We start from the raw sequence: 60,948 nt of genomic DNA on the forward strand, positions 1-60,948 counted from the left end.
GGCTCCAGGGCGCAGGCTCGGTAGTCATGGCTCCCGGGCTCCAGAGCGCAGGCTCAGTCGTCACGGATCCCGGGCTCCAGCGTGCAGGCTCAGTCGTCGCGGCTCCCGGGCTCCAGCACGCAGGCTCGGTAGTCACAGTCCCCGGGCTCCAGTGCGCAGGCTCGGTAGTCACAGCTCCCGGGCTCCAGCGCGCAGGCTCGGTAGTCACGGCTCCCGGGCTCCAGCGCGCAGGCTCGGTAGTCACGGCTCCCGGGCTCCAGCGCGCAGGCTCGGTAGTCGCGGCTCCCGGGCTCCAGCGCGCAGGCTCGGTAGTCACGGCTCCCGGGCTCCAGCGTGCAGGCTCAGTCGTCGCGGCTCCCGGGCTCCAGCGCGCAGGCTCGGTAGTCACGGCTCCCGGGCTCCAGCGCGCAGGCTCGGTAGTCACGGCTCCCGGGCTCCAGCGTGCAGGCTCGGTAGTCACGGCTCCCGGGCTCCAGAGCGCAGGCTCAGTCGTCGCGGCTCCCGGGCTCCAGCGTGCAGGCTCGGTAGTCACGGCTCCCGGGCTCCAGCGTGCAGGCTCGGTAGTCATGGCTCCCGGGCTCCAGTGCGCAGGCTCAGTCGTCGCGGCTCCCGGGCTCCAGCACGCAGGCTCGGTAGTCACAGTCCCCGGGCTCCAGCGTGCAGGCTCGGTAGTCACGGCTCCCGGGCTCCAGCATGCAGGCTCGGTAGTCACGGCTCCCGGGCTCCAGTGCGCAGGCTCGGTAGTCACGGCTCCCGGGCTCCAGCGTGCAGGCTCGGTAGTCACAGTCCCCGGGCTCCAGCGTGCAGGCTCGGTAGTCACGGCTCCCGGGCTCCAGCATGCAGGCTCGGTAGTCACGGCTCCCGGGCTCCAGTGCGCAGGCTCGGTAGTCGCGGCTCCCGGGCTCCAGCGTGCAGGCTCGGTAGTCATGGCTCCTGGCCTCCAGAGCGCAGGCTCAGTCGTCGCGGCTCCTGGGCTCCAGCACGCAGGCTCAGTCGTCGCGGCTCCCGGGCTCCAGCGTGCAGGCTCGGTAGTCACAGACCCCAGGCTCCAGAGCGCAGGCTCAGTCGTCGCGGCTCCCGGGCTCCAGCGCGCAGGCTCGGTAGTCGCGGTCCCCGGGCTCCAGCGCACAGGCTCAGTAGTCGCGGTCCCCGGGCTTAGATGCTCAGTGGCATATGGGGTCTTCCCAGATCAGGGATTGAATCCGTGTCTCCTGCATTGGCAGATGGATTCTTATCCACTGTGCCACTAGGGATGTCCCTGCTTTCACCTACTTTAATCATGACTCGTTCCACGACCCTGCCTTGCCATGAGCAAGCTGGAAGGGACATGGGGAGAGAGGAAGCCCTGTTCCCTGCCATACTGACTTTTCCCCTCTAACAAACAAAATTCAACTGAGTAAATTTGAAGATCCAATTGGTTTTACTCAAGGATTCATGAGTTGGGCAGACTCGCATGCAGTAACTAGAAGAATGCTCCAAGAGGCTGTACAAAAATGCAAGGTTTTTACAGGTGAGAGAGTCAATTCCTAGGCAGGTTGAAGTCCAGGGGTCCCCAAGGAGAGAGGGGTCTGGAATTCTCAAGGAGGAAGAAAGGGCAAATGTTTTTTTTCCCTCTGCATTCCTTAGGATTATATAACAATAATGTATCCTGCTTGAGGACAGTCTCTGGAAAAAACCTTCTCGCTAATCCCATTATCTTAAAATGTAAATTATGGGAGTGGGTCCAGCGAGGTCTTTACAACCTCCAGACATTCTTTTGATTCACTATAATAAGTAATTTAAAAGTATATAACTACCTTTCTAACACTGGGGTGGGGGTGGAGCAGGGGCACTCTTTCTGCCCCCTTCTGATGTCTGTGTGAGAAGCTTTCTCTATCTCCTTTATACTTTAATAAAACTCTATTACACAAAAGTTCTGAGCAATCAAGCCTTGTCTCTGGCCCCGGACTGAATTCTTCTCCTCCGGAGACCAAGAATCCCGGTATCTTTTCTGGTTCAGCAACAACCTTTCACAGGTAGAAGGAGGGTGGGGCAAGGAAGCTATCAACAAAAGGAGGAAAATAACAGGGACTGTTTCAGGTCACCTTCCTTTGGGGGAAGGGCAAGAGTCTATGATGCAGGTTACCTCCGCTCCCTTTGGGGCAGGGGGCAGGGGTGGGTGGAGAGGGCCCAGGAGACAGATTACCTCATTGGTTCTGACCGGATAATTCCAGACTTGCCTATTAGGAATACATTCCTGAGGAAGGTCAAAATCGCAATTAGGGCAGAGATTAAATCTAGGTTGGATCTCAGGGGCTTTAGCACAAGTGTTGCCATTTTGGGCTTGTGGTTTTCCTCTGTAACATTCCTAATCACCCCCTTCCTCTCAATTCTGCCTTTGCCCCTTCCTCACTCAACCCCAGTACCATCCTCACTGCACCCTAGTTTTTCTAGCCCATGCCACCCCTCCCTCCTCAGAGACCCAGGGGTTCCAAGTCTCTCTGTAACCAAAAAGGGTAGGGGTTCCCTGGAGAGAGAGAACCAGGCACAGCTTTCTTGAAGGAAGGAAGCCATTGACAACCCAAGCCATTTTGCGATCTAAGCCCGACCACAAGGAGACCCTCGTTGAACAGGTCTCAGTAACAGTGATCTTAAGGGAACAAAAGAATACAGGAACAAACGATATTATCAGGCAAGAGAAGTAACAATAGCAGAGACTCCCAGTTGTAAAGACTCCAGTTCTGTTTCAGTGGTAAAGATTAGCCTGAAGGCTCAACCCCCAGGTCACCTGGAATCTAAGGGTGAGGATGTTGACCTTCTCTAACCCTCACGACTCCCACCAATTAAAGCTTGGATTCTGTCCACGGTTCATGCTCCTTCATGAATATGCATGTACCCTTAGCTTAAAACTGCCCCAATTTTGCTGCCCAGGGAGATACCATTTTGAGAAAGATCCCCAGTGTTCACCTTACTTGCTGCAAGTAACAATAAATCCTTCTGTCCCCTGATCCTTGACTTGGTTGTATCTTCTGGCTCATCACCCACCAAGAGGGGAACCCAGATTTTGGGTAACGACCTCTGCATCTTAATGACTGTACCACCTCCAAGGACTTCTCTGAAGTCAAAAGCATTCTTGCCCTTTGACAGTTGTTACTGTCAAGAAGAGGGAGGGGAGAGTTTGGGTGCCATGGGGAAAAAAAGACAGACGTTAGGAGTCCTCCAGATCAGGGCAGTTGGCTTTTTACCAAAATGTCTAAATAATCATTCTAACCTCACACCGTGAGGATTAGTTCCTGGAAAATAACAAGAACAAAAAAACTTTCTTAGCTCTGCATAAGCTCAACTAATTCCAGAAGTTTGATCAAACTCATGTCCATATCGGTGATGCTATCTAACCATCTCCTCCTCTGCTTACCTCTTCTCCTACCATCAAGGTCTCTTCCAATGAAATCACCTCTTTGCATCACGTGGCCCGAGTATTAGAGCTTCAGCTTCAGCATCAGTCCTTCCAATGAATATTCAGGGTTGATTTCCTTTAGGATTGACTAGTTTGATCTCCTTGCTGTCCAAGGGACAGAAGAAGAGTCTTCTCCAGCACATTCTCATTAGTTATCTATTTTATACATAGTAGTGTATGTATGACATACATTGATTCTTTAATTTCAGTTGTTTAAAAAAAATCATATATATGCACTGGAAAGAAATCTTAGCAAAATATTAATAGTGTTTATACCTGTGCAGTGGGACTAGAAGTAATGTTTACTTTCTTCTTAACATAGAAATGCAACTCTTTTAATAAGGATGAAGGAAGGACTTTGTAAAAGAAAAAGCATTTTATACAATTCCAAGGGATCTCTTTTCTAACTCTTGCTTTCAGGATGACCAGAAGCTGATTCCCAGCCCAAACATCAAGTATTACAATCATCACAGATTTGTTTTCTTGTGGGGAGATAGGAGCCTGGGACAGAGGGAAGCTTTTATTACCTGAACTTGAACTTGAAGCCATCTATGAAGTTTTTCCACACCCGCCCACCTAAAAATATCTTCAGAGCCTAGCTGATGCTGATAAGTTTCGACAGTGACTAAAATTCCAGTCATTTTCACCTGGAAATGTTAAGACGAAAGCTGAAGAGAGGAAAGAATCACCATCATCACCCTTTCTTGGGCGGGCCCTCTCTGTTACTCGTGACTCTGACCACGGAAAGGTCCCAGTGAAAGGACCAGGTCGGTGTGTGAGGTTCTCAATGGACTGTGTCCTCAGGAAACTTTGATAGCATTCTGGCCACAGGAGCCAAGAGGAAGAAAACAGAATGGGGGAAGGATTCAGCTGCATCCCGCCCTCAGGTTTGGTGTTTGCTCTTTCTTAAATGAACAAAGCTCCCATGCTATCTAAAATGCTGTAGCTTCAGCTTCACCATCAGGCCTTCCTACATGGAGGAAAAGTGCTACAGGATGGGCTCGTTAAGGACACGCCAAGGGCATTTCCTAAGGAGACGGGCTTAGGTGGTTTAGAAGAAAAAAGCCAGTGTGACTTGACTGCAAGGGGCTCCTGGGTTATTCCCAATCACATTTCCTGAACCACAGACTTCTGCTGCTTCTTGGTATAGGAAGTCCCCTCATATAAGCCCTCAACTTGAGAACTTCCATCTGGTGCCAGCAAGGAGCCAGAACCAGCGCCATCCCCATCAGGGTTTGGTCGCTCAGCCGTGCCCGACTCTTGCAGGCCCATGGACTGTAGCCCTATAGATGTAGATGTAGACTGTAGATGGGAATAATAGCAGCTCACAACATTGATGGCAGGCTTAAATAAGACTCGGGTACACAATAAAAATTGACTCCCTGATCAAATCTACATACTTATCTTTGTACACATGCTCTATACACATAAACTGCCACACGTATCCATGTCTGAGAGGTTTATTTAAGTCACAGTTTCATTGCTATTTTTGAGCATTGGATGGTTTGGTTTTTGTTTTCTTTTTTAATCACTCAAGAAAATGTGTCTAGAGCTTACTTTTCAGTGAACGATGATAGCAGAGCCCATTTGCACAAATGAATTCCTGGATTCATTTATCTGGGGGTTATTTTCCCAGCAGCCACGACAATCCCCATAACACAGGAAATCTTGTTCATGGTTCACTTCTGGGTGACTTGACAGATGCTGGTTAAATATTTAGATATTTCTCTTTAAAGAAAAAAATGAGGCCACTTAAGTTGCTGAAATGTGGTCCTACCCTTCAAAGTCACATTTAAATGTCAAGGTTGTATTTGGCTTTCAGTGTTTTCAGAAAGGCCATAGTGATTTTATATTTATATTCTTTTCAGAGTCAGTGGAGAGGGTACTTACCCGTTTATAACTTTCCTATGCAATTTCATAGCTTTGACCGTTCACTGTCAGATTCAAGTAATATCATTTTGTGTGAGTAGAACTTCAAATTCTTCACCAACCAGGGAATGTAAATTGTCAAAACCACTACAGAAAAGAGTATGGAAAGTCCTCAAAAAACTAAAAACAGAGTTGCCATACTGCATGCGTGCTAAGTCACTTCAGTCATGCCCAACTCTTTTGACCCTATGGACTATAGCCGGCCAGGCTCCCCTGTCCATGGGATTTCTCAGGCAAGAACACTGGAGTGGGTTGTCATGCCCTCCTTCAGGGATCTTCCAGACCCAGGGATCAAACCCGCTTCTCTTATGCCGCCTGCACTGGCAGGCGGGTTCTTTACCACTAGCACCCCCTGGGAAGCCCATATGATCCAGTGATTCCACTCCTGGGCATATATCCAGACAAAACTATGATTCAAAAAGATACAGGCACCCTGTGTTCACAGCAACACTATTTATAATAGTCAAGACATGGAAGCTACATAAATGCTCATCAACAGATGAATGGATAAAGATGCCGTGTATACATACAATGGAATACTACTCAGCCATAAAAAAGAATGAAATAATGCCATTTGTAGCATGGACCTAGAGCATCACAAGTGGAGTAAGTCGGGAACAGAACGACAAATACCACACGCAAGCACTTACACGTGAGGTCTAAAGTGTGACACAAACGAGCTTATCGATGGAGAGAGACAGACTCTCAGACACAGAGAATAGACTTGGTTGCCAAGGGGGGCGGGGGGATGGATTGGGAGTTTGGCATTAACACGGAGAATGGATAAACAGCAAGGTTCTACTACAGAGCACAGGGAACTGTGCTCAATATTCTGCGATAAACCATAACAGAAACCGCGCCACTTTGCTATACAGCAGAAATTAACACCGCACTGGAAGTCAGCTATCCTTGAATAAAATAAATTAAAGCAAACAAATTCTCCACCAAGCAAAGGAAACACAATTAAAATCCAAGCAACCTTCCAATGAAGTATTGCTTTATTTGAAGAGGCACAGTGTCCAGTCTGTGATCAGAGATGCACACGAAGGTGAGAGGCCAGCATCCACAGATGTGACACCAAAGCGGCAGCGTGAAAACGGCCACTCGCCGACCCTTCTCCATCAGTGAAGATGCTGCAGTGATGTGTTACAGCCCGTGAATTTCCCTTTCTGAGAAGGCAGGGACATAAAATCTTTGAAAGTTTAGAGAGACTCAGAGTCAACTTCCCCAGGCTTGTCACCTGTTGGCTGGACCCAACTGTCGGAAGCAAGGAAAACGGCATCAGAGAAGGGACCAGGGATTCTCAGGCTGGGTTTCTGACACCCCTTCTTCCCTTGATACACAGAAGAGAACATATGTCAAGCCCCCGCAGCTCGGAGGCATCGCAGGTAACATTTCACTACCAAGAGCACCATTGTGAAAGGCTGCCTTATCAGGCAGCTTCATGTCTCACTGAAGGCTCAAGGCAACTCTACTCTGCTCATTTCTTGACAATTTCTTACTTTAAAAACAAAAAAACGCCTTTATAGCAGTCAGAAACAGCCTGAGACTGACTGGCTTCCCAGTAAAAGCTGTGATCCACTTCAGGAGCAAGGATGGAAAAATTTCCACTGCTGTCACGTCTCAAATCTACCTGAACAGGACATTTTAGAAGGGTAAAGGCAGGGCCAGTTTCCTCGTTCACACCCCTTTACTGGATAAAACAGGCTCAGGCGGTAAAGAACCCGCCTGCCATGCAGGAGACCCGGTTCGATCCCTGGGTCAAGAAGATCCCCTGGAGAAGGAAATGACAACCCTCCCAGTGTTCTTGCCTGGAGAATCCCAAGGACAGAGGAGCCTGGCAGGCCGCAGTCCAGGGGGTCACAGAGAGTCAGACAGGACTGAACACACACAGGCACCAGATAGAACAACGTTGCCATTTCCTGCCCCCACGGGATTTAACATAACCGTTTCACTTTGGGAATAAAAGTCACAGGGCATAAACATATTTCTTCACCTGAATTAGATTATACTTTAAAAAAAAAAAATGTTCCTCACCACTGCTGCGCTGCATGTCTGCTCCTCATCTGTGACAGCTATCCTGTGAGCAAAAAGTCTGCCTCAAAATGTGACTTCTTGAATATAGACGGTGTTCAGCTGGCCCATGGTTACTCATTTTATTCAATAAATATTATTGAGCACCCTCTCTGTGACAGGCCCTGGGCTGGGCTTACAGAAAGGAATGTCACCATCCTTGCCCTCAAAAAACTCACAGGGCTGTGGGGCTGTGATAGAAAGAAGGGACAGCGAAGATACACGGTGGGGAGGCCAGTTCCGCCCTGTCTTAGGCTTCCCAGGTGGCTCAAGTGGCAAAGAATCCGCCTATCGATGCGGGAGACACGAGAGACAAGGGTTCGATGTCTGGGTCAGGAAGATCCCCTGGAGGAGGAAATGGCAACCCACTCCAGTATTCGTGCCTGGGAGATCCCATGGACAGAGGAGCCTGGCGGGCTACAGTCCCACTCACCGTGACTCCTTGTGACCCCAGGGACTGTAGTATGCCAGGGTCCTCTGTTGATGGGATTTTCTTAAGAGAATTCTGCCACTATAGGTGTGAGAGGAATCCTAACGAGTGAACTCTCTGTTCATTTGTTCATCCATCTCCCCGGGACAGTGTGGTGTTGGAGAAAGAGAAGAGCAAACCCAGAAACAGATCCATACAAAAGGACAAAGCTGCAGAAATGACTCGAGGGAAGACAAATGACTTTTTCAACAAATGGTGCTGCCAACTGGACATCCATAGGCAAACACACACACACACACACACACACACACACACACACAAACAGAACCTTAGCATCAACCTCACACATTCTACTTTTAAAAAAAAATTCAAACAGATCATAAAAAAAAATGAAAAACATGAAAGCCCAAACTTTTTAGAAGAAAAAAAGGAGAAAATCTTTGCAATCTATGGTTAGGCAAAGCACAGACAGGACATCAAAGAAGATAAGATTGATAAACTTGACTTCATCACAGTTAACAACTTTTGCTCTCTGAAAACACTGGTAAGAGAATAAAGAGATATGCTATGTATTTGAAAATCACATATCTGAAAAAGAGGACTTGTTTCCAGAATATATCAATTTAGTTCAGTCTCTCAGTCATGTCTGAATCTTTGCAACCCCACAGGCTGCAGCACGCCAGGCTTCCCAGTCCATCACCAACTCCTGGAGCTTGCTCAGACTCATGTCCATTGAGTCAGTGATGCCCTCCAACCATCTCATCTTCTGTCATTCCCTTCTCCTCCTGCCTTCAATCTTTCCCAGCATCAGGGTCTTGAAAATGAGTCGGTTCTTTGCATCCGGTGGCCAAAGTATTGGAGCTTCAGCTTCAGCATCAGCCCTTCCAATGAATATTCAGTACTGATTTCCTTTAGGATGGACTGGTTGGATCTCCTTGCAGTCCAAGGGACTCTCAAGAGTCTTCTCCAACACCACAGTTCAAAAGCATCAATTCATCAGCACACACCTTCTTTATAGTCCAACTCTCACATCCATACATGACTACTGGAAAAACCATAGCTTTGACTAGATGGACCCTTGTTGGTAAAGTAATGCCTCTGCTTTTTAATATTCTGTCTAGGTTGGTCATAGCTTTTCTTTCAAAGAGCAAGTGGCTTTTAATTTTATGGCTGCAGTCTCCATCTACAGTGATTTTGGAGCCCAAGAAAATAAAATCTCTCACTATTTCCATTGTTTCCCCATCTATTTGCCATGAAGTGATGGGACTGGATGTCATGATCTTTGTTTTTTGAATGATGAGTTTTAAGCCAACTTTTTCACTCTCCTCTTTCACTTTCATCAAGAGGATTTTTAGTTCCTCTTCACGTTCTGCCAGAAGGGTAGTGTCATCTGCATATCTGAGGCTATTGATATTTCTCCCGGCAATCTTGATTCCAGCTTATGCTTCATCCGGCCCAGCATTTCACATGATGTACTCTGCCTGTAAGTTAAATAAGCAGGGTGACAATATACAGCCTTGACGTACTCCTTTCCCTATTTGCAACCAGTCTGTTGTTCCATGTCCAGTTCTAACTGTTGCTTCCTGACCTGCATACAGATTTCTCAGGAGGCAGGTAAGATGGTCTGGTATTCCCATCTCTTTCAGAATTTTCCACAGTTTGTTGTGATCCACACAGTCAAAGGCTTTGGCATAATCAATAAAGCAGAAGTAGATGTTTTTCTGGAATTTTCTTGCTTTTTTGATGATCCAACGGATGTTGACAATTTGATTTCTGGTTCCTCTGCCTTTTCTAAATCCAACTTGAACATCTGGAAGTTCATGGTTCACATACTGTTGAAGCCTGGCTTGTAGAATTTTGAGCATTACTTTGCTAGCATGTGAGATGACTACAATTGTGCAGTAGTAGTTTAAACATTCTTTGTCATTGCCTTTTTTGGGGGATTAAAATGAAAATTGACCTTTTCCAGTCCCGTGGCCACTGCTGAGTTTTCCAGATTTGCTGGCATATTGAGTGCAGCACTTTCACAGCATCATCTTTTAGGATTTGAAATAGCTCAGCTAAAATTCCATCACCTCCGCTAGCTTTGTTCACACTGATGCTTCCTAAGGCCCACTTGACTTTGCATTCCAGGATGTCTGGCTCTAGGTGAGTGATCACACCATTGTGGTTATCTGGATCATGAAGATCTTTTTTGTACAGTTCTTCTATGTATTCTTGCCACCTCTTCTTAACATCCTCTGCTTCTGTTAGGTCCATACCATTTCTGTCCATTATTGTGTCCATCTTTGCATGAAATGTTCCTTGGTATCTCTAATTTTCTTGAAGAGATCTCTAGTCTTTCCCATTCTATTATTTTCCTCTATTTTTTTGCATTGATTACTGAGGAATGCTTTCTTCTCTCTCTTTGCTATTCTTTGGAACTCTGCATTCAAATGGGTTTATCTTTCCTTTTCTCCTTTGCCTTTAGCTTTGCCTTTAGAATATATCAAGAAATCCCAAAACTTGGCAGGAAGAAAACAAACAACTCAATTTTTTTTAAAGTAAAGAAGCTTAAACAGAAACACTTTACCAAAAAGTAATATGGGTTAAAAACAAGCACATGAACAGGTGTTCATCCGTAGTCCTTATGCAAATGCATATTAAAATGCCCATGAGGTACCACGGCACACCTGTTGCATGCCAGGTCATTTTAGTCGTGTCTGACTCTTTGCAACCCCATGGACTGTAGCCTGCCAGGCTCTTTTGTCCATGCAATTTTCCAGACAAGAGTACTGGAGTGGGTTGCCATTTCCCATCCAGAGGATCTTCCGGACCCAGGGATCAAGCCCATGTCTCTTTACGTCTCCTGGCTTGCAGGCGGATTCTTTATCACTAGCACCATTTGGGAAGCATACCTTTGTTTTTGTTCAGTCGCTTAGTTGTGTCTGACTCTTTGTGATCCCATGGACTGCAGCACGCCAGGCCTCACTGTCCTTCACCATCTCCCAGAACTTGCTTAAATTCATGTCCATTGAGTTGGTTATGCCATCCAACCATCACAAAAGCACACCTATCAGAACAGCTAAAATTTAAAATCTGACAATATCAAGTACTGGTGAGGATGCCAAGAAACCTAACCTTTTCTTATAAAGGTCAACATAAACTTACCATACAACCATGACCCAACAGTCCCACTCTTAGGCGTTACCCAAAAGAAATATTGGCATTTGTCCACTCAAAGATTTGTATGCAAATGTTCACCCCAAGTTTTATTAATCAAAATCTGGAAACAATCCAAAGGCCCATCCTCAGGTGACTGGGTAAACCATCTGCAGGATATCCATACAATGGACCACCACCAGCAACGAAAAGGAGCAGACTCCTGTTTCGTGCAATAACAAGGAGGATCTCAAAACCATCATGTTCAGTGAAAAAAGTCAGACGCTGAAGACTACACACTGTCTGACTCCCTTCACATAAAATTCTACAACAGGGAAAGTCATAACAACAGAAGAAAGAAACGCAGTTGCCAGGGGCCAGAGATAAAAAGGAGACTGACTGCAAAAGGGCAGATAACGGAGACGTTCTGTACCATCACTGTAATGGCGCTCACATGACTGCATCCATTTGTCAAAACCCATCAAATCGTACACTAATGTTATTTTCCACTAATGTTATTATATGTAAATTATACCTCAATAAAGCTTATTTTTAAAAAAGAAATCAACAGGAGGTAAAAATGCCTACTTGAAATCAAGAAAATTTGGAAAAGGCACAACAGTGGGAGAATTTGGTTTAGGAAATGTCAGCATATACTATAGTGAAAGTGAAAGTCGCTCAGTTGTGTCCGACTTTTTGTGATTCTATGGACTATACAGTCCATGGAATTCTCCAGGCCAGAATACTGGAGTGGGTAGCCTTTCCCTTCTCTAGGGGATCTTCCCAACCCAGGGATCGAACCCAGGTGTCCCACATTGCAGCCAGATTCTTTACCAGCTGAACCACAGGGGAAGCCCCTACCATACCATAAGGTTATCACAATTTTCAAAGTGTGCCGTGGGCACAGGAACAGACAATAGATCAACTGACATAAAAGTGTCCCAAACCAGATCCACTTACATATTTGGTAAATAATTTAGGCAGCAATTTAAATTAGTGAGGAAAGAATGGACTACTGCATAAGTGGAGCTGAAATCTGGATTTCATTCAGAAAAAGAATCACCTTAGCTCTATAATTCATGCCACTCAAAAGTAAAATCTTAATCGGTTAACTGATCACTGACTTCATTGCCCTGTTAAATGTTTGGGGGATCACTTAGTGCACTATGGCAGGGTCTTCCTGTAAATGAATTCTCCCAAACACCTGAACTAATTGTAGTCACTTCTGCCTTCTAATGGAAGGTGGCATCTTTCGTCACGGTGGGAAAGGAAATATGTAAATTGTTCCCTTCCACCTACACAAAGGAGAAGGAAAGAGCAAAATGCCCACTGGCTCTTCTGAAATGGTGATGGGTAAAAGCCACAGTAGATTTTAGGAGAGACACAGTGTTCCTGGGATGTCCAGTGGAAGGTGGGGGGGGGGGGGACTAAAAATGAACAAAGGGAGGACTTTCCTGGTGGTCCAGTGATTAAGAATCACTGCCTTCCACTGCAGGGGACACAGGTTCGATCCCTGGTCGGGAAACTAAGATCCCACATGCCGCAGGGCAACTAAGCCCATATACCACAACACAAGGAGCCGCTGCAATGAGAAGCCTGGGCTCCACAACTACAGAGTAGGCCCCTGCTCACTGCAACTAGAGAAAGCCTTTGGGCAGCAACAAAGACCCAGCACAGGCATAAATAAATAAACTTAAGAAAAAAATTTTTTAATGAACAAATGAAAAATTTGCAGAAGTCCCTTCAAGGGCTTCCAGGTGGTGCTAGTAGTAAAGAACCTACCTGCCAATGCAGGAAATGTAAAAGACTAGGGCTTGATCCCAGGGTCGGAAGATCCCCTGGAGGAGGGAAAAGCAGTCCACTCCAGTATCCTCGCCTGGAGAATCCCGTGGACAGAGGAGCCTGGTGCTCTACGGCCCATAGCGTCTCAAAGAATCAGACACGACTGAGAGAACTTAACACATGTGCACACACTTCAAGGTGCACAGTGTCCTACAACACAAGAGGAGGCTGTGTCTGGGGAAGGAAGACACCAGAGACGGATCCCTGGCAGAGGTCTCGCCGCAGGACTTGCAAAAGCAAGGAGCACCAGCTGCTGACGTTCAGTCTTCAAGTTCAGCTGATGTTCGGTGTCAAGCTGCCGGGGTCTTGCAGTGTGAATGGCCCCTCTGTTACATCAAACTTCTCACACCTGAATGTATTGGCTGAGTGTCTTGGGGAAACAGCAGTGAGGAGGAGAAGCTTTTCTTCCTTTCCTGAGTGTAAGTGCTTAATAGCTTAGAAGCTCAGTCTTGCCCAACTCTTTGTGACCCCATGGACTGTAGCCTTTTCAGCTCCTCTGTCCATGGAATTCTCCAGGCAATAACACAGGAGTGGGTTGCCATTCCCTTCTCCAGGGGATCTTCCAGAGCCGGGGATTGAACCCGTGTCTTCTGTGATTCCTGCATTGCAGGAGGATTCTTTACCATCTAAGCCACCAGGGAAGCCCCTCCTTTCCTGAGGCAGCACCTTTGTTAGCATAACACTCAGCCTCTCTCTGGAAAAACCCTCAGCGACTCTTGTGTTACTTGGAAAGAATCAGCCGGCAGCATCACTCAGCCCGCGGTGTTTACATCTGGGTCACACACCGTGTGGTCTGTTCCTTCTTACCACCGGTTTTACAGGCCTGGCTCTAATTCTACGGCTTCTATTAGGAAATATGACTGTGCCCCAGGGGCTCACCCTCCTCTTTTCTTTTTTTGATCATCAGATACTGCAGGATTCAGGCAAGAAGGAGAGGGTGTGGCTTATTGACCCCCCAAATCCAACAAGAAGTTTCTGAGTAAAGTAAAAGCCCCATTCATCGTTCACTCATTCATTCATTCAAGTGAACCCATTCATTCAAGTGAACCGTCAACCAACAGCAGGCTCACTGAGGAAAGCTTCCTTCTCTTGGACTGTCTGACTCTCATTCTGAGTCATTTGCTTTGTCACCAGGGTCCCTGGCAGATCCCTTCTAGAGCCTTCTCTCTCAGTAGCCAGCCTTCGGGATTTCCAGGGCAGAATCTGGAGCTGTGCAGGGGGACCCCAACAGAGTCAGCCAGAGCTGAGTCAGGGAGACAGGGTGACGACCCACAGAAATGAGCAGGCAGTGCCTTTCTCCAAGACTGCCCCCCAAAACACAGGCTGCTTGGCTCCAAAGGGCAGAAGCTTCCTTGTTTGGGTTTTGTTTGTTTGTTTGGGGAGGGTTGTAGGGTTTTTGTTTGTGTGTGTGTGTGTGTGTGCGCGCTTTTGTTTTTGTTTTGCAGAAGGAAAAAGAGATGGCTTGCTTTTGAACCAAAAAGTCAGTCAGGCATGAGGAGGGTGGCTGGCTCCAGCCCAGCCCAAGCCAAGATGATGGGAGACACCCCACGCTAAGCAAGCACACAGCCTTCTCCACTGACTCGAGCCAACACCGCTTACTTACCCCTCACTTTGGCGGTCTGCCCTAAACCAACACACGGCTTGGAATCATGGAATCCTCGGGCCATTGCGCCCACTCACCTCCAGCTAACCCCCCACCACTTCACACATGAGAAGCAGACTCAAAAGGTGGCATCTCTTACCCGCTCGGGGGGCAGCCGCACCACCCAGACCCCAGCTCCTGAGTCTCCTGGCTGCATCCTCCCCAGGTTTGTTTCATGGCTCCAGGCGCCATCTCCCCCAGAGGAGGACACACTCCAAGCTCCTTGATGACAGAGACCTAGGGCTTTGCAGGGAGAAGGGGAGAGGACACACATTTGAAAAGAGACTTCTCTGTTCCCAACCCTGACCTCAGGCTGCCACTAAAGCAGACAGTTGTGGGCATGTCTCCCAGCCACCTACCCCCCTGCAAGGCTCTTTGCTGGAGGGCATTAAGTAGTCTGGGCTAAACCTGTGTACCACAAAAAGTTCATGCTGGACATTCTAATCCCCAGGACCTCAGAATGCAACTGTTTAAATATAGGATCTTTAAAGAGGTAATTAAGGGCTTTCTAAATGTTCCGGTGCTTAAGAATCTGCCTGCCAATGCAGAGGACACGGGTTCCATCCCCGGTCTGGGAGGATGCCACAGTTCATGGAGCAATGAGCCCGTGTGCCACAACTTCCGAGCTTGCATGCGGCAACTGCTGAAGCCCTCAAGCCCTAGGGCCCGCTCACCACAATGAGAGAAACGCCTGTGCGCAGCAACACAGACCCAGGGCAGCCAAGAAGCAAGAGGAGATGAGGGCTGAGATCTCCACGGTGAGAAGACCCACATCTGCGAGCCCAGGAGAGGGGCCCCAGAAGAAACCACACCTGCAAACACCTTGATCTCAGACTCCCAGCTTCCAGGACGGTGAGAAAATCCATTGCTGTGGTTTAAGACCCACCATTCCCAGCTCCTATCTGTGGGGCTTTGTTACGGCAGCCGTTCCCTACCCTTCCTGTGCTTCGAGACCAGGCCCTGCCCACCTCACCGTTGTTTAGTCGCTCAGTCGTGTCTGACTTTTGGCGATCCTGTGGACTGCAGCATGCCAGGCTTCCCTGTCCTTCACCATCTCCCAGTGTTTGCTCAAATTCATGTCCACTGAGTCAGTGATGCCATCCAACCATCTCATCCTCTGTCACCCCCTTCTCCTCCAAGCAGGAGACGGCATCAGGCAGCCAAAGTATTGGTGCTTCAGCATCAGTCCTTCCAATGAACACCCAGGACTGATTTCCTTTAGGATGAACTGGTTGGATCTCCTTGCAGTCCAAGGGACTCTCAAGAGTCTTCTCCAACCCCACAGTTCAAAAGCATTTATTATTTACCACTCAGCTTTCTTTCTGGTAGATCCTAGGTGCACAATAAAATCTTGTTACATTAAACTGAACACATGGACCTAAGCCTCATTTGTAGACCAGAATGCGGACAAATACACAGCATGTTCACACCATTGGAGCCCAAGGGAAATAAAACTAGTATCAGAAATTCATTCATCTTTCTGCCCTTCTTCTTCATTCAGACCTAATGGGGTCAAATATCTTAACCTAGGCTCTCAATGGAATTCTCTGGTTCCCTCAGTAACAATGAGACACAGATTTGGCCCCGTGGCTCTGTAAGTCCTCTCTAACTCTTCCCATATGTGTGATGTTTATTTAACCTATGGACCAGGGCAACTACTTCACCAGAAGAATTTCATATTCTCCAGAAATAAAAATCTGAACTCTGAGTCTCTCTCACTCCCTCCTCCTCCCCCCATTTGTCTTCTAGCAAAGGATATAAACCACCCTTTGTTCAAGACAGTGAACTCGCCTCCCACCAGGCTTAGGAAGTTACAGAAGTCAAGAAACTAGGGGGAAAAAAAAAAAAAAAAGATGAAGAAAGATCTCAGCTGGCAAACGTTTCTGGGTTGCTTTTTTTCCTCTTCTTCTTTATAAAAATAAAATTACTTTTCCCCTCTGGCTTTGGAAGGCCCTCAAAATAAATCCAAGATCATTTGCTTAGCTGTGATTAAACTCCCCAGGTTGAGCGAGATTCCACAGTTTGCCGGCAGACAGAGGGATGGTTTGTTGGGGCCCCGCCATCTTGGATTTCAACATGACTGTCTGAAGTCTGGGTGGGGACCCTGGCTGCTTACCACGGCCTCACAGAGCAATTCAGGGGCCACTCGTTCTTCTCTGACATTCTACAGACCTGAGGAGGGAGGCTGAGCATGCGGGTCTTTTTTTCCCTCCCCTTCCATTCAGTACTTTGTATGTACAGAGCCCTGTAGATCTACATGTTTCCTCATCTCCCCGAAAAAGGGGTGGAGGGATGAAGAAAAATTCAGCATAAAGGCAATAAAAGTCCTGAGCAGGCGGTCATTGACATTTGGGTTTCTCTCATACCGTAGCCATAACTGATGCCATCTTAGAGATGAAGATGAAGGGGAGACCCCAAGGAACTTCCATCCTCAGCTGAGGAAAAACACCCCAACTTGTTGGTGAGAGTTTACAATGTTTATGTGGAGTTTTCATCTCAGCCTCTCAACCACCCCGTTTCACAGAGGAAAACACCAAGGCTCAGATGACTGAGTCCTGACGAGAAGGCAGAAACTTCAGACTGGACACTCTTTTCTTGGCATTAGCCCCAGTCCATGAGCCAACTAACAGCTCACCAGCCCCCAACATTGAACCTAACTGAGCCTCGATTCACGCCCCAAATATTTTTTTCCCCAAAATGAAAATATCTATACTGGGTTTCCCCCCACCCCCTACCTCTAAAATACACACCAATAAAAAAATATTTTTTTCTAACAATACAGATGTTCTATACCAACCAAGCCTCTCTCTCTTTACATAACAAATCCCTAAAGACAGCCAGTCATCGTCATAGAGGCAGGTATGTGTAATCGGCATGCTGATCATCCCCCATATTGACCCACTGGATCGGGACCAGGTCGCCCTGCTCTGACTGCAGGGTCTGGCACCCTCCAGCCTGCCGGGACCCTACAAGCCGTCTCTTCTGTCCCCCAGGGGGCTCACAGGCAGTCCGCTGTCTTTCCTCTCCAAAGCTGGCGACCCCAGCGGGGGGTCCAGAGGCGGCCTTGCAGCTTCCAGAAGGAGCCTTGCTGCCCATAGGTTGACTGCACAGGTCTAAAATCTAATTTCTCTCTAACCATCTGCTATTACTCAGCCGTCTCCCCTCTTTCTCAGTCCAGAAACTCCAATAGAATTGTGAGCCCTGGAGTGGCAAAAAGGGGACTTCCCCTGGGGGTCCAGTTGTGAGAGTCCATCTGCCAGTGCAGGGGACACGGGTTCCATCCCGGGTCCAGGAAGATCTCACACGCCTCAGAGAAACTAAGCCCATGCCCCGCAACTCCTGAGCCTGTGCTCTAGAGCCAGGAGCCACAGCTACTGAAGAGGAAAAAAAGAAAGGAAGGCAGGCTTTCTAACAGATTTCCTCCAAGGGGTCTCTTAAGAGACAACCAAGTATCCCTGAGTCTTCCTTCTCTCAGTGGGGTGAACAGCCTTGAGGGAAGGACGCTCCTGGATGATTTCTGTGGTTCCTGAAAGTACAGGTTCAACTCACAGTGTCTGTCTGTGTCTTTCTTGCTATTTCTTTTCTCCCACACTCCCTCTTTTCAAGTTGTCTAACCTCCAATTCTTAGATCACTAACCACGACTTCCCTTTAAGAAAGGATTCCCCTCACGAAAACTGATGGAGCCACTATGGAGAACAGAAACTGGAATAGATACATATACCCCAGTGTTCACTGCAGTGCTATTTACAATCGTCAGGACACAGAAACCCCTAAATGTCCACCAACAGAGAAACGGAAAAAGATATATATATATCTGCACATGTATACAATGGAATTTTACTCAGCCATAACAGAATGAAACAATGCCATTTGCAGCAACATGGGTAGACCTAGAGATTGTCATACTTAGTGAAGTCAGTCAGACACAGAAAGACCAATATAATATGCTATCACTTAAATGTGGAAACTAAACAAGTGATACAAATGAACTTATTTACAAAACAGAAACACAGACACAGAAAACAAATTTATGGTTACCAAAGGGAAAAGGTGGGAGAGATAAATGAGGAGTTCGGGATTGGCAGATACAAACCAATATATATATAAAATCTATAAACAACAAGGTCCTATTGTGTAGCACAGGGAACTATATCCAATATCTTGTAATAAACTATAATGGGAAAGACTATGAAAAAGAATGCATACATATATACACAAAACTTAATCACTTTGTTGTCCACTAGAAACTAAGACAACATTGTAAATTAGCTATGCTTCAAACTTTTTTTAAAAAAATTATTCCCCCTAAGCACTTTATTCTGGGATCTGGAAAGCTCAAAACAGAGACATAACCTTTAACCTCTTAGCCCTCAAATGGAGCTTTCATGCATTTCTCCATGAACTTAACATTTAAGAGGATAAACCCATAACAATCTGTCCCTCCACTTACGATTTATCAGCAATTGAAAACAATGCAGTCATCAAACAAAAATAGAAACTTGATATTTGAAGGCAACCCCCAAAGTTAGCCATTTACCTCAAATGAATGCCCTCTTCCAGACTCTATTTCCTGCAGGCAGGAGACTGTCTCCACGTGCACTGGGATTAATGACTCCTGGACTCTTAGAAGCATTCCTGCCACTGTTTATGGTCTATATTAGGACACTCCTTCTTATATTTAGCAGGTATGATAAGTCTTTCTTTACAAATAGCAAATAAACTACAGGTCAGTTTTACTAATAGGGCTTCCCTTCTTCCACACCATCATCAAATGTTAATAGTTTAAAAGAAGTAGGAAATGTACTGGATGTTTAATTGATCAGCACTATCATACTTGGGTTTCCCGGGTAAAGAGGGAAAGAACCTGCCCACCAATGCAGGAGACATAAGAGACACAGCTTCCATCCCTGGGTGGGGAAGATCCCCTGGAGGAGGGCATGGCACCCACTCTGGTATTCTTGCCTGGAGAATCCCATGGACAGAGGAGCCTGGAAGGCTACAGTCCATGGGGTCGCAAAGAATCGGACATGCCTGAGTGATTGAACACGCATATATCATACTTAAATTAGCTGGGAGAACTTAAAGTAATTGCGACAGATGTATCTACAACAAAGAAAGGCCTGTAAAAAGCCTAGCACTTGTCCGTCCCTGCTCTAATAAAACGCGTGGGCTCTTGTCAGTCCATTCCAGCCTGTAACAGAAATAGCCTTTGCTTCCTCCCTTACTTAACTCAGTCTGCCTCCCGCCACACCAAGTTCCAGTTTCTGGACCTCTCCAGGGATGGAAAATATGCAAGCTTCATAATGCACTTATCAGGGAACTCAGAATCATTGTCTTTATAATTTTGCATTCACTCCTTTCTTTCTAACCCAAGACATCTTCCTATGGGGGTGGGAATAGAAAGTTGTTTTCTTTAGGAACCTGAGAATTACCATGCAGGTCTTGCAGGCTGCATCGCTGGCAGGCTGGTGGTGCCAAGGTCTCCTGTGGGTGGGTGGGAGGTCCTCAGCCTCTCCTCTCTGTGTCCTGTGCTATTTACGCCTCCATCGGTGACCACAAGGGCATCTACTGTGTGCTCCCCATCTCCAAGAGGCAGGGGAGAAGGCAAGAGGCAGTGTCCTAATACAGACCCTAAGTGGCCAGACCCTAAGACACAGTATCTCAGAGAACACCATGTGAATGGTGCCCCGCGCCACCAGGGCAGGGCACCCCGTGGACAAGGGTCAGAGAGAAGGAAGGCTCAACACCCCTTTGTGTCTGATGAACAGCACTGCGCTCTTTGCTTTCCCACCTGTGGATGAGTGACAGGTATGTGGGAGGCATGCGGTTTCCAGCTGTAGGCTTGCCCCTTTGGGGTTAACTCAGGCTGCAAATTTCCATTCATGCTCCTGACCTGCCCCCTTTGGGGCCCTTGCCCGGCTGGAGCTGGAATTCCCAGGATTCTTTTTTCAAATATTTTCCCCAGACTTCCCTTCCAACAGCCGTTGTTATCTCTGACAGCAGGCTGGCCTCTGTCTCTCTTGGGCTGGACAGGATCAGGTCCAAATCACACTTGCCAGCCTCAGAGCAGCCTCCTGACTGATGGGGGCAGGAGGGGGGTGAGGGGCCAGGGAGAGAATGATCCCCCCCCCCACCCCGCCCCCAGGATCACACAGCAAGGGTCCCGCCTCTGCGAGCTGCAAGCTCCCTCTGCCTTCGGTTTGCAGTCATCCGGGAGGCAGCCAAGCTGTCTGATCAGCCTCAGAGTTTCTACTAGCTTCTGCCCAGAAGTGCCCAGTCAGGCACCACGTTACCCAAACCTTGTGGTTTGGCTCATTAAAAAAAATCCATTTTTCCTGGAGAATGCCAAAAATTGGAGGAAACAAGGACTTCCCTGGTGGCTCAGGGGTAAAGAATCAACAGCCAATGCAGGAGACACAGGTTCGATCCCTGGTACCGGAAGATCCCACATGCCAGGGGGCAACGAAGCCCCATACAACACAACTACTGAGCCTGTGCTCCAGGGCCCAGGAGCCGCAACCACTGAAGCCCTCACGCCCCCGAGCCTGCGCCTGCAGCGAGAAGCCACCACAATGAGAGGCCCGTGCCCTCAGCTGGAGAAGGCCCGCGTGCGGCAACCAAGATCCAGCACACCCAAAACGCACAATCTGAAAAACTGGAGACAGGTCTAGATGACTTAATGTTGCACAGCTTCAGGGACAATTACAGTTAATTCACGCAGAACTTCAACTTACTTTTTAGTCTTCTACTTCGTAGGCTAACAGTTGTCCAGCTCCAGTGGCATTAAGGTCATGAAGACTTTTGCATTCATCCACTTGAACTTTAATATGAGTCTTCATAAAACAAACTACCTGTGACTCAGGAAAAAAAAAAGAAGAAGATGGGATTAATACCTTATACAAAAAGGAAGGACCTAAGATCTCTCTCTTCACACCTTCCTCACGTGTACTCACCAAGGAAAGGCCACACAAGGACACAGGACAAGGAGGCAGTCTGCAAACCAGGAAGCGCTCTCACACAGAGCCTGTTGCCGGCTTGGTCTTGGACTTCCCACTGTCCAGAACCATGTGAAATAAATGTTTGCTGTTTATGCCACTGAAAAAAAAAATTGCAAAATAGCATTTTGAAAAGAAAAGAATACATCTCCAGACAGTACACTGCTTTACAACTTTGGTTTTTTCACACTGTTACCCTAGCTGATCCTCACAGTTGTCCTGTTCAAGGGATCAGGTCCATTCATTATCTCTGCTTTCTGTGATGCAGCCACGAAGAAGAAAACTAAACCATGAGGTGGTTGAGTGACACGCTCAGGACTGTATGCTTGGGTGGGAACTGGAAGCCCCGTCTCCTCTTCTTATCGTGTGTTCATTCCACATGTGATGCATGAACAGAACGCACAGCTGACAGATCTGCGCCCCCAGACCTGCCGCCCGGTCACACACTCCAGCTCCATTCACTGCTTTTGCACAAAGATTTCACTAGGAGATGGGCAATACTACATTGCCTATAACACAAAAGGCCTGGAAACTACCTCCTATCTGATGTCAGGAAAGAAAGTGAAAGTCGCTCAGTCGTGTCCGACTCTCTGCGACCCCAGGGACTACACAGCCCATGGAATTCTCCAGGTCAGAACACTGGAGTGGGTAGCCTTTCCCTTCTCCAGGGGATCTTCCCAACCCAGGGATTGAACCCAGTTCTCCCGCATTGCAGGCGGATTCTTTGCCAGCTGAGACACAAGGGAAGCCCTAATGTCAGGAGTTTGGTTAAATGAACTAATCCAATACATGGGCTATTATTCAGTCATTAAAACAATATTGAAAGTATATATTTGTTAACATGAAAAACATAATATTTCCTATGCATTTTTGGGGGCTTCCCAAGTGGTGCAGTGATAAAGAGTCTGCTAACCAGTTCAGGAGAGGCAAGAGACGTGGGTTCGATTTCTGAGTCGGGAGGATCCCCTGGAGGGGGAACTGGCAACGCACTGCAGTATTCTTGCCTGGAGAATCCCATGGACAGAGGAGCCTGGTGGGTTACAGTCCGAGGCATCACACAGAGTCAGATGTGACTGAGCAAACACACACAAGCAATTCAGATCCTCCAAAATTGATCAAAAAATAGTCAATGCTCTTTTCAACTCCATGTTACATTGATCTCACATCAGTATCCTTTCAGCAACCAATTATATGTATAAATGAAATGCACAGGAGATAGTGTGGAAGGATATACACTAACATAGTATTTAGAGTTACAGATGGTCTTATTGCCTTCATTTCAGTTGCCTGTATTTTCTAATTTTTCTACAGCAAAAGTACATTTCTTGATTACTTTTCAATGATCTGAATGTCTGTTCCCTGCCCCTTCCCCAGATTCATATGTTGAAATCTTAACTCCCAGTGTAATGGTATTAGGAGGCAAGGGCTATTACGTCATGAGGGTGGAGCCCATTCAAATGAAACTGTTGTTGTTCAGTCGCCCAGGCGCATCCGACTCTGCAGCCTTGTAGACTGCAGCATGCTAGGCCGCTCTGTCCCTCACCATCTCCCAAAGTTTGTCCAAGTTCATGTCCATTGCATCGGTGATGATATCCAGCCATCTCATCCTCTGACACCCTCTTCTCCTTCTGCCCTCAGCCTTTCCCAGCATCAGGGACTTTTCCAATGAGTCAGTTGTTGGCATCAGGTGACCAAAATACCGGAGTTTCAACTTCAGCATCAGTTCTTCCAATGAGTATTCAGGGTTGATTTCCCTTAAGATTGACTGATCTCTTTGCTATTCAAGGGACTTTCTGGAACCTTCTCCAGCACCACAGTTCGAAGGCATCAATTCCTCCGAGCTCTGCCTTCCTTACTACCCAGCTGTCACAACACTACTTGGCCACTGGGAAGACCATAGCCTAGACTATACGGACGTTTGTTGCCAGAGTAATAAAAATCAGTGCAGCAAATGCAATTAGCGCCCTTATAAAAGAGACCCCAGAGCCTTCTCTGACTCTCTCTCCGCCATGTGAGGAAACAAGAAAACCGCTGTCTGTAACCTGGAAGAGGGTTCTCACCAGAACCCAGAGGGTTGCCCCTCTGATCTTAGACTTCCAACCTCCAGAACTGTGAGAAATAGATTTTTGTTGTTTACAAGCCACGCAGTCTGTGGTATTTTGTTATAGCAGCTCGAAGTAAGACATGCTTTTTAACACTTTAAGATTAGTTCATCCAGGACTTCCCTGGTAGCTCAGTGATAAAGAATATGCCTGCCAATGTAGGAGACTTGGGTTCGAGTCCGGATCCGGGAAGATTCCACATGTCTCGGAGCAACTAAGCCCATTCACAACTCCTGCGCCTGTGCTGCAGGGCCTGGGAGTCACAAGCACTGAAGCCTGCCCACCCAGACCCCCTGGCTACCAGCCCGGCCCCCGCCATGGGAAGCCTGCCCACCACAGCTAGGGAGCAGCTCCAGATGCTCGTCACAACTAGGGAAAAGCCCACGCAGCAACAAAGACGCAGTGTAGCCAAAAAAATAAAATAAACATTAAAAAAAAAAAGATTATTCCATCAGGAAACCTCACCTGAATAAAGAACAAACATGTGTTTACACCTGAGCTAAATATATTTAGCACTATAAAAGGACTGCAAACTTTTCAGTTTATCTTATCATTAGCTCACAATATATGGCAAGCAGTTTATTTCTTTGAGGATAACAAGAAACATTTTTCATAAGCTTATTGATGTCCACTTTGAGTGAATTTCTTTACAGAAAATAGGATTAATGATAACCACAAACTGTTTTCATGTTTATTGTGTTGGGATTTTCTCCCCCAGAAACCCTCTCAAAGGTCAATCATAATTACTATAGTCTTTACTGGATTAAGTCACGAATCTGCTGACCACGGTCACCCAAAGTGGTGCTCCCTTAGCGACAACCAAGACCTGCAAGCCTTTTCTGTTCATTTCGGCTTGATTCCCTGTCTCTGAGTGGCTGTTCAAATCCTCCCATGTTTCTCTGTTTTTCTCTTCCACTCCCACTCATACAGATCTCATCAGATGAACCAGAATCTTCACCAATTGAGCCTAGCAGCTTTCAAACTGCATTAGCTGAGGGGAATCTTTGTTCCAAAGCCTTCTTACCATACAGCACAAAATGCAGGTGATATACACACGGACTTGCCTGGAAATGTTTATGTCTGTCAACCTGACCCAACCTTCCATTATTGAATCTCCCCCTTCACCCTCTCATGTGCCCTGGCTTGGACAATAAGTGTTATAGTCTCATTAACAAGGAGAAAAACTTGAAGGTGGGAGCTTGAAGGTGTTCTGGTTGGGGACTGTTCTCTGCCCTTTTTGTTTTCTGCATCTTGGCCCATGCTAATCCTTCCCTCATTTAAGGGCAAAATTTCTTTCTTTTTCCCGTGAGAATTCTGACTCTGTCCCTTCTTTATCAGTGGAAGATCGGTGATTCTCAGAACTGTAGTCCGTGTATATTTTAAATATGCTTTTAATTGCCCATCCACAAGCAGTTCAATTCAAATCCTCATTTCAGAGCTAGAGAAAATAAATGTGAATATGACCTTTCCTAACAGCAATAAGACAAACACCAGGCCGGAACCAAAGTCCCTCGTTCACAGATCGTTTCACCCCATGCTGGTTCTTTTCAGAGCGACGTCAGGACCAGAATCTCCCAGGCTTCCCTTCAGAGTGAAGACACAGACAACAGCGGTTGCCTTGGAAACTCTGCCCAGTGACCGGCATCACGGGATTTCGCTCGCCTTACTCCGCATCTGACATGCAACCCTGATTAATTTAAGTTCTGGCTGACTAAAGGCTTTGCCAAGGGAACACAGTGATGGGGGAAAGTGAGCAGGAGGACAAGCCGAAGTGAAATGACGATAGCAGGACATACATTTTTTTCCACTGAAAGCAGCTGAAGTAGTGATAAAAGAAATCAGTGATAGGTTTTAATAACCAAGATTCTCGATCAAATGTTGGTGACCAGAGATGCGGTTAAGTGTTCACGTGCCCATGTGCTAATTCTATTTAGGATTCTGTGAGCCGATTCAAGAATATCTTTAAGACGCGCCACCTGCCAGCCACCTACGACTGTTAATTAAGCAGCGGCAGCCAGTGCGGGCTGTGCTTGCCTTTAGACTCTTTTGTGGTCCTGGATCTCTAAACGGCAGGATGTCGTCGATATCCATCAGATTATAGATGCTTTGTACAATCCTATATCAGCTATTGATCCAATTTTCCATTTCAAGTCAATGCTAAATTAAAACAACACGACTTCTGATTGCTTTTACTAGATTAATTAAAGGCAGAAACTTGTAGATCATTCTTCTGCAATGTAGATCAGGCTTCCCTGGTAGCTCACTTGGTAAAGAATCTGCCTGCAATGTGGGAGACCCAGGATCAATCCCTGGGTTGGGAAGATTCCCCTGGAGAAGGAAATGACAACCCACTCCAGTATTCTTGCCTGCAGAATTCCATGGACAGAGGAGCCTGTTGGGCTACAGTCCATGGGGTCACAAAGAGTCAGGCACGACTGAGCGACCAACACTTTCACTATAGATTATTCTAGTACAGCCTCCTCATTATATGGATGAGGAGAGCAAAGCTGAGAGATAGGAAGCCAAAGATGCAAACTGCCCTGTCAGATAGAGGCACAGCAGGACCCAGACGCCAAGGCTCCAGGCTTCCCAGACTGGTCCAACCCTATTTCTTGGCCTCAGTTACATTCCACTGAACAAAATAATGCACGAGAATTTTTTTTTTTTTAATTTCTGCTTCAACAAATGAAATTCTGACATAAATGGGATTGTCTAAATTTAAGATTCTGGAAAATGTTTTAACCTGAATAAAATGCTTTTGATGCCTCACGCTATAAAGAAATAACTGTTCTTGTCGTTTAGTTGCTAAGTCAGTCCAGTTCAGTCGCTCAGTCGTGTCCGACTCTTTGCCCCATGGACTGCAGCACGCCAGGCCTCCCTGTCCATCACCAACTCCCAGAGTTTACTCAAACTCATGTCCATTGAGTCGGTGATGCCAAGTCGCTAAGTCAAGTCCAACTCTTTTCCACCCAATGGACTGTAGCCCACCAGGCTCCTCTGTCCATGGGATTTTCCAGGCAAGAATACTGGAGTGGTTTCCATTTCCTCCTCCAGAGGATCTTCCTGACCCAGGGATTAAATCCGCATTTCCTGCACTGCCAGGGGGAAGCTTTACATTCTGAGCCGCCAGGGAGTAACAGTGTTCCTTAGTATTTTCCAAGGAATAAACCGCAGTGATCCAGGCAAGGATTCCGGGGAAGCCCTGTGAGTCAGACACTCGAGCCAGGTGATGGGAAACGTGCTTCCTCGGGGGAGGCTGACGCCCCTCTTGGCAAGTTTAAAGGAAGCTGGCAAGCGCAGCCTTAAGGACCGGGAGATGGAACTTGGTAATGAACCTGAGTCATGGAAACCTCAGAAATGACTGCAAGAGAAAACATAATTAACTTCCCCGTATAAAAATGTCAATCTCTTGGGGAAGGCTTGTGGGCGTGCAAGTGTAGACGATTTCAGAATGAATGCTGAGTAACCCAAGCCCTTGGCACTGGGCGGGGGTGGGGGCTGGCGGGGAGAGACCTTGATCTTATTTTAATTAAAGAGCTTGGTTACAAGCGCAGAGAGGGGGAGGCTCCAAGTCGAGACGGAGCAGCCTAGGTCTGGGAAGGGGCTTCGGCTGCAGCTCTTCTTGACTCTGTGGTTGTGACCGGGCTGGACGCGGGGAGTATTTACACGGTGAAATGCGTCCCCTTGTGGTCTGATTAAGAAAAATCCAACTCAAAAGCGGGAGAGTACTACTAACCTACCCACTTTACGCGTGTTAAAGGAGATGCTGAGAACACAACGGTGGTGTTCGGGGTCATTAATGATGACCCTGGTCGTGATCAAGCAGACAAGCACATGAAAGGGGTGTTCACTAACCCTGTCCTCTAAGCAGCACATCTCCAATGTGAACGGGCATGCAGATCACCGAGGTCTTGTTAAATTCAGAGCAGACCTGGCAGGATCTAGGAGGTAATGCCCGCGCTGTGAGTGCCAGGGTCTCAAGGGAAGGCCCCTGCCCTCTGGGTGAGCCCGGGAGGTCCCATCAGAGTCTGCACTGCAGGGACCATAGGTAGCTTGGAGAGCAACCCCAGGGGTTACAGTTCCTTCCCCCATCCAAACACTAAGGAACCCAAAGAACCACTTTTTTCTTCTTCAAGCTCAAGAGCCTCTCTCCTCAAGCTCTGAAAGATCCTTTCCTCCCCCACAAAAAGAGAGTTTCTTAAGAAGGCAAAGCCACTGACACCTTCCTACTATCAAATACCTTCTTGTCAAAGGAAGCAGCAACCTCAGGTTGCCATAGGTCTGTGCTTCGTGGATTTCCACATTAAAATAAGAGTTGTGGTTTTCTTTCATGGCTTTCCTGATGGCTGGAAGCAGCAAAGTGTTTCTGATGCCATTTATTTCCACACATCCTCTTGCATATTTGAGCATGGCTTGTAAGTTTACCTGCTCGGCTTCCCACCCACACTAACTGCACACGTGTGGCCCATTTGCACCTTGCTTCAAGTGATAGAGTTGCATCCACATCCCACTCCCAATTCCAAGAATTCATTGTATTTGGTTAGAAAGAAAAAAATTGATGTGAAGTATTTTTAACTTGATGTAGGAGGAGGAAAATGGAATAGATAAGACAGTAGAATGATCACAGGTGGGTAATTACACATGTAAATGAGTTCGGTTTGGTAATTCTCCCTTGAATTCCTATTTACATTGGTTAACACTGAATTCTAACCCTACCCCACCACTGCATTTTGGGATAGTTTCTTTTTAGTCTGTCAATTCTGAAATATTAAAAGCAATTTAGAATGCTTAGATATAAATTTGTCTCTAGCTTAGACATTTTTCATGCTTTTCCATTTATCATCATAATTATACAAAGTAGACAAGACTAAAATGACAGATTAAAATTCTGTCCTTATTTGACAAGTATTAATTACCTCCAGCATATAAGGTCTCACAACATGTTGGGTCTCTGGCCTGGGGTGGGGGGAATTCCAGTTTTGCAGGAAAGGTTCCTACAAAAATTATTACATGAAATGAGGCAAGAACATCCTGAAATAATTTAGGAATGAAGTGGAAGCAGTTACCTCTGGCTGAGAAATCAGCAAGGGCTTCCTGGAAGAAGTGGCATTTGAGCAGGACCTTAAAAGACAGTAAGAACTGTATGTATAGAATAGGCCTGGGGTGAGACACAGAGTGTTGGCACAAGCTGAGTCCCAGGTAGGAAATGTGGGAAAGAGCTGGGAAGTCATCTGGGGCCGGATCAGAGGACGTGGAATCTCAGATTAAGAGAGCTGTGTTCTGCGTGTGTTTTGGGGAAATGCAGAACAGGAGAAGATTCATTTGACAATGGTGTGTTCATTGCATCGAGGGGTAAGAGTTAAAACAGGAAGACCAACTAAGCAATAACTTGGGCAAGGAATAAGGAAGGCTGAACAAGGATAAATGGCAAGGAGGAAAGGGCAGGGAAGGGAAAAGAAGAGGCTTTGGGAAGGAAGACAGGGGACCCGACGACTGGAGGCAGGGCAGAGAACGGCGAGGCGGTCACGGGCCTCTGGGGTTTTGCAGCCAGGACACAAGGAGGACAATGTCACTGCGAACTCAGGAGGCACAGGCAGGGGACAGGGGTGTGAGGGGGCCTCGAGAGGAAGCTGTCCGCATCCATTCGAGGGGATGCTCGGCACGCACCTAAAGGACATGAGCAGGGCCATAGGCCTGCAGGTGGTCGGCAATTCACAATGGGGTGGGTCTGCGGAGATGGCTTAGGGCCGTGGGAGTCAGAGATCCAGCGCCGGTCACTGACAGGCCGGGAAGCATCCAAGAGAGGCGGAAGAGAGAAACAAGGTCAAGGGCATAAAGAGAGGAGGCGGGAGGAAGGAGAGCCACCAGGAAGGGCAGCAGGGAGGGTCAGATGCCATTAAGGATGTGGGCTTGGTTTTTGGTCTCACAAACACACACACCCAAATAAAGATATAATGAAGCCCAATACCCACTCAATGCACATATTCTCTGGTGGCTCAGATAGTAAAGAATCTGCCTGCAATGCAGAAGACCCAGGTTCAGTCCCTCGGTTGGGAAGGTCCCCTAGAGGAAGGCATGGCAACCCACTCGTCTTCTAGCCCAGAGAATCCCATGGACAGAGGAGCCTGGTGGGCTACAGTCCATGGAGACACAAAGTGTCAGTTGCGACTGAGCGACTCAGACACACACTGATCACCATTCAAAGGTGATCAGTGATCAAGCCATGCCCACGTGCCCTCCTGCTGTATAGTTTACTTTACTGAAATATTTGACAGGAAATCCCTCATGGCATCACGCCCCTGCCTCATCATGCATCGCTGAGAAAAGACAGACAATTGAAAAGAGAACTTTAAAGGGGAGGACAATTTTAAATTATTGGAAGCCTTAGGGGTTTCAGACAGTGACACTTCATTGGAACTCCTCGGTGGCCTTCAAGAGGGCGGATTCAGTAATGCCCAGGGTGGAAGACCACAGCGGGTGGAGTGGAAACGGTTCCAGGGAGGTCAGGGCCAGGCCGACCGTCACCGAGCAGAAACTAAGCATGCTCGCAGGGCGAGACTCGGGAACCCAGAGGGTGAACAAAGGCTGACGATGTGGGGAAACAGCTACGTGAGGCAGCAGCGTTCATCCATTCCACTGACCTGTTAAATGAGCATTTGCCATGAGTGTGCATTCCTGCAGCACAAGGCGGAAGACGCTGAAACTGCTGCCCTCTAGGAGCTAACACTCTGATGGAGAGACAGCCACTAAACACAGAGGAATAAAACACGCTCACTGTGGCAAGTGCAGTAAAGCAGAACCGAGGGCACACGGGAGGCAGCTGCAAGGGAGACTCAGAATTACCTGGAGAGGTGACAGCTTCAAACAGGCCAGCCAGCGGCTCTGGGCTGAGGAGGGAAGAGGCCGGGAGAGACGGCACCCAGAGGATCTCAAAGCAGGGATGAAGAAAGGGAAGGGAACTCATGTCAAGGGGGCTCAATCAGCTTTAGTTATAGGGAAAAAGAAATTGGGGGTGGGGTGCTCATGACTACTTTTTTTAAGATGTATTTATTTGGCTGCACTGAGCAGCATGTGGGATCAAGCTCCCGGGCCAGGGATTGAACCTGTGTCCCCGGCACTGGACGTGTGGAGTCCTAATCACCGGACCACCGGGCAAATCCTGAGCAGCTCATGACTCCTCAACGTTTCTGGACACCAGTACTTTCAGTACCACAGCTTCCTTTCCCGTTTTTCCTGCTAAGAGGCAAGGAAGCACCACCCCCCACCCCTCACTGAATGCACTCAGTGTAAAGGAGGCACCAGTGCACAGAGGGAAAACCCTTGGCTCCGTCCACCAGCCCAGCAGGACTTCAGGTAATTCATTTAACTTCTGCGAGTCTCAGTTTCTGCATCTATAAAAGGGGAAGAAGGATTTCCATGAGAGGCAGTTCTGTGAGTGGAGTGAGACAAGCTAGGTGGGGCTCCGAGCACAGCAAATGATTACACAGAAAGTGATTACTCGGTGCTACGAACAAAAAGGTTACCCAGCCCTGGCGAGGCTGATGTGACGGTCAAAAGTAAGCTATCTGTCCCCTTCAGGGAATACCATTTGATGGCTTCATAAGATGTCTCCTCGAAATTATAGCACACTCTTGCATTTGCTCTGGAAAATGTTGTTCAATCAAACACACATCTTGTAGTTGCCAGTCGCTCAGTCGTGTCTGACTCCTCGCAACCCCATGAACCATAGCCCACCAGGTTCCTCTGTCCATGGGATTCTCCAGGCAACAATACTGGAGTGGGTTGCCATGCCCTTCTCCAGGGGATCTTCCTGACCCAGGGATCAAACCCTCATCTCCTGCATTGGCAGGTGGGATCTTTACTGCTGAGCTACCATGGAAGCCCGTTTACTTTTCCACAATTTCTATGATTCTCAAGTCTTCAAAATTACAAGCTTACAGCTCCCGAGACAGGAAGGTGACAGAGTTAAAAAGAGAACTAGTCTTCCAAGTCAGCTCCTGGATTCTCATTTCCTTCATTTATTTCTGATTTCCTTTCAGCTTACATGAGTTATAAGGTTGAAAGGACCCTTGAGAGATTCCTTTGTCCATCTCTCTGCCATAAAATTAAAGGATCTAGAAACCATGGTAGTAATTGTTTAGGGGGAAAAAGTTATAGAGTTAATTTAATTCTGTCAAGCTCGCAGAGGTCAGTAGGAGCTAATTCTAAATGAAATGAGAACAATTCTCTTCAAAATCATTGGGAAATGCTGCCTCTTGTGGCCACTTCCTGTAACAACAACTTAAAACCAGGCCTTCTGGATGCTTTGTATTCAAAAGGCCCACAGCCCTGTCAAAGACACCTGCCCTCAAGAAATGTCCTGGGGAAGGGTGCCGAGAAAGCATTCAACGTAGGGCCCATTTTCAGGCATCCCAGGTGGTGCCCGTGGTGAAGAATCTGCTTGCCAATACAGGAGTCACAGGTTCAGTCCTTGGGTCTGGAAGATCCCCTGGAGGAGGAGATGGCGGCCCTCTCCAGGATTCTTGCCTGGAGAATTCCAAGGACAGAGGAGTCTGGAGGGCTACCATGGGGTCGCAAAGAGTCGGACACTACTGAGCACACACATGCATGCATGCAAACTTAATTTGCGGAATATATCTAGAGAAATATGGCTTCCTTCAGGTATTGCCAAACTAATTGTGGATGTGCTACTCCCTGCAAAATAAAGTTAAATATACTGAATCTCCAGGAAAAAAAAAAAAAAATCACATTTGGGCCAATAAAACTCGACTCCAGTACATCAGTTCCTCAGATTCCCTCACTTCACGCTGCCTCCCAGATTATTATAACGATTTTAGACAAGTGTAAACCCTCCAAAGAGACTACAGTTATGTAGATTGGCCTTGACTGCACTTGGACCATCGTGAACAGAGGCCTGGATAATAAAATATCCTATAGTTGCAACTTAGCTCTCACTCAACAAAATGAACCATCGGTATCCAGAACATGTCTGGGCTAAAGAGTAAATGTTGTCCCTCAGTTCAAGCGATTGCAGATGAACTTTCTCTGCTTGTTCACAGGCAAGCAACTGTCCAGTTATTTATCTTAATTCAGGAAGAACAAAAAAAGATGTGTGTAACAGTCACTATATATGTAATCTTAAGTCGCTTAAGGTATTTTGTGTTCAGGTATTTTGCTTTTTTCCTCAGAAGAGGTGAAGACCTTGACAGTCCAATCACCGAAAGACCAAGTCCTGAGATCTTTTCATCTAACAATTTGATATTTATTAGGTGAAAAGATCTCAGGACTTGGTCTTTTGAGTGCTGAAGACAGAGTCAATTTCTCTTCTCAGACTTCAAGTCAAACAGTAGAGAGGTTCAAAATATACAGTAATATTCCGGGAAAGCAGCTCTCTAGAAGTAATCCTACCTTTTAGCAATTGCAGATTTCTCTGGTATAAATACTCCTACATACATGCTAAGTCACTTCAGTATTGTCTGAGTCTGCCTGCCAGGCTCCTCCAGGCAAGAATACTGGAGTGGGTGGCCATGTCCTTCTCCAGGGGATATTCCCCACCCAGGGACTGAACCCACATCTCTAACATCTCTTCCATTGGCAGGAGGTTCTTTACAACTAGCACTACCTGGGTGCACGGAATCAAAACCAGTCGGGAGCCTGAATTTATCTGGGTTTGCTGTCTACACCATCAATGCCCTGCTCTCCCCTGGCAGCGTAAACCTGAGTCAAGAAGACTACAAAGTCAGGAGCTTGGAAGGAAAGTCCCCATGACGGTGTGTTTTGATTTCATGGCTAATTCTCAAAGGCTAAATCTTAGGGATCTTGTCACATTTGGTCCTGCTCATTCCCAATACTTGGAATGTTCCTCTTGCTTGTGTCTGTGCTCCTAATCCTGGCCAGTTTGAAGTCACCAAGGATTGAATAGCCAGTTCACAAATTCCTGAAATTTTAACCACTGACTCTCTGCTCCTGTGCACCCTGCAGTTAAGACAAAGAGGCGGCTGGTTGAAGACTTCTTTCATGCCTTCTCTCCTATCAGACAAGTAAACTAAGTTGTTAAGACACTAAAAAGTATGAATCTCATACCAAAGGATCACATTTAAACAAGCTTTAAAATAGACGCTTCATCCTAGGTAGTCATTAAAAATCAGGTTACAAAAGAACATTTAATGATGCAGAAATGTTTATGAAATATTTTTAGTAAAAACACTATGTCTAGAACAATTCTAAATTTGTATATAAAATGACAACAGGAATATAACTCCAAAAAGTAGTCGTGAGATTGTGTGGGGGTTTTAGTTTGTTCTTTGTGCTATGTTTTAACTTTTCAAACTTTCTACGGGGTTCATGTATTTGTAATTAGAGAATGAACTTAATCCAGTGTCACTGTATTTATTATAAACATGGTGTTTCAGATTTTCTTTTGAATTAGTTGCTCAGTTGTGTCTAACTCTTTCCGATCCCATGGACTGTAGCCTGCCAGGCTCCTCCGTCCGTGGAATTCTCCAGGCAAGAACACTGGAATGGGTAAACATTCCCTTCTCCAGGGGATCTTCCCGATCTAGGGATCAAACTTGGATCTCCTGCACTGCGGGCAGATTCTTTGACTCTGAGCCACCAGGACATCCAAACAATCTGACTAGAAGTCAGACTGACAAGAAGACTGAATCAGATCAAATTAAGCAAGGCTACACCTTTGTCATTTATTTTTGTGATGCTTTACTGTTTTCAAAGTAACATCATAAGCACTAATTTATCTGTGATGCAAGAAAAGCAGGTTATCATAGCTCATTCTAGATAAGAAAACAGAGGCTCAAATGGGTAAAAGATTTGCCCAAGGTCACAAGGCTAATAAAGCAGTTGAAGGGGGAGACTCTTGCCGGGGGTTGACTACCCCTGAGATTCCCTCAAAAGCTCATCACGTTGCTCATCATGGCTCCTCTCAAGTACTTCCCACGGAACACCTAGACCCAGCTCTGCAGGGAGGCACTCTCATTTTGCCCATTTTTAACGCCCCACGCCTGACTAGAATCCCCCAGGTAGGACATACTACATCCAGACATCGATCCTACACAAGCAATACCCATCGAGCCTCGTAAGCTTGGATACTTGTGAAGGTAACAGGAGAGCTTGCTGAGAACAGCAGAACCCACACTCTGGGATGAAAATCATGTGCAATGTTCTATACATATGCATTTACAACAATCTGTAAATAGTTACTGATACTAGTTTCCAGAGGTTCTCTCTAAAGAACTGGGGAGCACCCCTTCACAGGGACTGGGTGCAGAAACAAATCCTGGTCAGGTCCTGTCTGAAGCCTCTTTGCTGGGGTCCTGTGCAACTCAGGCTGGAAGGTCCGTTTCTTGCCCCAGGATCCTCACTGCTGCTCACAGGCAGCGGTAGCCAGAAACAAGAGCACAGTCACAAGGAGCAGGAACCAGTCCTGACTGTCCATTTCAGTATGTGGCTACGTTGGGGAAGTCAACAAACAGCATGCCAATGAGCCATCACGCAAAGCCTAAAGTCACTAAGCCTGAAGTCACGAGGCTTCAGGGAAAAGGGTGGTTTCCGCAGAGGCTGACCTAGTGTGAGGACGGGCCCTCTCCTCCAAAGTGCCACAGGGCAGCCTGCAGAGGACGAAGCTGTTGCACATGCACCCGTCGAGTAGGCAGCGTGGGAGTCTCAGAGCTCTCTTTCCCACAGTGATAGTAAGCCCCCGCTTTCAGTGACATCACAGAGGCCAAAGACAGGGACTGCGCCTTCCATGAGACACGACTGCTTCCTAGGATTCGCTTTCAGATGCTTCAACAAAGACTGTGTGATGAGTGTGTGTGAGCTCTCCACCCGCATGGTTTAAGCTAACTTCAGCTGAAGGGCCCTCACTGGAAATAAAACTCCACGCGCAGAGAGTGTACAGGGAAACGCTAATCAAAGGCCCAAACTGCCTCAAAGGCACTTGGGCTGCTTATTTCCTGAACCACAAGAGGCTTGGTTAGCACTGCTGGATATTAGAAATTGCTTTGGTGAAATGAGTTGTTCTCAAGATGTATGGATTGGCTAGAAATTGTAGCCCAGGATGAACAGGGTAAAAGGAATTAAGGAGCCAACCTGGAATGGCCCTGAAAGTGACTGGAGAAGTCTGTCATCCATGCGACAAGAAAGTCAGCTGAATCTCTCGGTTAAAGTAACTCTCCCATCTGTTTTAAATGAACTTTCATGAAAGTGCCACAGAAACACCTACAATGACAGACCCTGGGGACCTCATCAAGCTTACTGAGAAGGGTGACTGTTGCCAGAAGGTGTGGAGAAGAGACCTGGACAGCTAACTTCAAATGACTAGAGGCTGCAGACAATCTCTCAAAAAGAACTTAGTAATTGTGAATGAACAGTGATCAAGTCAATTTGACTTAGGACCTTTTGCCATGACAACTTGAGGTATTCTTGGAAATAATTAGGGAGGTTCTGAGCAGAAATTGAGTTAAGTTACTCAAAGATGCTGAGTACTAATGTTAGGTGGCCTCATTTATACTCAAAAACAGAGTGGGGGCTGGGGAAATTTGGGGTTACCTTTAAGAGTCCTGAGCAGGACCCCTTACACTGCCATGCCCAGTAAATGTGTGGTATTTATGACAGCAGGATTTCTGAGCTCACTTAAACAACTGTTTCATAAAAATCAATTGTAAAGCACTTTGCTTTAATCTTTACTTTCTCTCTTATTATAAAAATAACAAGTGCTTACTAGAAGTCTCACACTATGAAAACTGAAAATTCTCCCAGAATCCCACCCTTGGGAATGATTACTACTCTCTTTGGTAACTATGCTGCCATATTATGGGGTATATGGTAGTAAATACGGCTTCCCTGACGGCTCAGCAGGTAAGGAATCCCCCTGCAATGCAGGAGACACCGGTTCAATCCCTGGAGAAGGAGACAGCAACCCACTCCAGCAATCTTGCCTATAAAATCCCATGGGCAGAGTAGCCTGGAGGGCCACAGTCCACGGGGCTGCAGAGTCTGACACGACTGACCAACGAAGCAAGCACACAGGAGCAAATAAACAGGACCAAACGGAATCCATCCACCAACAGAACACATGCTAATCTACTCTTGGGCAAGGTTTCAGAGTTTGGACAAATAATTCAACTGACCAGTTTCTCCAGAAAGCTTATTCATTAGTTTTCAAAGAAGATTCAACCACACAGTGGACGGAAAAACCTCTAAGATTTTCTAAGCACTCAAGATTAAACAGTGCTCAAACTATTAAAAGTGAAATATAGTTAAAAAATAGGAAATAAAAAATAACAAATTCAGTACAGAGAATAAAGTTAAAAAATAGTAAGTAAAAAATTACGAATTTGGTACAGAGGAGAAAACCCTTCAAAAAATTATAAGAGTTTGTTATCAAAACAACAACTCTTAAATTCCAGCAATTATCATGGCTTTAAAACTGGAGTTTAGGAAAAAATCACCTCTTTACAAACACATCCAGAAAAGTTCTACAGTTCTTCTCATGTGACCAGCTGATCAGTACAAGAGGATACAGTGTACATGAACATTTCCCATTCTTTCAGTTCTAAGTGAAGTAAATTATAACAAGAATTGCTACATATGAAAGAACTCTCCATCAGCAGAGGACTGCAGAACGTGGGCCTTGGAACCAATTCAGCTTTTACAACTGGTAAAGGACAATTTTGATTCGACCTCCCAAAGCTTTGTTTGCAAGGCTTTCAAAACATCTTCCATCTATCAAACGGAAAAAAGAATAGAAAAAAATACATATGATTAAAATCATACATGGTTAAATATGATTTAAATGTTGATCATTAATATAATGTCTGCTATGTTATACATTATACATATCTGTGTTTATTTAATGGACTTCTGTTTAAATAAGACATAAGCCTATTAATAGTAGCTCTCAACCTCTGATCCATAGCTTTTACATTTATTCACCACTATCTTGCATGTGACAGGATGTTAACATTAAAAAAAACAAGGCTGTTTTGACCATGAAAATCGAATCAAATGAAATATTCATTTAAAGATATATTTCTATTTTAATAGTTTTAGAATACATATTGCTTTGATTTAGCATGGAATGTCTTTATAATTTTTTCCATAAAGTTTTGGCTTAATTTGTAGTTTGGCTCCCAGTAAATCAACTTTACTAACAACTGAAATAAAATAAGCACTCTCTCACCATGAATGCTAAGATCAAAAGAGAAGACACAATTAAGAATTATTCGTGGAGCAGCACTTGGTCACTGACTGGAAGTTGTTTATACAAAGACACAAAAAGTGCAGAACAAAATTACCTGCTTTAGAGATTTTTCTATTTCAACTCTACTTTCAAGATTAAAAAGCTCTTTGTCTTCTGACACAATTTGCTTTTCAGACGACCCTAAAACATAACTGAAGTACAGTACAGTACAAAGTTAAAATATGAGAAGGGAGTAAATATAAAGTTTATATTGATAACATTAAAACTCAAAGTATATTGAAGTATATATTAGTACCAAGTAAACACATAAAACAATTACTTTTGTTAATAGCAACCTACATAGGAAGCTAACTACATGAAATCATGTTTTTCTCCATAACAGCTTTGTTCAAGAGGTCTACATATTTCTCAATGCTATAAATATTTCATTATTGGGAATAAAACTGGCTCTTTAGTAAGCTGTGTGGTACAATAGTAACATTTTGAAGTTTTAAAAGATCAAAATGTATGTAGTATGTAATCTGTAGCATCACCTGTTGGTTACCAAGATTTCAGCAACTTCAACAGTTATTCTGTAACATGTTTTGCTCCGCTCTCTGAGGTGATGACACACTACAATTTGAAAATACAACTGTCTTAGCAATGGAAGAAAACAAGCCCGGCTTTGGCAACCAAATAAATCTAAACAGTAGAGAAGGTGCTGTTATTTCTCCAAAAACAAACAAAAAACCTTCATTCATTTGCATTTCTTTAGAAGTCTTTCATCACAAGTAACAACTTCAGTATGTCACTTCTGTTAAATATGAACAGTCTTCTGTTGGAAACCCAAGATTAACTGATTAAATTTCTAAAAGATGTCATGGAAGGAAAAATTACAGAAGGCAGTTAATATCTTGTTTAGAAAAGAAAAATGAGATGGGGAAAATTAAATGGCACTGATTAATTTACAATGCTGTAAATAAACATAACGGAGGGCATCCCATTCTAAAACATACTGGTTCCCTGTCATTTAAACTCTGCCCTATGAGGTAACTTTTCCTTAAATTCAACTGTTGGGGAAAGAACAGCTTCGATACTAGGATCCTCTATGCAGAAATCTTCCACATATTTTCTTTTATACAGATATGGATCGCTTTTAAAGTTCCGTACCAACCATACTGGTTTAAGATTTCATGTAGTTTATACTTGTACTCTCCCCCACATAATTTTCATGAATCTTGGTAAAATTCCCACAGAGGTTATGAGAGCAGTTGTTTGGGCATGCGTCTTCTATTTACATATTAAACCAAAACAGATCTGCTCCCTCTGCAGGTGGGCCTGCATGCTTTACATCAATGAGCAGTACTTGTGACATTATTCTGTGTTAAAGGCTGTGAAAAGTTCGCAGATTTCACAATTTTGGTCCAAACTTGTCTAGTTTCAAAGACGGTGGTAAAACTGTAGCAATCAAAAAATAATTAAATGAAAAATTATTAAAAAAAGAATATTATTCTAAGTTTTTTTAAAGAGAAAATCTAAGAAATTCAACAGAGTGACAACATACTTCAAGTAATGAAAGTATAGGCACTTTCTTTTCTTCTTAAATTGTTCTTCTTTCTTGATATTTAAGGTTTCCTAGGCATTTCTAAGAAAACCTCTCTAACTGGTAGCTCAGAGCTAAGAACCCACCCACCAATGCAGGAGATACGGGTTTGATCCCTGGGTCAGGAAGATCCCCTGGAGAAAGGAATGGCAACCTACTCCAGTATTCTTGCCTGGAGAATCCCATAGACAGAGGAGCCTGGTGGGCTACAGTCTATGGGGTAACAAAGAGTCGGACACGACTGAGCTACTAAACAACAACAATCTCTAAAGTCTTGAGAGTTACAACTTTTCCAGAATAAGTGAAAAGACAGTGGGGTCAATTAATTTTGTTTCCAATTTTAAAAGGTTAATGAACTAAAGGGCCATTAAGATATATGTCATCCGACCCTAATTCACCTTGTCTCCAAACACCTTTTAGGAGTCTTGAAAAATGAAGGTACTTCCTTGCATCTCTCAAAACAGCAGACAGTTATTTACACCCTTCTAGGAAATAGCTGGACTTTGCATTTCTACTTTTCCAGAACATCAAAGGGACTTCTTTCCCGATCATTTCTGAAATCCCTATTTCTTCAAGTTATTCTACTAGACTAAAAACTAGAGGGAAAAATAAAATGGACAAAATATATTGATACACACAACTGCTTTAAAAAAATCCTATTAAACTAAATTTAAGAAAAACAGCAAATTTTTACTCTGCAAAATGTACTCACAGTGCCTTCTTCTACAATTTAGCATGACAGACTTTTCCAATAGCAAATAAATCAGGTCCAAAAAACAAAAAAAATCACTTGCTTTAGGGTGAGAAATTATTATTTAAAAACATTTTAACCAAACAATGTGTAGTTTTCAAATTTTCATACCAATTTGTCTGCAAACAACTTTCTGAGAATTCAGTTATGAGCTATTCACTTATGCCTCAAACATACCTTTCAATAGCTTCAACACTGAGGCAGAACAAGTCCCTCTTGTAGTCTAGATCCTTGGGTGTACACCTGTACAGGTAGCCGAGGTTGAGCGAACATCCTGTGCAGTACAAAGTCTCCAGGACGCTGCAACCAGAAAAGGTCACCCTTTAGTAACTGCTTACCACAAAAATCCCATTGTTGAGATCTGTAAACACCTAGACATTAAAGTTGCTAAAGTATGCTATCCTAACCCTACTAGGTCATATGTATAAAAAGGAGAAAAAAATGATAGTAAGATGCTTACATCTGAAATGTAGACAAGTCACCTCCAGGTCACACTGCCTTCAGTATCTAGTGACAGACGGCATGTACACAAGTGACAAAGCAGAGCGGATGCTGGATTTCCTCGGTGGTACAATGGATAAGAATCCATCTGCCAATGCAGGGGGCACAGGTTCGATCCCTGGCCCAGGAAGATTCCACATGCCGTGGAGCAACTAAGCCTGTGCACCATAACTACTGAAGCCCGAGCTCCTAGAGCCCATGCTCCACAACAAGCCACCGCAATGAGAAGCTCGAACACCGCCAACTAGACAGCAGTCCCTGCTCACTGCAACGAGAGAAAGCCCGTGCACAGCAATGAAGGTGGAGCACAGACAAAATTAAATGAAAATTCAGAAAAGCAAAAAAAAAGAGAATACTAAGATGGTGCTTTTCTAGAACATAAATGCCTCAATTTGATACTAAAAATTAATCGAAATTCTGAAATAAGGCAAAAAGATTGTATATGTTCTTTAAATGTCACATTGTCCACCAAGGATCATTAATGCTCTGGAGCAGGGATAGGCAGATTTTTTTCTGTGACGAGTCAGAGAACAAATATTTCAGGCTTGCAGGCCATGTGGAGTCTACTGCAACTACTTGTCCCTACCACTGCAGCATGGAAGCCACCACAGATAATACATAACTGAATGAGCTGTGTTCCAACAGAAACATATTTACAAAAACAGGCCCTTGGGCCCTTGAGCCATAGTTTCGCATAAAGGATGGGGTTCAGGTGATACAAGAGAACAGAACTCAGCAACACTGGTTCATAGCAAGAGTCGATTCCCTTTTCAGTTCTCTAGAAATCTTGATTATGAAGAACAGAAAAGTCTCAGCCTGGTGCTAGAAGGTCTTTAAAGTGTATCTCACAGCTGCAAATCTTTTAACTGTAAAAGGACAGACCCCAGGCTCAGAACCAGCCAGCCAGTGGTATCTCAGCTAGAATTTAGTAACATTTGTTTCCACTGTAATTATTGTCACAGTTACTTTCGAGGAACAGCAATTGATACATTCACAGCAGTCATATAGATTTCCTTTAAAAAAAACTTAAATAAAAACTCAGAGTCACTGTAATGAAAAACATCGAGTGTGCAACGGCAAAGCTGTAAGCTGAATCAGAATGACTGGACCTGGGAAGTAGAGGACACTGCAGGAAGCAAAGGGATAGCAGAGCCCCATCATTAGCTCCTGCTAATGTCCCACGCCCTTGGCGGGGCTGTAAACCTCCCAAGGCCTCACTTTCTTCATCAATAAAGTGAGAAATGATCCAAGGCTGGGTTTTCCAAATTGTTATCCCCAGCATGCCATCAGTACAATTTCTGTTACATTCACATGCCACCTGTCCTATTACATGACTTTAAATTCTCCTTAAAGAGAGTAATTTTTTAAATGAAAATATACTTTATTTGAATAGGACACTCTAACATTACTAAAAATGAAAAACCAATGTTTTAAAATTAAAAAAAATAGGGACTTCTCTGGTGGTCCAGCGGCTGGGACTGAGCTCCCCAATGCAGGGGGCCCAGGATTGATCCCTGGGGACCAGGGAACTAGATCCCACGTGCCACAACTAAGAGTCTGCACACTAAAGAGTCCACAACTAAAGATCAAAGATCCCAAGTGCCACCATGAGGATCCTGTGTGGCCAAATAGATAAATATTAAAATAAAAAATAATAAAATTTTAATATATGATTATTAATTTCTATTGAATTGCTTGTGTACCACTTATTCACATGCATCAGTAAGACAACTTTCAGGCAACAATTCTACAAAGCAGAGCTTCCCATTCAGTTTGTTGAGGCTGCTGCTTGCAATAGACGGTGGCAGGTGGAGCAGGATACTGACCCCTTCAACACCTGGAGAGAGAAGTGGCCTGGGACAGCTGGAGGCCCTGGGCCGCCGTGAATGCAGCTTTGTCTGTCTGCCTCAATGGGCCACACGTGTCTGTGTATGCCACATTAGTATTATCTACAGGTGCTACGCCATGAGAAGTGGGGAGCATTTATCTACAGCATTCTTTGGCTCAGAGATCCCATGATAAACATACCTTCTTTTTCTGTTTTTATTTTCAATGTCCTTCAGGACCAAGCCAAACACCCAAAATGGAAGTGTTGGAACAGGCCTTGAGAAGTTTAGAAACTCTTCCATCTTAAATCTAAAGGCACCCACTGTCACTCAGGAAACCACCTGCCAGTGCAGGAGAAGTAAGAGACGTGGGCTTGATCCCTGAGTCAGGAAGATCCCCTGGAGGAGGACACAGTAACCCACAGCAGTATTCTTGCCTGGAGAATCCCATGGACAGAGAAGCCTGGTGGGCTACAGTCCACAAAGAGTCAGACAGGACTAAAGTGACCAAGCATGCACAATGACTGATTTGATATTGATTACCATGAAAAAGGGCTTCCCTGGTGGCTCAGACTGTAAAGAATCCACCCGAAATGCGGGAGACCTGGGTTCGATCCCTGGGTTGGGAAGATCCTCTGAAGGAGTGCATGGCAACCCACTCCAGGACTGCTGCCTGGAGAACCCCCACGGACAGAAGAACCTGGCGGGCTACAGTCCACGGGGTCGCAGAGAGTCAGACACAGCTGAGCGACTAAGCATACACACCCCATGAAAACAGTTTTATCCAAAATTTTACTGCTGATGATCTTTTTAAAGATTTTTATTAAAAAAAAAAAACATACATACTCATATAGTATAGCTTTACTCACCAACCATTTTCATTTTTACGTTTAGATAGTATCTGTTCCCCATTCACAGAAACATTACAGGTAACACCTGGAAAGAAGTAACAACAATGTATTAATGTGGTTTGATTAATACACATGCAGGTATTTAGAGAACTTCTAATTCAACTTTAATTTTAGAACTCAGAAAGCCAGAAAAAAAATAAAGGCCCAAAAGTCACACACACACACACACACACACACACACACAGGTTTAAAACTAAGTAAGCAGGGTCTTCTGGGAAAACATAGCAGAATAAGAGTTATTTCCTTCCCTTCCCAGAAAACACTGAAATTAACAAAACAAAATTAGGAAGAAAAATTCAATTGATAGTAAAACTTAGAACAATCAGGGAAGAAAAAATTCAATTGACGGTGAAACTTGGAAAAATCAGAACCTCAAATCACAGACTATCAAGAATACCTGCCAAACACAGTAAAACAGGGATTAAGCCAAAGAAGAGGGAAAGTCTGTGCATACATCTCCAAGTCTCAAACACAGAGCTCATTTCCCTGTAAGTAACAGACAGGCCCACAGGAACCCAGCCCCAAATCTTTTAGACCACAACTTGGAGCTAGAAGCAACAGGAAGCATTCCCAGAGCATCCAAATGCAGGACACACTAAAGGTGGAGGGACACGAAGAAAGGACACCAGAACAGACTCGAGTTCACCTCCTCTGCAGTCTACCTTAACTCAGTAAACTCCACTCCCATCTGCCCGTCGCTCATGTCGCTCATGTCGCTCATTTCTGAAATCGGTGTCACCTACCTTCATCATCCCCTCACCCTGCTCCCGTTCAGAGGCTCCTCTGAGAAGTCCTGTCCATTCTACCTCCTGACCCTGCCTCCAGCCCCACACCACCGCCGCCTCCTCTCCCCGAGCGGCTGTACTGGCCCCTGGCTGACCTCCCCACGCCCGTGCTTCTTCTTCTCTTCAGTGCACCCTCCAAAAAAAAACCTGAGTCCCAGCACTCTCCAGCTTAAAAACCACACTCACTAGAGTAGACTCTCATTTCAATAGCAGAATAAAGATTCAGATTCTCAATTGTAACAGCCTACAAAGGCCCTAGCTCTGTAGCAAAATCTCAACCAATACACACATGTGGTTCTAAAGCGGCAACCCTGGAAAAGACCTGGACGGCTATCAACAGGGGCAGACTGGGGGGGTGAACAGCATCTCCATAAGGATGTCACCTAAGTGGCACTTCCTATTTCTTCTGAGCAGAGGACACATACTAACTCGCTCAGTCCTCCTAACTGCCGCTTTTATTATCCTCACGTCTACAGAGGAAAACACTGAAGCACAGAGAGGCTATGTAGCTTGCCCCAAGACACAGCTAGTGAGCGGCAGATCAGGATTCAAACCCATGCAGTTGAGGGCCATCACCTATATTGCCTCTCAGCAGGGGTACAAGAGGCAGCTGCTAAAACTCTGAATTATGCCGATATGCACTAATATGGAAAAATACTCAGAATACAGGTGTAGAATAAAAAGGTAAGGATGCTTAACAGTATAAACACTATCCCAAGGGTATTTTTGAAAATTTATGTTTAGGGAATTTCAAAAAATGTACATTTAAACATGCTTATATATGCATGGAGAGTATCTGGAAGTATGAATGAGAATAAAGCATGTTGAACTCTGGGGCCTTAAGAGTGTCAGGATTGGGGGATAAGATTTGGGGACAAGTCCTTTTTACTTTTACACCCTTCTGCATTGTTTGATTTTAATAGGTGTGAAGGATTAATCTCAATGAATTACTAAGGGAAATGTATGTTCTTCGGCTTATGTTTAACAACAGAAAAGGATTCAGCAACTATTGTTAAGTGCATCCTTAAGGAAAACAGACTTCAAAAAATTTCAGGTAACAGGTGGACACTGCTCTCCTTCTTTCTTCCCAATACATCCCAGGAAGGAAAACTTTCCACAAATGTCAATAAATCGGTGGCCAATTTCTGCCATTAAAAGTACTTACAGAATTCAAATAGAGCAGAAATTTAATCTTGAAAACCACAAGTCCAAAAAGAACAGTCATTTTTACATCAACTCAGAAAACCACTCAGTGGTAACTCAGAAAACTTACTAATTCAGAAAACTTGCTCAGTGACCCACTTCCCTAAATAAATACTATGAAAACAACAAAGCAAAGAAACGCTGGGGAAACACACAGGTAACTGGTAGAATCAATATTAAAGGCTAGAATTCTGACCTTCTTCACCCTCTTATCACATCCTCCTTCCTCTCCAATTTTGTGAGAGTTGTCAGTGCTTTTATTGCAACTCTCCTTCCATTTTTATAACAGCATTATGATTCGTCAACTCTGAAGCTGTAACACTTCAAACTAAAGGCGTCCGCTGATAGAACTATTAGGATCTAAAAAATCAATCCTGACATCTCCTGCAGGAAGCAGGCCGCTGAAAAGCTTAATTTACTAAGTAAACAATTAACAATATTACCTACCGATTAACAGAGACCACTAATTTCTATGAGGAATAACACAGAGTAGCTACACCTTAAATGCTTACAACTTGGTTGGTTGACCTTTTATTTTTCCTCCTAAGTCATGCTCACGACGTTGTTGATTCATCCCTTGTCTTCTGGGATGGGGGAACCCAGAAAAGGACTTCCACGCATAAGCCCAACATGCAGGGATGACTGTCCTCCTGCCCCTTTTCTGGAACAGATCAGCCTCTCAGATTTTTCTGCTTTTAAAGACCCTGAGTCTCTCCAAAACACCTCCGCCTCTTCCGGGGCCGCCCAGGTCAGCACGCCAGGGAAGAAGGCCACCCTTAGTCCTAAATCCCACCCACCCGCCCCAGCCCGGACTGACAGCGAAGCAAGATGGAATTGGTGTCTTCCTGGCTCGCCACCCAGCTCAGCGAGTCTCCCAGCGGCCGCCGGCAGCGCGAGCACAGAAACACCAGCGGCCTGTCCTCCTCCGCCGGCTCCGCAGCCTCCTCGCGCTGCGTCCTCTCAGAGCAGGCCACCGACGCGTCTCCGCTCACGGAGCTCCACATGCTCGCCCACTTCTGCAGCAGCTGGTGGCGGCTCGAGTCTTCCGAGAGCCGCTTGCCTAACAGCGAGGAGTCGCCCCACTTGCCCTTGTGGCCACATGTACAGCTAGTAGAGGAGCATCCTTCACAACTATCCGCGGACCAAGCGCCCGCCATTAGCTACAAATCGCCCGCGCCGCGGAGCATCACGGGATGAGAAAGAACCGCCCCTGCGCGTGCGCGGGGCGGGGCGAGGCGGTGGAGGGCCAGAGGGGCGAGGCCTGCGGGAGGCGGGGCCTGAGGGGCGGAGCCCGAAGGAGGCGGGGTCGGAGGGCCGCCTGATTGCGGGCATGCTCGCAGTGGAGTTGGGGACTTGGCTGCGGTGTCCAGGCACCTGGGTCGGGTTTCCACCTTCAAAAAATTGAAAGGCTGTAGAAGACCTGCTCGCTGCACTACCTGAGGAAGAGAGTTCAGCCTCTTACAAAGGAGGGTAGAGGCGTGCTTGAGAAAGTTACGCCCACCAACTAAATCACAAACCCCTTAGAGCGACCTTCTCCTCCTTCTCCTCCCGCCTTCAATCTTTCCCAGCATCAGGGTCTTTTCAAATGAGTCAGCTCTTCGCATCAGGTGGCCAAAGTATTGGCGTTTCAGCTTCAACATCAGTCCTTCCAATGAATATTTAGGACTGATTTATTTTCGGATGGACTTGTTGGATCTTCTTGCAGTCCAAGGGACTCTGAAGAGTCTTCAACACCACACTTCAAAAGCATCAATTCCTCGGCACTTCTGCTTCGGAGAAGGGGACAACAGAGGATGAGATGGTTGGATGGCATCACCGACTCAATGGACATGAGTCTGAGTAAACTCCGGGAGTTGGTGATGGACAGGGAGGCCTGGCGTGCTGCAGTCCATGGGGTCGCAAAGAGTCGGACACGGCTGAGCGACTGAACTGAACTGAACTAAAGAGACCTTGGCAATGGTTGCTAAAGAGACTATGCCGCCCATACACCACCCAGAGATGGGAGAGCTGGGGCACAGCCCTCCTTTCTCAGGCCTCCTCCCCTCCCGAGATGCTACAGCCCTTCACATTTAGCCTGCTGAAGAGTCATCTGAAAGAAAGTGAAAGCGTTAGTCTCTCAGTCGTGGTCCACTGTTTGTGACTCCATGGCCTGTAGCCCACCAGGCTCCTCTCTCCAGGGAATTCTCCAGGCAAGGATACTGGAGTGGGTTGCCATTTCCCTTCTCCAAGGGATCTTCCTGACCCAGGGATCAAACCCAAGCCTCCTGCATTGCAGGCAGATTCTTTAACATCTGAGCCAAGAGTCACATGGGAGCTGGTTAAAACACAGATTCTTGAGTCCCACCGTCTCCTGAAAAAAGAGCACAACTTAAAAGTTGAGAATGTTTTATTTGATGAACTTGCTGAGGACTTAAGCCCGGGAGGCAGCATCTCAGATAGTTGTGAGGGACTGTACCAAAGAGGAAAGGAAGGAGCTAGGATATCTAGGAGATTTTGGAGGAAAACAAAACAGGTAGTTGAAACATCAACTGTTAAGTAAAGAAAACCATGGCTGCTCAGGTGATTCTAGTGGTAAAGAACCTGCTTGCCAATGCAGGAGATGTAAGAGACACAGGTTCAATCCCTGGGTGGGGAAGATCCCCTGGAGGAGGATACGGCAAGCCACTCCAGTATTCTTGCCTAGAGAATCCCATGGACAGAGGATGTCCATAGGATGTTCAAAGAGTATGACATGACTGCAGCGATTTAGCTCACATGCAGGCATCTCAAGTTAATGAATTTAGTGCTTTTTCAATGGGCTTATTGAAATCAGGGAGGCCATTGATGGCCAAAACATCCTTTGTTTCCTGATACTGGCAGGCAACATTCCACCTTTACAGATTCTCAATCAATAGGGGAGGATGGGCCTGAGAATTTGCTTAAGAAGCTCCTGGGTGATGCAGATACAGTCAGTAGAGGCACCTCCCCTTTTGCACAGGTTTAGTTTGTCTGCCTAATTTCCTAGAAGTGGAGAAAGCAAGGGTTGCTGGGGAAGCACCCCAATACGCGTTTCTTTTGTGGATTGCTATTGCTCTAACCAAGATCCTGGAAAGGGCCCCAGATCACTCAGACTAGCGCTGCAAGGACAGGCTGGAGAAGCGGTGTGAGCAGCAGTGGTGATGCTGAAAGGCGTGGAAGTGCCTCTGCTGTGTGGATCTGGGAGCCGCTGGCCCCGTGCATCGAGCAAGCCTCCCTTCAGGGTGGTTAGCCTTCCTCAGCTGCCCCAAGAAGCTAGCCTCTGAACTTAAAGCACCACAGATTAGGGCGGGAAAGCCTGGTGGGGAATGGACCTGCATCATGGGCAACCTTGCAGCACGTCTGGGAAGAACGGTACCCCTAAGGCCCTGGTCTGCTCTTAGAACTCTTTGGGTGTGCCCTAAGTCACAGCCCACTTTGCATGGTCAGATAAACTATTTACCAAAAAAAATTGACTTCCAGTTTTATTGCCTCTGGGCACTAGCAGTAAAGCAAAAGCTTTGGAGTCAAAAGCCTTGAGTTGACCTACCCTTCCTGGAGGTATAACTGTGTAGGAATCCAGAAGGTTACTTGCCTTCCCTGAGTCTAATTCTTCATGGATTAAGTGAGTTGGGTTTTTATGGGGATCATGAAATAATATGCATGAAAATATGTTAGCAGACTGTGCCCATGTTCTTTAAGCTCCAAGTAGAAGAAAATGCTTTGAACATTTTAGGTTTTTATCTCACCTATAGAATTAACTGCCTTCCCTCCTCCGCTGCTGTGGTGGAGGCGGGCCTGGCCTCCCAGGACTGCTGTTTTCAAGCTCAGTAGCTCTGGTACAAGTGAGTGTGTAGTAACCTTGGAGTTCAAAGGATAATCTCTTTGATTCAGACTTTAAATTCCTATTCAGTTCAGTTCAGTTCAATCACTCAGTCATGTCTGACTCTTTGAGACCCCATGGACTGCAGCATGCCAGGCTTCCATGTCCATCACCAACTCCTGGAGTTTACTCAAACTCGTGTCCATCGAGTCGGTGATGCCATCCAACCATCTCATCCTCTGTCATCCCCTTCTCCTCCCGCCTTCAATCTTTCCCAGCATCAGGGTCTTTTCCAATGAGTCAATTCTTTGCATGAGGTGGCCAAAGTATTGGAGTTTCAGCTTCAGCATCAGTCCTTCCAAAGAATATTCAGGACTGATCTCCTTTAGGATGGACTAGTTGGATCAATCTCCTTGCAGTCCAAGGGACTCTCAAGAGTCTTCTCCAACACCACAATTCAAAAGCATCAATTCTTCAGCACTCAGCTTTCTTCACAGTCCAACTCTCTCATCCATACATGACTACTGGAAAAACCATAGCCTTGACTAGACAGTCCTTTATCAACAAAGTATTGTCTCTGCTTTTTAATGTGCTATCGAGGCTTGTCATATCTTTTCTTCCAAGGGGCAAGTGTCTTTTAATTTCATTGCTGCACTAAATACTGTGGCAGGATATCCCAGTAAAGAAGGAATGCCGAGCAGGGCTGCCTGATGATTTTGACGGGTCCTAGGAACTTGTCTACCTTGTTTCTTGTCCTAGGGACACCGATCCACGTGCCGTGCTGGGCCCATGCCTCCATTTAAATTTTCTAAAACTTTTTAAAAGTAAATAATAATATTTTGCAACTGTATTGCTATAAAAATGCACATAGAAATATATTTTAAAATATTTTCTTTGACCTAAAAGTTTAAAACATCTTTGTGGGGCCTTAAAAATATAATGGACCACATCTAGTGGCGAAGTCATCCCAAAGCAAAAGTGTTAGTGGCTCAGTCATGTCTGACTCTTTGCAGCCCTGTTGACTATAGCCCACTCTAGGCTCCTCTGTCCATGGGATTCGCCAGCAAGAACACTGGAGTAGTAGCCATCACTTCTCCAGGGGAAAGCAGAATGAATGCCTTTTAAAGTCATGAGTATGTTTGTATTATGAATATAAAGTACTTAGATACCCACAAAATCATATTTTATGCAGGGACCAAAGAGATACTTGAGTATGATGACCCTGGGACAAGAGTTGCTTGAGTAGAATGACCTTGGTGGGTGGTTGTAGTTGCTTCCTGAATAATCCTTCCCAGCCTTCTCTTAGTTACACAACTAGGACATGTGGCTAAGGCTGAGTCTAAGACTCATCACCTCCACTACCTTCCTCACCAACTCCAGGAATGGGTCCCCAGAGGTTTAACCCAGTCAGGATGACCCATCTCTCTCCCATAGTGATTGAGCTGGCTTCTAACCTAGGCGTAAGCCAATCAGCGCATCATACTCCCCTGGTGGTAGGATTGACTTGGGATAAGAACTTAGCCTATGTAGTCAAATTTCGTCCAATCAGAGTGAATCTCAAGACTTGTTCAGTGGTTGAGGGGAGAGAGATCCTCCTTGTTTCCTGGGTATGAACACGGACGCACACACCAGGGCTGTAGGGCAGCCGCCCTAGAAATACTGAGCTGAACGGAGCTGAGAGAATCACAGGCAAACGGAGCACCTGATCTCTGGACTTTTTCGATTATGCAAACCAATAAATTCTCTTTATTATGGAAGCCAATTTGAACTGTTTTGCCTTGTTTCTTTTTATTAGCAGTTAAAAACTTATGTTCCCAGGTGGCTCAGTGCTAAAGAATCTGCCGGCAGTGCAGGAAAGCCGGGTTCGATCCCTGGGTCTGGAAGCTCCCCTGGAGAAGGGAATGGCAACCCCCTCCAGTCTTCTTGTCTGGAGAGTCCCCATGGACAGAGGAGCCTGGCAGGCTACAGTCCATGGTATTGCAAAAGAGCTGGACACAACTTAGTGACTAAACAACAAGAGCGTGTATATCAGTCCGTTACAGTCTGTTAAAAGCGAGCCTCCAGCATGTGGCAAAGATGACCTGCCCAAGTGTGAGGCCAATTGCTTCTCTCACCCCGCACCCCACCGCCACCCCACGCTCCAGAGGCATCTTCAGAGAGGCTACTGGAGAACTGATTCCCTCCCTCCCTTAAACCTCCTCCCTCATCCAGGGAGTATCAGAGACTGGAGAAAGCGGTAACAGACATGACTCCACGGGCGTTTCTTTGGAGACTGGCTGGATTGTGAGTTCCAGTCCTCATCCCCAACAGAGGAGGTGGAAGGTGTCTCTCCACTTGTTTCAGTCAATTGAGAGGAGACTTCAGGGAACCTTTCCCAAAGCCTGTGGGTGCCCTGTGGGTTTGCAGACACAGTGGCCACAGGACGATCCAGCCATTGAGCTATTTGAAGGAGTACAACAAAGTGAGCCAGATCAGACTGCCAACTAGACATGAACTTTACCAATGGGAGGGTCACCCAGAATTTCAAGTGCTGCCCAGGAAGATAACCTGAAAGGATGAGAGGAGGAGGCAGCCACGTGTGAAAGGCCCCCTGGAGAACCAGGACAGGGGAGCACCAGCCGGAGGGGAGACCTTCCCAGTCACGGGTTGTGCAGCTGGGGGCTGGGGTGCTGGCAGTCTCGAGGGGCCAGGAGAAAGGATGGGTTCTAACCATGCCGGGCCAGAGGGTGCAGAACCCCGTTATAACAGAATCAGCTCAGGTGAGACTGGTCTGTCCCCTCTCACCCCCATTTCAGTCTAGGAATGGAGTCAGCAGGCTGCAGACGAGGTGTAAGAGGAGAGTTGGTCCCATGCCCTTCCCCTACTAGAGGCAGGACCCCCTTCACATTCCCCCCTTGGGGGAGGAGGGTGATTCTCATCCTGGAGTGAAGATTGCAGCACTGGTTAATATCTTGGACTGAATACTGTCGGTTCAACATTGAGATTCTGTTTTCAGCTAAAGTTGGCCACAAAATTGTCTGCTTCCTAAGGGAGCAGCACTCAAATTCCAAAAATATAAGGAGGGTTTCTTTATAAAGGATCAGATAACAAAGATGGAGAGTGTACACAGGAGAAAACCTCAAGAGGTAGAAGGAACCCAGGTTAATAGGCTCGGAACTGACACCACCTCTGCCTCAACCCACAAGGATGCAGGAGAGGAAAGACAGTTGGGAAGAGCAGACCACCTTGAGACGGCCACCCATCCATCAAGGGAGGCAGCCAGTTGAGCTGACCTCCCAGGGAGAGAGGCTGCAATTTAAACTCCTTGACCATGTTCTCATCCTTCCCTCCAGTCCCCTGCTGGAACTCCCCATTGCCCAGGTCCAACTGGAATAGAGAGAGCACAGAGCATATTGAGGTGACCTGTCCACATCAGGGAGGAGAGTGGATCTGGAGGGACAGAGGGAAAGAAGCCACCCACAGACCGCCTCTGTCCCTGCCGAGGGCTTGGGAGGGCCATCCACACCAAGCATGTGCTAAGGGCACAGTGGGAAACAGAAGTCAGAATACGGTTCTATTCTTGTGTGTGTGCGGTGGCGGGGAGGGCAGCTTAGTTCCCCAGTTCCCTGGCGAGGGATCGAACCCATGCCCCCTGTATTGGGAGCACAGAGTCTTAACCATTGGACCATCAGGGAAGTTCCAATAAAGCTTTCTCTTGATTCTATCCTTAAGTCCACCTTTCTCCACATACCAGTTACTTGGGACTATCTCATTCAACCCTCATTTCTGGCTGGGTTCAAAAGTCTGGGTGTAATTAACACAAAAAACACTAGTCTAATTAATATCTATAGCTCGCACTAGGGAAAGAGAGAGAGACAAAGCTTAACTCAGGGGAAGAAGGGACAGGGAAAATGGGAGAAAATATTCATGAGACCCTGATAGTTTTTTTTTTCCTTTTTTTCTCCTCCTCCTCCTACCTAGACCCTGATAGTTTTGATGGAAAAAATTTATGACTTTAGCAATTGGGAAAATCAGAAATTAATGGTGTTCACTTACAATCAGGGACTAGATGTTAATTGCATGCACTTCCTTACACATAGAGTGATAATGAGGAGAGATTACAGGTCCTTGGAGTCAGCCAGCTGGCCCCTTTAGTATATACAGAGCTGGTTGCAGCTGCATTTCAAGGGTGTTTGGTCCAACTGCTACCGGTAGAGAGATGTCTGGGAGCCAAATGTCACTTGCATTGCCCTCCCTGACCAGCTGGCACCGAGAGAAAGCCATGCTCCGCATTCAGCCCCCAGGGACCTTCTGCCACAATCAGGGCCTCCTTAGGGAGATAAAATACACCGTGGGAAAAGGGTGGGTAGATATTTATATCTGTATTCCGGGGGTGAAACAGTAACTGCAGGGATATGCTGCACCTTCTAAAAAGTCCTCAGAGGCAAGACGTTCTTTAAATAGTTCTGTTTCCCTCTCCTAGTTAATGTGTGGAATCACGATTTCCCGGTCTTTAACAGAGATGCTTAATTCTCATGCAAGTTAAAAAAGAATAAGGAGACGGACTTGTGATTTTTCAGCAAAAACATGTGTTTGAGCTGGAAGAGAACCACAGAGTTGCTTCATCTGCACGTCTTACTCTGCAAGTAGATGAGCTTAGATTCAATTTGGATCAGAAGTCACAGCTCGGGTTAGTGGAAGAGATGGGTGGACGTCTGGGCTATGACAGGTCCAGCATTGTTCCCCTTTTCTTGGGAAAGCTGTTTCCCCTCCCCACTCCAACAGTGTGGCTGCACTGGGCTCCCCATCTTGAAGGTCTCGCCCCACTCCTGACCTGTCCCAGAGGTGGGCTCACATCGGTCTCAGCCACCACCTTCCTGGCCACAGAGACTGGTTCGAGGTGAGTCAGGTGTCTGAAGGAGAGCCTGTCCAAGTCCATCCCTGGAATGTTTCAGGTCGAGCTTGGGGGGGGAATCTGCCCACCCCTTCCTCTTGAGTCATGAGCCCAGAGCTGTCATCAGTCAGGTATCCGGCTCTGTGGAATAGCCTGCATGACTCTGATCCTCAGGGAGCAGCAAGATGTGAGGCAGAGATCGAGAGTTACCCCTGTTCCCGGGTCTCAGCATGCTCCCAGGAAACCCTGCTGGTGTTCAAGCTAGTTAGACTCAGGTTTCTGTCACCAGCTCCCAAGGGTCCTGAAACACAGCTTCCAACCTAGAACCTCAGTTTCTTGCTCCTAGATACAGTGGTCATACCACTACACCAAATTGTTGAAATATAACACCATACATTTGATAAAGTCTACCCACTCCACTACTCTGGCCTGGAGAATTCCATGGACTGTACAGTCCCTGGGGTCGCAAAGAGTTGGACATGATTGAGTGACTTTCACTTTCTTTTCACTTTTCACATTTGATAATGCCTTGAGGCATTCAAACTATAACCTCTCAAGGGGGCTAACTCTGGAGAATGACCGTATACGGGAAGAATATATTTCCAGTATACAATTCTAAAGTCAGTCTCTTGCTTTCTAAGCATTCCTTTGTTTCCCCCAGTTCTTCTCATTATTTTTTTTATATATATAACCAGAGGAAGGTCTTGGGGAATAGTTTTTATTATAAACTGCATCAAACATACCAAACATCTAAACGCAACACAGACTGATCCAAAAGTGAAGATTGTGACTCCTGAATCTGGAATAATACGGCAGAGACCTAAAGTATCACAGTATGAATTGTATATCTTTCAAGAGATTTGAGGCAATGTTGCATCTATGGTAGAAGGACTGGAAGGTAACATTAAAGAAAATTCACATTGAAGAAAATATAGTAAAATAACTAAGATATATAAAAGGGGAGGAAAAAAATAAGAGGCATAAGCAATCAATGCAAGAGACCCAATATCTGAACAACAGGTGGTCCAAACAGACAGGGAAGACAAAATAAAGGAGAGCAAATAATCAAAGGAATAGAGGACATGGCAACCCACTCCAGTATTCTTGCCAGGAGAATCCCATTGACAGAGGAGCCTGGTGGGCTACAGTCCATAGGGTCACAAACAGTTGGATGCAACTGAAATGACTTAACACACACTCATACACAATAATACAATTTCTCAGCTAAACATATGATTCTTTAGATGGAAATGATATACCAACTGCCCAGCAAAAGAATGAAATAATCTCATACCATGACTTAGCCTTGTAAAATATCCGAACTTCAACCTTCAGAAAAGATTCCAAAGTTTCAAAGAAAAGAAAAAGGTGCAAGAATCAGAGTGGCTTTAGACTTCTCATCAACAGCTCAATTTCAGAAGCTAGATAAGGTCAAAATTGAGAGGGCAAGTAATTTTCAGGCTAGAATTGCTTATCCACTCGAATTTTGATCCATGTATAGTGGACATTTTTAGACATAACTGAACATTTATTATCTTAATGATTTCGTTTACTATTTTCTATTTCTGGCTGCACTGGGTCTCCGTTACTTTGCATGGGCTTTCTCTAGTCTCTGCGGGTGTGAACTACTCTTCCCGCAGTGTGTGGTCCTCTCACTGCAATGGGTTCTCTCATTGTGGAGCAGAAGCTCTAGAGGGAGCAGGCTTCAGAAGCTGTGGCTCGCAGGCTCTAGAGCGTGGGCTCAGGAGCAGTGGCACAGGGCTTTAGTCGCTCCAAGGCACGTGGGATCTTCCTGGACCAGGGATGGAACCCGAGTCCCCTGCACTGGCAGGTGGATTCTTATCCACTGCGCCACCAGGGAAGTCCAACTGAACTTTTAAAATGTATCTTGAACATATCCTTTCTTATTCAAAAATGTGCTGCAACAAGGAATGTGACATGCATAGTCACAGTTAAAGAAAAGCAAATATTTAATATTTTTAATATATACTCTACCACAGTCATTTTTTGACTGCACTGAAAACAGATCAGCTATCAGATTGATAAAATTCATAAGTCTGACAACATAATCTGTTGCCCAGACTATTGTGCAGGAAAGCAGGTAGTTTCATACCCAGGAAGAATACAGACTGTTATAAGCTCTGTAGATAGGAGTTTGTCTACAAATATACCTTATTTTGTAATATTTTATTTTGGAATCATGTAAATATAATAATAAATATTCAGTTCAGTTCAGTCGCTCAATCGTGTTTGACTCTTTGCGAGCCCATGAATTGTAGCACACCAGGCCTCCCTGTCCATCACCAACTCCCGGAGTCTACCCAAACCCATGCCCATCGAGTCAGTGATGCTATCCAGCCATCTCATCCTCTGTCGTCCCCTTCTCCTCCTGCCCCCAGTCCCTCCCAGCATCAGGGTCTTTTCCCATCAGTCAACTCTTCGCATGAGGTGGCCAAAGTATTGGAGTTTCAGCTTCAGCATCAGTCCTTCCAATGAACACCCAGGACTGATCTCCTTTAGGATGGACTGGTTGGATCTCCTTGCAGTCCAAGGGACTCTCAAGAGTCTTCTCCAACACCATAGTTCAATATAACTATTACATAACCATAAAACAAAATAAATATTTAAAAAGTTATCTCTACATATTGGAATATCTAATATATTTAATGGTGGCATAACTTCATAGGTAGAATTATTTCAAGTGACTTTAAAAGTTAAGGGAATTCCCTGATGACCTGGTGGTCAGGACTTGGCACTTTCATGCTGGGGCTCCTGGCTTGATCTCTGTTTGGGGAATTGAAATCCTGAAAGCCACTCAGTATGACCAAAATAAATAATTAAATAAATAAATTTGACTATATATATTTTGTTGGAGATACTCTAAGGACAAAAAAAACCCCAAAACAGGAAGCAAAAACGAAAAACCCCTGCCTCCTTGCAAAAGACCTTAAATTGCTTTCAGTAATCTTGTTCTTGTTGATATTGATATTATTATTATGCAACTGTAAATGCATTGTATATTGAGTAATTATTACTTGGGGGGAATAGGATTTTAAGTTTTGAAAAAAAGAGATGCAGCTAGGAAAGTTAAGGTTAAGGAAAGCCTCTATGGTGATGATTTTGAATTTAAAAGCACCAGTATGAGAAAAGGGCTTCCCAGGTGGCATTAGTGGTAAAGAACACGCCTGCCTATGCAGGAGCCACAAGAAATGCAGATTTGATCCCTGGGCTGGGAAGATCCCCTGGAGGAAGAGGGCATGGCAACCCACTCCAGTATTCTTTCCTGGAGAATCCCCATGGACAGAGGAACCTGGCAGGTTATGGTCCATAGGGTCACAAAAAGTTGGACACAACTAAAGCGACTTAGCACATATGAGAAAAAGGGAAAAAAATTTTAAATAGGAAAAAAAAAATGTATCAGTATGAACTCATGAATTTTTTTTGCTTTAAAGAATAAATATTTCCTAGCTTTCTAGGTTGAATAGGCCTGAACACTGTAACGAACTCAGTAGCAATTAGCACCTTTAACATACAGATTATGATAGTTGAATATTTCACACTGAAAAATCAGTAGTCCTTGGAGAAATGGCTGAATCCTCGATTAGGGATAAGAAATCTACAAAGTGAGCCTGGAACATGTTGTCTTCCAGAAAGCATAAAAGCTATAAAAACCAAAATAAAGCAAACTCCTAATATAGCCAACACAAGGAGGCTCTCACTCTCCAAATATGAGGTAAACTGTGCACTGGTAAAGACAATAGCTGTAATGGATGGGACACACAGGAAGTTTTAACTGCAGAAGCTCAAAACAAACAAGCAAACAAAAAACCTCTCACTGTTCACTGCTGGAAGATCCTAGAAAGCCCAACTATTATTTTGGAAATTGGCAAAAAGAAGAAAGAAGTAAATCAAACATATATCCCATCTTGATATGAACTGTATCTGAGGTAACTAGATAGTTCATAAACAAAGATATTTTTCCTTTTTTCGTTTGTTTATTTAGAAGCATAGTAGCTAATAAGTGAAAAAGAAATGATGGAATAAGGAAATCACAATTTTTATTTTTCAGAGGACATAGGTTTGATCCCTGGTTGAGGAACTAAAATCCTGTAAGCCTTGTGGGCAAAAAAAAAGAAATCATTATTTTTCTGATATTTAATGGATCTTCCCCAGTGGCTCAGATGTAAAGCGTCTGCCTACAAAGCAGGAAAGCCGGGTTCAATCCCTGGGTCAGGAGATCTCCTGGAGAAGGAAATAGCAATCTACTCCAGAATTCTTGCCTGGGAAATCCCATGGACAGAGGAACCTGGTGGGCTACAGTCCATGGGGTCGCAAAGAGGACACGACTTCACTTTCACTTTTCAATGGATCTCAACAATGAATATCACTGGTTGATAATATCGCACAGAAAAGACACAGCCAGACATTATATGTCTCCTGAGGGTAGGACACCACACCACCGATGAGGTATTCTTGTCAATAAAAAATTGAACCTAAATCTGATCCGGCCTCTAGATCTAACTTCACTTTCCAGGAAATACAGGGAATGGGGAACATGACTGACACAACATGGGACGTAACTGGCAGACTCTTCAGAGTGAATAACTCTTTTCCCCAACAAGGAAATTCCGAATTTAAAAAAAGTAGGAGGAAGACAGAGCCTACAAATTTAACAAGACTTGAGAGTCATTTCAACCAACTGTGACACATGAAACTCATTTCCTCCTGATTTGAGCAAATCAACTGCAAAAGAAATTATGAGGCAAACTGGAAAAATTATAGTATTGACTAGATGTTTGATGCAATTAACTATTTTTAGGTGGGATAACAGTACCATGGTTTTACTTTTTAAAAAAATCTTCCTTCAGAGATATGTACTGAAATATTTACAGATGAAATGATGTATTAGAATTTGCTATACAATAGTCCAGGATGGGGGGCAGTGAATGGAACTACAGATGCTAAGTTACTTAGGACTTGATGGTTGTTGAAGTTGTGATGATTCCATGGAGTTTTAAAATACTATTCTTGCTGCTTTTGCAAAAGTTTGAAATTGTCTATGATAAAAAAAAAATTTTTAAACTATGAAAATTTTGAATTTTCTCTGTTATATACCCATGCTTGTTCAATATTAAAAAGTAACTTTTACCAAAAATCTCTGACAACAACAGATACCCCAGAGAGAGGCACTTGTGTTTAAGGATTTATATACTCACAACAGTGTTTGCCCCATGTGGCAGGCTGAATAATAGTCCCCCCCCCCCCAAATATCTACATCTAATGCTTGGAACCCATGAATATGACGGCAAAAGAGACTTTGCAGATATAACTGAACTACGGATTCTGGGTGGAGAGATTTCCTGGATTGTTTGGGTGGTCAAAATGTCATGAGTACCTTCATAGGTAGGAAGAGAGAGAGTTGATGCAAAAAAGAAGGTGATGTGACAGCAGGATCAAGAGGAAAAAGGTCTAAAGGAAACACAAGTCAAGGAATGAGGACAGGGCTTCTCTGGCGGTCCAGAGGCTAAGATTCCACACTCCTAATGCGGGAGGCCAGGTTTGATCCCACACGCCGCACCTGAGTTAGGCATGCCACAGGGTGCTGCAACTAAGGCCTGGTGCAGCCAAATAAATAAATATTAAATAAAATTTTTTTTAAAAAAAGGAAAGAGGACAGCCTCTAGAAGCTGGAAAAGGCAAGGACACAGATTTCTCCACAGGGTCACCAGCAGGAAACAGTATTGGCCCCATCTTGATTTTAGCCCCAGAACTCATTTTGAATTTCTGACTTCCAGGAGTGTAAGATAATTATGCAAAGAGTCGGACATGACTGAGCGACTGAACTGAACTGAACTGAAGATAATTGTTGTCATTTTTCAGTTGCTAAGTCGTGCCTGACTCTGTGACCACATGGACTGCAGCATGCCAGGCTCCCCTGTCCTTTACTATCTTCCAGAGTTTGCTCAAACTCATGTCCATTGAGTCAGTGATGCTATCCAACCAGCTTATCCTCTGTCACCCACTTCCCCTCTTGCCCTCAATCCTTCCCATCATCAGGGTCTTTTCTAATGAGTCCGCTCTTCGGCTCTTCGCATCAGGTGGCCTAAGTATTGGAGCTTCAGCTTCAGCATTAATCCTTCCAATGAATATTCCGGGTTGATTTCCTTTAGGACTGACTGGTTGGATCTCCTTGCCGACAAAGGGACTCTCAAGAGTCTTCTCCAACACCACAATTCAGTCCCAGAACTCATTTTGAATTTTTGACTTCCAGGACTGTAAGATAGTAAATGTGTGTTATTTTAGGCCACTGACTCTGTGGTACTTTGTCATGGCAACCACATAACCTGAAAGCATACCAGTCTGCAAGTTCATGGTGTCCTGGCATGAGGCTGTCCTTCCTGGCTGTTATCCCCTTTCGGGAGGGGAGTATGTTGAGGACCACAGAAGCACAGAACTGAGCAGCCGGCTCTGGCGCTGTTCAGCCAGTGTTTGTTCTCCCCTTTCTTCCCTGTTCCTTCTCCCCTGTGCTCGGCCTGTGGTCACAAGGCTAGCTAACAAATGTGCGCATTTCCTTTAAAAGAAAACAGGGAAGGAGAAACATTCACCTTCAAGTTTGGGTTTATAAATTAAAGTGAGAGGAAAAGCAAGGCCAATTGTCAAGGTCTTGGAGGTCTTTGTTAATATGAACATGTCATTGTTATCTCAGAGAGCTGACCTTGATGGGAGTATTAGTTCTTACTTATGTCAAAGGGGAAAACACGTTTTAGATCTGTTTTCCTAGCAGGGAAATTCCATGGGGTTTTTAAAAGTCAAGATTATTACCAGAGCAATCAATGAATTCATTTGAACAATCAGTGTTCTGTCTGAAGTGAAAATTCCAAGCTGATGAA

The 60,948-nt window shown here is 45.4% G+C and overlaps 1 protein-coding gene across 2 annotated transcripts; it reads right to left on the reverse strand.

Annotated features, from left to right (window-relative positions):
* Positions 1–33,753: 33,753 nt before the first annotated feature.
* Positions 33,754–46,560, reverse strand: MIS18A (MIS18 kinetochore protein A). Of its 2 annotated transcripts, none has more exons than XM_020908974.2 (5): positions 46,186–46,560; positions 43,339–43,405; positions 40,320–40,442; positions 37,904–38,000; positions 33,754–37,331 (listed from the first exon to the last, which is right to left on the reverse strand). In XM_020908974.2, exons 1-5 carry the CDS (start codon positions 46,523–46,525, stop codon positions 37,251–37,253), a joined length of 708 nt encoding a protein of 235 aa, XP_020764633.1. In that variant the 5' UTR covers positions 46,526–46,560; the 3' UTR covers positions 33,754–37,250. The 2 variants fall into 2 exon arrangements, with proteins under 2 accessions (XP_020764633.1, XP_070311247.1); XM_070455146.1 differs by lacking the exon at positions 33,754–37,331 and adding an exon at positions 38,343–38,421 and having other exon boundaries at positions 37,916–38,000.
* Between the last annotated feature and the right edge of the window lie 14,388 nt (positions 46,561–60,948).

Source organism: Odocoileus virginianus, chromosome 25 (genome assembly GCF_023699985.2).
Source record: "Odocoileus virginianus isolate 20LAN1187 ecotype Illinois chromosome 25, Ovbor_1.2, whole genome shotgun sequence".
Taxonomy (NCBI): Eukaryota; Metazoa; Chordata; class Mammalia; order Artiodactyla; family Cervidae; genus Odocoileus; species Odocoileus virginianus.

Coding starts and splice junctions, on each gene's coding strand:
- MIS18A (XM_020908974.2), bottom strand. CDS start 46,525: ATGGCGGGCGCTTGGTCCGCGGATAGTTGTGAAGGATGCTCCTCTACT. Junction 43,406..46,185: donor CAATTCCATCTTGCTTCGCT/GTCAGTCCGGGC, acceptor ACTTCTTTCCAG/GTGTTACCTGTAATGTTTCT. Junction 40,443..43,338: donor CGTAAAAATGAAAATGGTTG/GTGAGTAAAGCT, acceptor TTCTGGTTGCAG/CGTCCTGGAGACTTTGTACT.